This window comes from Sesamum indicum, linkage group LG5, assembly GCF_026168435.1.
Source record: "Sesamum indicum cultivar Baizhima isolate 11 linkage group LG5, ASM2616843v1, whole genome shotgun sequence".
NCBI lineage: Eukaryota > Viridiplantae > Streptophyta > Magnoliopsida > Lamiales > Pedaliaceae > Sesamum > Sesamum indicum.
Genome location: NC_142661.1, coordinates 20,460,774 through 20,522,334, shown reverse-complemented (window position 1 = coordinate 20,522,334; position 61,561 = coordinate 20,460,774). Strand labels below are relative to the sequence as shown.

At 34.6% G+C, this 61,561-nt stretch overlaps 9 protein-coding genes across 15 annotated transcripts in view; 5 read left to right on the top strand and 4 right to left on the bottom strand.

Annotated features, from left to right (window-relative positions):
- The first annotated feature begins 9,985 nt into the window (after positions 1-9,985).
- Positions 9,986-13,672, top strand: LOC105161562 (putative anion transporter 3, chloroplastic). Its single transcript, XM_011079291.3, has 8 exons — positions 9,986-10,552; positions 11,202-11,428; positions 11,624-11,972; positions 12,067-12,111; positions 12,422-12,568; positions 12,804-12,941; positions 13,076-13,109; positions 13,233-13,672. Exons 1-8 carry the CDS (start codon positions 10,121-10,123, stop codon positions 13,400-13,402), a joined length of 1,542 nt encoding a protein of 513 aa, XP_011077593.1. The 5' UTR covers positions 9,986-10,120; the 3' UTR covers positions 13,403-13,672.
- Positions 13,673-15,021: 1,349 nt separating this feature from the next.
- On the bottom strand, positions 15,022-27,057 carry LOC105161563 (uncharacterized). Of its 4 annotated transcripts, none has more exons than XM_088880541.1 (18): positions 26,684-27,057; positions 25,103-25,315; positions 23,972-24,104; positions 23,162-23,313; positions 22,063-22,146; positions 21,897-21,959; positions 20,348-20,479; positions 20,064-20,273; positions 19,743-19,862; positions 19,587-19,636; positions 18,860-19,022; positions 18,603-18,743; positions 17,349-17,471; positions 17,118-17,216; positions 16,745-16,834; positions 16,536-16,617; positions 15,662-15,792; positions 15,022-15,573 (listed from the first exon to the last, which is right to left on the bottom strand). In XM_088880541.1, exons 2-18 carry the CDS (start codon positions 25,256-25,258, stop codon positions 15,433-15,435), a joined length of 2,070 nt encoding a protein of 689 aa, XP_088736667.1. In that variant the 5' UTR covers positions 25,259-25,315; positions 26,684-27,057; the 3' UTR covers positions 15,022-15,432. The 4 variants fall into 4 exon arrangements, with proteins under 4 accessions (XP_088736667.1, XP_011077594.1, XP_020549505.1 ...); XM_011079292.3 differs by having other exon boundaries at positions 18,603-18,746; positions 26,684-27,055; XM_020693846.2 differs by having other exon boundaries at positions 18,603-18,746; positions 25,103-25,292; positions 26,684-27,055.
- A 1,468-nt stretch (positions 27,058-28,525) lies between these two features.
- Positions 28,526-34,201, bottom strand: LOC105161564 (acetyl-coenzyme A carboxylase carboxyl transferase subunit alpha, chloroplastic). The gene is made up of 14 exons (XM_011079296.3): positions 34,050-34,201; positions 33,754-33,964; positions 33,576-33,628; positions 32,492-32,841; positions 32,313-32,387; positions 31,978-32,085; positions 31,654-31,814; positions 31,320-31,434; positions 31,082-31,236; positions 30,789-30,840; positions 30,641-30,709; positions 30,238-30,315; positions 29,026-30,148; positions 28,526-28,945 (listed from the first exon to the last, which is right to left on the bottom strand). Exons 4-13 carry the CDS (start codon positions 32,831-32,833, stop codon positions 29,027-29,029), a joined length of 2,277 nt encoding a protein of 758 aa, XP_011077598.1. The 5' UTR covers positions 32,834-32,841; positions 33,576-33,628; positions 33,754-33,964; positions 34,050-34,201; the 3' UTR covers positions 28,526-28,945; position 29,026.
- Positions 34,202-35,138: 937 nt separating this feature from the next.
- LOC105161565 (Cysteine proteinases superfamily protein) lies at positions 35,139-38,531 on the top strand. 2 transcript variants are annotated; one of them, XM_020693941.2, is made up of 9 exons: positions 35,139-35,478; positions 35,617-35,783; positions 35,867-36,023; positions 36,174-36,261; positions 36,478-36,559; positions 36,871-36,976; positions 37,074-37,128; positions 37,622-37,675; positions 38,207-38,531. In XM_020693941.2, the coding sequence occupies exons 2-9, from the start codon at positions 35,747-35,749 to the stop codon at positions 38,342-38,344; spliced, it is 717 nt and encodes a 238-aa protein (XP_020549600.1). In that variant the 5' UTR covers positions 35,139-35,478; positions 35,617-35,746; the 3' UTR covers positions 38,345-38,531. The 2 variants fall into 2 exon arrangements, with proteins under 2 accessions (XP_020549600.1, XP_011077599.1); XM_011079297.3 differs by having other exon boundaries at positions 35,147-35,478; positions 36,496-36,559.
- Positions 38,532-38,823: 292 nt separating this feature from the next.
- LOC105161566 (Josephin family protein) lies at positions 38,824-42,037 on the top strand. Its single transcript, XM_011079298.3, has 2 exons — positions 38,824-39,568; positions 41,254-42,037. The coding sequence occupies exons 1-2, from the start codon at positions 39,308-39,310 to the stop codon at positions 41,830-41,832; spliced, it is 840 nt and encodes a 279-aa protein (XP_011077600.1). The 5' UTR covers positions 38,824-39,307; the 3' UTR covers positions 41,833-42,037.
- A 588-nt stretch (positions 42,038-42,625) lies between these two features.
- Positions 42,626-46,043, bottom strand: PUMP1 (plant uncoupling mitochondrial protein 1). Its single transcript, XM_011079299.3, has 9 exons — positions 45,626-46,043; positions 44,834-45,052; positions 44,678-44,756; positions 44,358-44,491; positions 44,158-44,256; positions 43,944-44,048; positions 43,695-43,769; positions 43,120-43,206; positions 42,626-43,004 (listed from the first exon to the last, which is right to left on the bottom strand). Exons 1-9 carry the CDS (start codon positions 45,710-45,712, stop codon positions 42,969-42,971), a joined length of 921 nt encoding a protein of 306 aa, XP_011077601.1. The 5' UTR covers positions 45,713-46,043; the 3' UTR covers positions 42,626-42,968.
- A 1,871-nt stretch (positions 46,044-47,914) lies between these two features.
- On the top strand, positions 47,915-52,789 carry LOC105161622 (tobamovirus multiplication protein 3-like). 2 transcript variants are annotated; one of them, XM_020693633.2, is made up of 5 exons: positions 47,938-48,144; positions 48,744-48,807; positions 48,892-48,945; positions 50,190-50,267; positions 52,347-52,789. In XM_020693633.2, the coding sequence occupies exons 2-5, from the start codon at positions 48,754-48,756 to the stop codon at positions 52,437-52,439; spliced, it is 279 nt and encodes a 92-aa protein (XP_020549292.2). In that variant the 5' UTR covers positions 47,938-48,144; positions 48,744-48,753; the 3' UTR covers positions 52,440-52,789. The 2 variants fall into 2 exon arrangements, with proteins under 2 accessions (XP_088736320.1, XP_020549292.2); XM_088880194.1 differs by lacking the exon at positions 48,892-48,945 and having other exon boundaries at positions 47,915-48,144; positions 50,215-50,267.
- Positions 52,790-54,024: 1,235 nt separating this feature from the next.
- Positions 54,025-56,119, bottom strand: LOC105161568 (large ribosomal subunit protein eL33y). The gene is made up of 4 exons (XM_011079300.3): positions 55,961-56,119; positions 55,650-55,878; positions 55,196-55,238; positions 54,025-54,165 (listed from the first exon to the last, which is right to left on the bottom strand). Exons 1-3 carry the CDS (start codon positions 56,026-56,028, stop codon positions 55,197-55,199), a joined length of 339 nt encoding a protein of 112 aa, XP_011077602.1. The 5' UTR covers positions 56,029-56,119; the 3' UTR covers positions 54,025-54,165; position 55,196.
- A 5,155-nt stretch (positions 56,120-61,274) lies between these two features.
- LOC105161623 (O-fucosyltransferase 28) overlaps positions 61,275-61,561 on the top strand; it is a 4,588-nt gene continuing 4,301 nt past the window's right edge. Inside the window, exons 1-2 of one of the 2 annotated variants that reach the window (XM_088880717.1) lie at positions 61,275-61,319; positions 61,530-61,561. The exon at positions 61,530-61,561 is cut by the window's right edge and continues 579 nt beyond it. In XM_088880717.1, coding sequence (XP_088736843.1) covers positions 61,535-61,561 — 27 coding nt within the window. In that variant the 5' untranslated portion in view covers positions 61,275-61,319; positions 61,530-61,534. The other variant, XM_088880718.1, reaches the window with a different exon arrangement.

Below are 61,561 nucleotides of genomic sequence, written 5' to 3'. Positions count from 1 at the left end.
TGTGTTTGGGAGAGGGGAGTTTGGATTTTGAAAGATTCGTGTCGGAGAGAAAAAGCAAAAGCTAATCACGCCATCACCACTCTCTCTCTCTCTCTCTCTCTCTCTCAAATCTGATGAATAATGTGGGTTGCATTCTCAAATCGCTTTCTTCTGCTTTTTCTTTTTACCCCTCCCCTCTCTCTCTCTCTCTCTCTCTGCTTTTCCTTTTCTCAGTTTTGGGGTTTCTTTTTGTTTTTTGGGCTTATTTCTTTCTCCTCACTTTAATTTGCAAAAATAGGGCTTTCCATTTCCCTTTGATTCCTATTTCCATTTGGATTTTGGTTTTATGTTTCTATAACATAATATCAACATACCATTTCTCTTCCAATACCAAACAATGCTTTTGGGACATCACTATATATGTTACACTCATTTTGGGAACTCATCCAATTCTACTATTACCACTTTCGCTTCTCAATTTTTTATAAATATTTTCAGAATATATTCCTAAACTATATATTACAAATCAGTCTATAAATTCTTTAAATAATATATTAATATAATTTATTTATAATATTTTATGTAACATGTATATATGTCTATGAGAAAGTATATTTTTCATTTGCCCAAACATAAATTTTAATATATCACTGTTTATTTTTTAACTCATTAATGAAACTTATTTCTTTAAAAGAAGAAATTCTAATCGATCATAAATGAAAGATACGTTTACTTTATTAATTGGCGGATTGCCGTATGTAATCCCAAGCGTTTGAGTGTTGGTCCCGATGATTGTAATTAGGTTGTGTGTTTGTCAAACTCCCAATATCTCTTGTGCTAACTCTGGCTCGAAGATGTCTTTTCAACTTATTGCTTGGTTTTCTTTCAAAATTTTCGTCCAATTTTCTCAATTTCGGATCAAATTCAAGTTCACATGTATGAGAAGATTATGGTATTCAACTAAGTAACAAAAAAAAAAAAAAGAAGAAGAAATAAACAAAACACCAATCCTAGGCAACAACGCCAAAATTTGATGAGTGTCGATACCACAAAAAATAATTTCTATGGACACTTTTTTAGAAGTAAGAGTAGGATCGATTCTTCAAGGATTGACTTAAGTCGATTCCTTCAAAAATAAAAATAATTGAGGGGGAGGGGGAGTTGAGTGTGAAGAGAATAAAAACTAAATTAAAGTAGAGAGAAAATGAAATTAAAAGGGATAAATACAAGAGAAGACTTTTCCGGTTAAGATCGCGTTCATACTTGATCCCATTGGTTGATTATCGATTCAAATATAACACTCGTTTAAATAAATAAACCAATTATGGTCATTGATACAACCTCATATTTTCTTACATTTTCGTCAGTCAAACTACAACCGTTGGCTAAATTCCTAATTAATGAACATCCCTGGGAACTTCCACAAGATTTAATTCATCAACAACATTAAGAATTAGAAATGTCTTACTCTAACTAACAAATTCCTACGAGGATAATTCATTTAAATTAGATCATGCACTCATCATAACACAATTAGCTACTATGACATAATTAATCATGTAATGTTGCTACTGATTATTCAACTAAATAAATAATTATACGGATTTGCAAAATTCAATTAGCAAAGCAAACCTTCTTGATAATATACAACCGGCCGCATTATTCATAAATAAAATATTTGTAGTAAGAACACAGAGAATAACATGAATACTTATTTTAACGAGAGTAGTAAGCATAAATTAGATCTCACAACATTAATTTAGGAATCATGCAATCACCTTTAACCTTAACCAAAAAATAAGAAAATTAGCATAATATGTTAATAAAAGAATACACTAAAAAAAAGTGGAATTTCATTAATAATATTAAAACTAAAGAGAATTCAAAGTATAAAAATGATAGATTCAATAATGGATATACCCTCCTATTTATACTATAAGCATCCTACGAATCTAGACATAAAAGATGGTTAGGCACATAATTGACTTTGAAAATGTTAACAAATCATTCCTTTATATCAGCCAAATATCTCAAAGGATTCTTTCCAAAATCATAGAGCAATCATCCATTTTTTTTCAGCATAAATCACGTCTTTTCTTTTTCTTCAGAGTTGACCACAACATTAAGCGTGGGCACGTCTAGTTGGATTAGCAAATCTGTCACTGTCACAATTTATTTATTTCTTCCTTAAATGCCTTCAATTGCCGTTTTTAGCTCAATTTTGTCATTTTTACTCCTCATCATATCTTTTGAGTAAAAAATGTAATGAATCCATATGATTAGGTGTATTTTAACTCAAAAGAAATGTATAATTATCATCAAAATATGATAAATTATGCACTTATCACAAATTATATATATATATATATATCCTAAAAGTAAGTACAACATTGGCCAATTCGTTAGCATTATTCCAATATTTTTAGCATTTTCAAAGAACTTAATAAAGTAATAATTTAGTATTAATTCATCATTTAAGAAATATGTATATAGTTGTCACAATATTTTGATGTTCTTCAAAGACTTACAGTACCTATTGAAAGTTCAGGTTGTGGGATATATAATTTATGAAAAAGAATATATTATATATTATACCATAATAATTTAATAATAATATTATGTGTATATTTTCTTGAAACGATATACTTTTTTCGCGGTTGCTAGTGTGCCAAGTGTCAACAAAGTAGTAATAATAATAATAGCCGAAGCCAATAACTCATGCAAGAACTATAATGAAAACGTAGAGGCTATTAATAGTCATTCCCCCCCCCCCCCCAACACACATATATATATATATTATACGTGCAACTCAAGAAAAATCACAAATACCCCCTCTTATAAATACATTATTTCCAATCAGAAAAATATAAATTTTGAGTATTAATATTTATGTTTTTACTATTTTGCCCCTGAAATAATGGGCCAAATACTATAAACTTAATTAGCTAGGGATGATTACGCTAATGATGGTATGGGATAAACGGACGCCAAAAGTAAGATGGAAGGATGCTTTGAAACCAACACTGCAAAAAAGTTGAAAAAACATAAAGCACTTTTGAGTTGGAAATAAATGCATATATATGCTTTCATAGAAAGAGGTGAAAGCATAATGTTCAAAGTCCGCCGTAAAAAGTTTGGGTTAAAAAAAGAAATCATGAAAAGGCAAAACCATATATATGTTCTTCAGTCTTTTTGGTAATTAGAGAGTTAGAGATAAAAATTTGAAAAGAAAAAATGAAGGGAAGAAGTAATAGGTAGGGATATATATATATATGTCTGAATGAGTCCAAATTGTGTTTCCTGGGGAGTCGCCCAGAAAAAGAAATAACTCTGCTGCTTTTCTTTTATTCCATAATGGATAAACAACTTCAACATTTCAGTTTATTTTTTCCATTCACCAAAACAGAAATGTTGTTTTTGTCTTCATCATTTGGGAAAAACCATAAATATTTATTTCCAGTTTTGTTTACATTTTTATATAAAAATAAACATATTTTATGTATTTTATATATATTAAATTACAATGTTAAATCAATATATTTTTAATGAGAATATGTATTCCGATTCTGATTACCATTATGAATTAAAAGTAAATCTTATGAACCCAATATAAATTACTCAATAATATCAAAAACTGACTAATTCTTACCGAATAATTCACTGTATTAATTAATTATATAATGTACACAAATACAAATTACAAAAGATATATATATTTGTACACAAACATTAAAGTAATATAAACAAATTAATCATTATGTTACCCTTTTAATTAATTTCAATATATAATTGGGTGGAGCATTAATTAATAAAGACCTGTGTCCAAAATTATTGTCAAAAAAATTAAATACCGTTAAAGATGGTACAACAAGAACCACTAGAAAAAGAGTTTCCATGGAGGATAATAAAGACCCAAATTAATAATATTTAAATTATCATTTATTTAATGCATTAATTATGCGCAGCCTCTACAAATTCTAGCCCATTTAATTTCTCATAAAACAGCAAGACCTACCACAATTTTAATTCTTTCTCCCCAAAAAATATAAAAATTAATAAATAAAAAGAAGAAACTCAAAAAATATTAATTATTTAGGTGGTCCGTACTCTACACGCACTGAAAATTACCGATTGCTGCTACTGCATGAGTGCCGGCGCCCTCGTGTATTCATGTACGTATGCATGCATGTATATACCTCCTCCTGCGTATGCATGTCACCTGTCAGTGTGTGTATTTTGATGGTATGTATGTGTATGCGGAGGGCACACGTATTTCATTATTGTCTGCTGATCTTGTGGCTGTCAGAAATGATTTGTAAGTCCGTTTTTCAATTTATTCTATGGTAAGTAATGGGCCGTGACTCACCGCTAAGTCACGAGTAAAAAAGAAAGCCCGCTGGGTTAGAAATTCTACCGTATTGGGCCCACTATCTTTCGGTTGTAAATCACGGGGCCCATCAACTCTCATTTAATGACAAATGAAAAGAAAAATAAATGGAAAAAGGAAGAAAAGAATTCACCAAACACAGCCCATGTGGATGTTGTATATATCAATGTGCATGGAATTAGACGTAAAGCGATTCTCTGTCTGTCCTTACCCCTTTTACTTTTATTTTTTTTTTGTTTTATGTTTTCTAATCAAGAGAAGGGAAAATCAAAGAATATATAAAGTATATAATATTTGTCTCTCTATCTCTAGGGCTTGTCTTTTCATGTTCTTGTTTGTTTTTTTTCTATTTCATGTACTTAATAATAAATAATTTTCATGGATAAAAGATTTTGAGACAAAATTCTCTTCTTTGTGGGGTGGGACCTAATCTTACCCTCCCATTCCCATTTGAATTAATTTTCAATAGAAATTTGTGATCTCACACCACCAACATTCATACCTAATTCATCATTCCACTAATTGCCAAGTTTGCTTAACACAAGTGTGAGATTAATTAGTTTATTAATCTAGCAAAGTTAACATAATTGAATCTGTAAAATAGATTTTTATCTTTGATTTAAAATAAAGAATTAATTAATGTAGAGTCATAACATGTGAATGAAATAATGAGAAAATGGAAAGGTTCAACTGATTTGGCGAGGGCCATTATACATCAAATAATGTTGTGTTTGTGGGGTGGATAATATTATTGTCCATAATCACAAGCACAATATATAATATTCGCATCTCATCAGAGCTACTCTCCTTGTTATATATACCCTTCTAATTGGTGCAATTCTTTTTCTATTTATACTTGGAATCATGATTATATTATTTTTAAGAAAAAGAATGAGATGAACATGCAATTACATGTGATTTAGAGGGCAGAAAATTATAAAAAGAAGACTATACACACACACACACACATATATATATATATATATGATCACTTTCTTGAGCGCAGCGTTAGTGGCATATATATAGGGATGCTATATATATATATATAGAGTGCAAACAAGTGATGATCATTGGTGGAGATGAGATCATATATATAATCTTCCACATGCAAAGATTACTGACTAAAATTGATGAAATTAGTGATCCATCAGTAGTGTAATGATGATGATTGTCCGTTGCTAAATACATAGCTCCTGCTGCTGCTAATTACCTAATAATTAACAAAGTAGGAATATATAATAAAATAGTTTATATTTAGGATGATGATGATGAGGTCCATGGCAATTTGGCATGATTGGTGCAGTAGCACTGAAGGAATCCCAAGAAAGAATATAGAGTTTGGCATGTTACTAAAGCAAGACAAATCCTAATTAATTACCTCAATTAATTATGTACAACAGTTTTCTTGGGGATTCACAAATATTCCAATTATAAATCCTAAGCTCATGATCATCATTTTAGATCCTGTCTCCCCTTCTCATGCTTCTTTTCTTGTTTTCTTTATATATATATATATATGTATCAAAAGAATTGCATGAAAATCATCATTCTTTTATATATATATATAGATAAGACTTATGTTCTGGTCCTCCTTTAGCTGCCTGCCTACATAGATAGATAGATAGCACCACATGAATAGTTAATCTTTGATGGCTGCTTAATTAATTTGCATTGCATTGCATTTTTCTCCATTCACAAATTCTATTACTAATGGACCCTACAAACAACTTTACACTCTGGGTATATATCATATCCTCCATCAATTCCTTTTTAACTCATCCTTCCAATAAGCACTAATCAAAGTTATAAATTAACAATATTCAAAATTGCTACTATTTGCAAAAATATTTGACAAGTGTTTGAAATACAACTTTACTAATAAGTTGTAGAAATTGATAGAGGGTTTATTTACTTTTTAGCTTATAACAATAAAGCTAACAATTATACATAAAAAATTTATTTTCAACAATAAACTGATAATCATTTATTTTAAATAATTTCTATACTTGAGTTGAGTCCAACACACTCACAATAAAAAGAAATAATGGGAAACTCCCTAAGGATTTTGTGTATTCTACAGTCCAAAGATTGAAGTAGACCAACTTTAAGCCCACTTTCAAACCTCAACTTTGGAAAATGAACAAAAATCTGCAATACATATTAAATTCAGCGCCAATATATATCATAATAAAGTTGGTGCAATGATTCCTCACTCCTACTTTTTCTACCTCAAAAAACACCACATTTTTATCTAATTCCAAATTATTGCATCATCTCTCCTTTTGAACCCAAAGCCCTCAAATGATGTTCTGATTCCAGAAAGCCCAATCTCTATGCAGGCCCCTTCAAAGTTTAAAACAATCAATCAGGTCTCAGACATGATTTCATCTGAGCCCACCAAGTTTTAAGTTCTAAATATAACAGAAAGATTGCACCGCCGCCCAGTCTCAGACAACGTTTTAGGTTTTAAATACTTTGGAATGTTAATTATATTTATATCCTTTTTTTGAAAATATAAAATTATACTTATATATTTTTTAAAAATTTATTATTTATATCTGATCCTCTTATGTTAGGGTTTGAAAAATGTTGATGTTAGAAAAAATAAATTGCATAAATTTTTAATTTTACTCATAATTTAATATTTTTATATAATAATTTTGTATTTGTGAAGAAAAAATGTAATAATATTAACCTCACTTTATATATATATATACATGTTGATGCACCCTAAAATTATTGGGTCAAGCCCACAAGTTAGGCATACTAGCCCAACCGGTTAAGAGCTCAACTGGTTCATCAATAGGACAAATAAGGGCCGATCAACAGAGAAGAAAGGTCCAAAGGCTTACCTCATACTTTACTGAACTAACAAGCCCAAGAAACAAGCTCATTCCAGCCGGACACGTCACTATACAGTTGGGTGGGCACTTCATATAGCTTGCCAATATATTTGTACACATTATTCTAAAATATTTTCAGATGGTTCCAGGTAAATCGGGTATAAATGAACTGAAAAGTTTATGAATAATTAACTCCTGGAATTGTAGGCAGATTTGGCATAGTTTTATCCAGCCCACATATCTCAACCAATATTTATCCAAACCTATAACGGTTTGTTGCTAATGAAAGCCAAAGCGAAGAGCTTTTCAATGTCTTATGACACTCAACAATTGACCTCATATTCAATTTTGTATAAGCCTATAAATAGGGGTCTTGTGCAGGTTCTAGGGCACGTCTTCAACATCACACTCATTCTCTAACTCTCACTTTCTTGCATTATTCTCTCTCGATTTTTAAGCTATTTAAAGCTTATATTTTGCACTCCATGAAATATTTATCACTCTCACATCATATCTCATCATTATTTTCACTTTATTTCAAGTTTTTTTTTTATTCATTACTAACTTAAACATCAAAGTACTAACATCTATTTTGCAGGACTAGTTTTAGGATTTTAGGATTTTCTTGAAGACATTTTGACCCTTGTGGTAGGGCTAAATTTCTGGTACGCATATATACATATACATATATATATATATATATATTATATTATATTTATCTCTTTATAAATAAAAAATATGCATATAGATGTTAAATGAGGGGCAAAATTTAAAACTTATGTAAATTTTTATGCTTACATCAGCACTTTCTGTCCAAGCCCTTAAGGAAAGGGGTCATGTATATGTTTGTTTTCGTCCAATAAATGGATCTATCCATTAGTAAAATTCACATAATTTGTTGGCAACAATAAAAATATTGAATGAAAATCAATATATACCCTTGATAGACTTATTACAGGTTTACTACAAGTCAAATAAATTTTTTTCTGATCAAACTATTCTTGTACATCTTTACATGCTAATACATGTGATGAGGTACATTTTTACACGTATATAATAGTTTGGTCAAGAAAAAATTATTTGACTTATAACATATTAGTAATAAGTCAATTTATGATAAATTAAAATTTTATTGACCTCAACAAATTCCATTTTTGGCGATCTAAATAATTTCAAAAAAAAAAATTAATAACAAATGGATTTATTTATTGAAGGAAAATAAATATATATTATATTAATACTTAATTTTTAAAACTACAAAAAATATATGGACAATACCATACAAGTACTTAATGAATGGAGCCCTCAATATGTCTTTTCCAAATAGTGTACGTAGTTTCCGCGTTACCAATAAAAAAGACCAAAGTCATGAGTCATGAGTCATGCCATGCCAACAACTCTAATTTGATACCAATTGTTAACGTAATAACATGGGATAAATGTATTTTTTTATTCTCAGACATAGAAATTTATGTGATTTTGGTCCTCAAATATTTTATGATTGCAATTCTAGTTCTCAAAATTTAATTTTTTTAGCACTTTACATCCTTCTATTAAATCTATCATCAAAACTAACAGATTTTATCACATGCAAGCACGAGCTGCAAATATGTAAAACATTGGCTGAAGGGGGGAAAGATTAGTGTTCCTCGTTATCTCAAAATTCTCTCCTACACCAGCACTCTCTTCTCGTTCACTTCCCTACCCCTTCCCCGCCGCTGCTCGCCACCCATTTGTCGCCATTGACAATGTTTTTTTAAGATTATTTAGAAAATTTGTTGCTTATATTTATTTTGGTTTATTTTCTTTTGAAGCTTGAAAAAAATAGGAAAAAATAAGTGCATTCAATAAAAATTTGAAAAATACTATAAAGTGAGAAGAAAATAGCAATTCTTTTTTCATTTTAAATAGATTTTCTGTTAACTTTAACGGAAGGATTAAAAGCGCTCAAAAAAATTAAAATTTGAGGATCAAAATTACGACATCAAATTATTTGAGAATCAAAACTGCATAAGTAATTATATCGGGGGACCAAAATCACAATTAACCCTAATAACATCAATCGTATGGGGCATGATAATAGTGGCAGGATAATCAAATGCTCAATATTTGACTTCAGAAATTATATATAATGTCCACTCTCGTTTATTTATTATATTTTCCTGTTTGAATAATAATTTCTTAAATTTAAATATAGCTAGATACGTTGACTGTTATATTTTAATTGGTTGGAATATATAATTATATGTTTAATGAGTGATACAATTAATCACTATTTTGAGAAAAAAGACTTTGTCTTAATCGTTATATTTAATTTTATCGAGTTGTTTTTTTATATATATATTGTTGGGAATTGGGACTTTGTCTTAATCGTTATACTTAATTTTATCGAGTTGTTTTTTTATATATATATTGTTGGGAATTTATCCCAATAGTAATGAGGCCAAATAAATAAATTCGAATCAAATTATTACAGAAATGACATGGGTTTGAAAACTTTTATATAACTTTAACTACAAATTAATGAATAAATAATCAGATATGAATATACAAATTATAAAGCAGTAAATCTCAATAGATAATTGACTTAAAAGTCAGATCCAACAAAAAAAAAAAAAAAAAAAAAGCCCAAACACTACCAATGACCGGCAACCTTTTACTATTGCTAAAACCCAAAACTCGGAAAGCAACGTCACAAAGACCCAATAAAAATAACTGAGATTTCATACTTAAAATCATTAAGAATCACTTAGAAACACTTGAAAAATCAATACCTAAATCTCACTTGTCCTGGCCAACAAACTAAGTTATAGAGCTCCACTCGCATCATGCCATCATTATTTCTTTCCATTCTCTCTCTCTCTCTCTCTGTCTCTCTCTCATATACTGAACAAAGTTTCTCTCTCATCCCATGGCATGCATTACACCCACGAAATTACAGCTAAATTCATCCAATATCCCACGCCAGCCCACTTTCCATTTGGGCTCGATCAGTAATGGAAACTTTCATTCTTCTTTTATACCAAAAGTCCAAAAGAAATTGCTGAAATTTCCCTTAGCCGGTGGGAGGAACTCAGGAAACCGAGAGCATTGGTTTGTGGAGAATGAGAAGAAGAGAAGAGGTGGCGGTGGTGGTGTTAGGTGCACGGCTGAGGGGATAGATTCGGGGTTGTTTGTGGCGAGGAGAGACGGCGGAGTCATGGCGGAGGAGAGGTTTAAGGTGGTGGCGCTAGTGGCGGCTGTCATGTGTTTGTGTAATGCAGACAGAGTTGTGATGTCGGTTGCCGTAGTTCCTCTTGCTGCCAAACATGGCTGGAGCAGTTCTTTCTTGGGCATTGTCCAGGTACCCTTTTCGTTTTCAATTCTTAATTATTTTCTTTTCTTTAATATGTTTGAGAAAGTGATTTGCTTTTTTAGTGGTTCTTTTTTTTTTCTTGGTGCGTGGGGGTTGGGTTTCTGATGGGAATGGCCTTTTCTGTGTTTTGGTGGTTGTTGAGAAATGAGTGTGGTGGTGGCGTCCAGCAGCCGCCACACATGAATGTACCAACCCTCAAGTCTAGAGCCCACTTATTGGTTGACAAAGGACCAAGTCAGAGAGTTAGGAAGACAAGAAGTTTTTTTTTAAAGAAAACTTCTTATATATTTAAGGAGTGCTTGCAATATTTCTAATTTTGTGGCGGAAATAAATTATAGTTAAAGCTTAGTAAAATTTGTAACTTTTCAGAAATAAAAGTTAAAAGTGACAACAAGGTTGAATTTTGAGTGTTTGGAAAAATAATTTAAATTTAAATATTTTTCAATAACTCACCGCAAGTGGTAGTAAGCTGTAAAATAAAAATACTATTTTCATCTTATTTTCAACAATAAGTTGATAAATCTATATTTTGTGCATCCTGATTGTAAATGATATACATGCTGTATTTCCTCTTAGTTGGTGTTGATGATTAAGTATATTGCTGATGGTATAATGCTACTGTTTGATGCATGCATAGTCATCCTTTCTATGGGGATATATGTGTTCCTCAGTTATTGGGGGAGCCCTGGTGGATAAATATGGAGGAAAAAGAGTTATTGCTTGGGGTGCAGCTTTGTGGTCTCTGGCTACTCTCCTCACTCCATGGGCCGCAAATCACTCCACTGCTTCCCTCTTGGCTGTTCGTGCTTTCTTTGGGCTCGCTGAAGGGGTTGCTCTACCCTCAATGAATAACCTTTTATCAAGGTAATTCGTTTTGCCTGTTACCTCATAAACGTATATTCTTGGAGAAGTCTTGTTCTTGTTCTTCATGTCATGCTTGATATTCAAGTGTTAGTGTCTAACTAGGCCAAGACAGAGAATAATCCAACTTGAGATCAATGTTGATTATCAAATGTGCACTGTTGGTAATGCTGTTCTTGTGTGTGTGCCTCCTCTTAGATGGTTTCCGACCAATGAACGAGCTACTGCTGTTGGAATATCCATGGGAGGTTTCCAGCTGGGAAACGTTGTGGGATTGGTCTTAACTCCCCTGGCAATGTCATCAATCGGAATCTCTGGCCCTTTCATTCTGTTTACATCTCTTGGATTTCTCTGGCTAATGACATGGATTAATAGGGTCGCAAATGATCCACAAGAGAGCAATTCTATCAGTAAAGCAGAGTTGCGATTAATTCAAGCTGGGAAATCTGACTCTCATGTGATCAAGAGCAAGCTTCCATCCCTGGCACTCCTTTTCTCAAAACTGCCAACCTGGGCAATAGTGTTTGCTAATATCACTAATAATTGGGTTAGGTTTCTTCTTGTTTTCAGATTTCACTTTCTTGCCCTTCATATTTAGAAACTTAAATTTTCATGGCACTGATATATCTTCTTGAATGCAGGGCTACTTTGTTCTTCTATCATGGATGCCGGTTTATTTTAAAACTGTGAGTGACATTATGTTTATGCAATTGTCGTTTTCTCTTTCAGTTTATGCATGATCTTTTCACATCTAAACAGCTAGACTATCAAAAGAGAGAAAGAAGACCTGCAGTACCCACATCTTCCAAGTAAAATTACATGAAATCATATAATCTATACTATAGGGTCTATTTTCTAGTCTTTTTCCTTGAATTTTGTTCCCTGAACAATCTTGATAATATATAATGCAACCCTCAAAAGAGATTGCCTTACTGAGAGCGGAATGCTAACTCATGATCATAATGTTGCTGAATATGTTTGCTGCTGATGTATTAGGTGTTTGGTGTAAACTTGAAGCAAGCAGCTTGGTTTAGTGCAGTTCCCTGGGGAACAATGGCAATCTCGGGCTACGCTGCTGGGGCAGCATCAGATTACTTAATCAAAACAGGTTATTCAACAACATCAGCCAGGAAAATCATGCAGGTAATAGAAGAATATCGGACAACGGTTATCAACTTAACCTCTTTCTGCTATAACAATCTTCATTTCTTTTCCTCCCCAGATGTAGAGCTTATTGCTTCACTAGTAAAAAGTTATACCCCGCCTCCGATTATATGTATTTATAAGTTCCAATACACTTGACAATAGGTTCTTTTTCACTGAAAATCATGTAAAAGAAAATCTAAAATAGTTGTGTTGAATATCATGCTTATGGCAGTCAATTGGTTTTATTGGGCCCGGGATTGCATTGCTCTTCTTGAACTATGCAAAGACTCCATCCATTGCTGCCGTATTTATAACCATGGCCCTGAGTCTGAGCTCTTTCAGTCAAGCTGGCTTTTTACTGAATATGCAAGTAAGTGTTTGGCCCCTTAGTTTAAAATGATGTTTTCAGATTCAATCCTTAAACCATAGAAGAAGCTAGTTCTGCAGTGAACATATAGCTTAATGCGGGTCAAATTGATGTTGATCTTTCAATTGTTTGATCAGGACATTGCACCACAATATGCAGGATTTCTTCATGGTATAATACCTCTTGACCCACTCCAGAGATGCCTTGTCTGATCAACGAACACGCATTACTGTTATCTGTTTTAGTTAATGCAATCGTACATAAAATCACTCTAACGACAAGTTTTGGTTGCAGGGATCTCAAATTCAGCTGGAACGCTGGCAGCAATAATCAGTACGATTGGAACAGGATTCTTTGTACAGTGGCTAGGATCCTTCCAAGCATTCTTAACTCTAACTGCTTGTCTATATTTTGCCACAACTATCTTTTGGAATCTGTATGCTACTGGAGAAAGAGTCTTTTAGATGGTAGAACCATATCTCATACAATTGAGTAAGTGGAAAAGAGAAGACAGAGTCAGATAAATTAGCAAGATTACATTCTTGGACAACAAACGAATCTTGTCCCAATGCATTTGCTCAGGTTTACACTAAATACTATAAATATGGTCCCATTATTCACATACTCTTCTTGGATCTCAAGTCTTTTAAAGACCATATTAGCCATATGACAATGACAATGCATTTTATTTGCCAGTGGAAACCTCTGGCGAAAATTCGGTCTTTTCTGAATAATGCGGAGTTGAATACAAAATCCAATAAAAGCTGGGGTAGCCTAGATGGGAGAATATTGTTAGTAGTAAAAGCAAAATTGTTGTACAAGCTCGTTCCCACCACACATCCCGAATTGGTTAGGCAAAGACATGAAAATTCTAATCCGAACTCAATCTGGCAAATTTGAACCAATTATATGGCAAGTAAAATGCACTTATCGTGTGATAGGTGTATAACTCAGAAAAATTGACCAATTACATAGCAAGTATGATTCACTTGCTTTATGATTAATTTGATTTGGTCAAACCAAGTCCGAATAAGAATATTCCAGCAAGGATATTAGGATGTTTTCAAATGAAACCTCCAACCTAATTTTCTTCTATCACATAGAAAATGAAGTTTGGTGGTAGCTACTTCTTAGGGTTCTCTTTATTCAGAGTGTTATTTGGCAGATCTATATATATAGTGATCCGACCTAACTTAAAAGACTGAGTTTCACACAAATAGAGATCGACAAACCAAGAGGTTGGTCGATCTATTTGTTCCAAGAGTTTCCAGAAGTCAAAGTATCAAGATTTTCACCGTCTGTTAATTCTTCAAATTGTAATATTTCCCATCAAGATCGTAATCAACTTCATAGAAAAATCTGATCTGGGATCAGTTCAAATTGCTTGAAAACATGAGCTTTAGGAACATGGAAGGAAGAGTTTTGGCCGGTCTATATGTGCCAGCGCGCAAAAGCAGCAACGAGATGTTGTCGTTTTGGTGGGACACTTTGTAGTCTTTTGTGCTTGAGATGTAATTTCATGATTTTTGGACTGATGCTTGCTAGTCAAATGATTTAAGGAAATCGAAAGACTAAGTAAAGAGGCCTAGCCCTATGTTGCAAGCATACTGATTCTATCCTTCCCTACTGTTTCTGGAAGACATAGTTGTAATACAATACCATATTTAATTTGTAATACATGAATTGAATTCAGTTCAGCTCATTTCATTTCATTCATATTCTAATCTAGTTTGCACCTTCACTAATTTGACAAGTACCCGCACCTTCACTAATTTGACAAGTACCCGCACCTTCACTAATTTGACAAGTACCCGCACCTTCACTTAACGTAGCATTCATTTGCAGTATTGCCATAACTCTCTTGGCTGCCTAAACTTGACGAATGCCTAATACTAGTATTTTTATGAAAAAAGCATTAAACAATTCACAGCTACTAAGTACTGACTAAACTTTTTCAAACATATCCATCTAATTCAATTGTCCCTCAATAAATTCAACATAAGTTCACTAACAAAAGGCCTTGCCTTCCACTGGTCCCATGCTACCAAGAAATGTTGACAAGTAGAAAGAAACTCATCCACTCTCACTACAAACAAGCTGGCATAGATGAGTCGCAAGCGTTCAAACGATAAGCCTATATTCACAATAACAGATTCATTTGAAATCTAATTATTATCCTAAAATCTACATTTTTGGACAAATTTAACGACAACTATTTATAAGCCAAAAACGAACTGCAGCTGGAAACAATAATATACAAGGACAACCTATTAACTATTCCTACAATCTAGATCCCTATGAGAAAGAAACAAAAGCCTTACAGAGGATCTTAAAAGTGTGCCAAATCCGAAAAGGATACCACAAATCAGACACTTGCAATGCCCTAGGATTATCTATGCTGGCGCTTCCAATAATATCACCAACTGTACTCGCTCGTACCCAGAAACAGACAGTAGCTTCATCCAAACAGATGTATCCCACTTATTACAAATGTTCATCTACGGCGTGATGAGTTGTGCTGGTGGGCTTTGCTCTCATTCTGTATCCTATCAGCATACATTGGCAGGCGGATTATCTCATTGATCTCGTTCAGCAATATGTCCTCAGTGATATTGTCCCTTATACTTCTCATAACCTGTTTTCAGTTTTGGACCGATAAATGCTGGGTGTTATATCACTTTCAAGTATATTACTATAGGAAGACTGTAAGATGCAGAACATACCTTCTTGTAGGTGTTAAATTCATTAGGGGTCCCTTTATCTGTCCTGACCCTCATACACACCCATACATCTTCCTCAGAATCCCAAGAACACTCAACAATCTTACCCGAATATGATGAGGGATCAGCGCCTTCTGCAAGCTCATAGAGTAATAGCCATCAACAGCATATCGTGATGAGTAACATCGAGATTACGTAAACAACAACTAAGCCACATAATCAAAGGAATCATAAAAATGAAAAACTATCAAAAGAAACAAAGAGTAAGAAGAGATCCTGAGCAACAACAAACTTTGCCAAGTGATGCCCAAATATTATCTATTATTTAGCTCATGCTGTTTGTTTCCTTTCAATAGCTACATAAATCACATTAAGCACTAGGAATAAACATGTCCTATCAAATGATTCATCAAGCGATAAACTCCTCTCCACAAAGGAGATTTTAAACTTTATATTTGTTTCTCCCAAAATCACCTTTCACTTATTGCCACTTAATGAAAAATTGAAAATGGTTACTTTATTCCCTACATTATATACAAGAGTTTCATTTTGGACATATTGGATTCTTATGATTAGACCCCTAAACAAGGGACATCTTCATTGAAATTTATTGTTGGTTCCAATTTCCACCTCATAAAATCAAAGCTGAAGCATCCAACTGGCACTTTAAAAAGAGGGAGGAGAATCTAGATAAGAGGCTCTGAAGAACTGTATCAATTCTACAGTTTGATATTTTACCAGTTCATCTTTTAAGTGATGCAATGTTCTATTTTGCAGCTACCATAGAGTCCCCTTTTTAATCAGGTAAGGAAGCAGGAATTTCAACTCTAAAAAGCTACACTATTAGACATTAGGAGAAAACCAATGCACTACTAACCAGGAAAGACAACCCTATTCCCTTCCATTAATTTCTTCTTCCCCCGTTCGTATAGAAAAAGTGATTGGCGATCGTCAACCATCTGTTAGCATAAAGCAAAAGACAGATGCACATCAAAAATAGATAGCATATCAGAGATAAAGAAACTGACAGCCAAATAACTTTGCACAGGAGGGGGGGGGGGGGAGATCTTAAAGTGCGGCAGCAACCTCAAAGAGAAAATCCACTGAATTCATTTCTGGGTATTTCCACTTCAAGAGGCCCTCATGTGTTCGAGGAACATAAGGATCATCCCAACCCTGGCATACAAATGACAATAATAACTATTTTTATACAAATTAATAACTCAGCAACCATCAAATAGTCCATTCCACATTTTCTAGTATATTTATTATCTTTGTACAATTCACCCACTCATCCTCTGTACTCTTCCTATTAATCGTAATGCCAAAGATGGACATGTTAAATAGGATCCAATCAGAGCTCTTTTGGCTCGATAATGCTAATCACACTCCAAAATTGTTAATGCAAAAAAGCGGACCATAAAATGGTTAATAACTGTCGTCCCAAAGGTCCAAGCACCTGAAAAATAAGCCCATCTGCTGCATGTGACAGCTTCGGAATAAATCCCTTCAGAAGTTTTGTAACAGTAGAAAGCAGCCAAAAGTCTTTCCTCCGTACCTATCAAAAGTTTAGGTAGTACCATAAGAGCTCAAGCAAAGATGGACAGGTAATAAAGACAGACAATGAGAAGGAGAGAACAGGCACAATGGAGGAAGAAAAAAATGTAGAGTTGTGATGATGATTGCAAACCCTGAAAGGTTCCAGATCATATCTATAATAAGGATTTTGGCTCTGGTATATATGTTGTCTTTCGATATTACGCGGTTCAATCACTTCCTTCTCAAGCATTTTCCAACGTTCATAAAATGGCCGCTGCATGTAAACCAGATTTATATTAAGAAGCATAATCATCCAGAATCACAAAAATCATAAGAAATCCAGCACATTCAAAGAGGACCTGTTAATTGCAGAAAAGAACATGAAACTTATAAATTTTAGGTTCTGAATGATCAGTAAGAGTAGGTAAGGGAAACTAATGTTAAATGATTGAGATGAATAGCTCGCTGTAACTACAGAAATGATACAAATCTTTCCACAGAATACAAGATAATTCCATAAGGAAGTGTTCCTAAGTGCTTTCAAATTGCAGAAATAACAAATGTTTCTCAAAAATCAACAGCCACTATAACCTGAATATAACCCATTTCTTCAAGAGAAATCAACAATAGCTGGAAACTCATCAGTAGAGAGTCAGAGTGTGCATGAATATAATCTTTGAAAGTATTCTATATTCAAGTTGCTTCGTTACAACCTTGTCATGTCGCTCAAACCTCATCAATGTCAAAGATCATTTAGCTCTAGTTGAAAAAGGAACAACATTTTTATCCACTAACAGCATTGCACAATATGAAGATTTCATCTCAATGAATAAACCAAATGCATCACTTTTGAGGGTACACACAAATGTTTTCTTCTCCTCTAATGCTAAAAGGAAAAGAAAGGAAAATAAGGTAATGGTATCAAATCCTCCTTAACAGCTGCATCCAGAAAGAGAAAAAACTAAATGAATAACAAAGCACATATCTGCCAGGGCAAACTGTGTTGTAATGAGTGTCTAGAGACCCCTTATAGGTGAGTGAAGCCACTGCATGTATAAAAAATAATCCCATGCAATGGAAATGAACAAGTTCCCACATTAGAAGTCAAATACACAAAATATTGATCAAGTAAGTAGTTCCAACCAAATTAAACTAGACAGATAAACCCTGAACTTTACTTTTTACATGTATTTTTGTCAAATGATCAAATTAAACCTGGAATAGTAAAAACAGAAGAGAGCCATATTATTTACAATGCAAGCTATTACCAGAAAATATGGGCATACCTACTCCCAACAATTTTCCAAACACAAAATATAAAAGAATAGTAAAAAATTGGAAGTACTGACAACTCAGGGATACAGGCAGCAAGAGTGATGGAACTCAAGTAAATTTTTAATATTACCTCCACAATGGAAACCTGATTAATGGCCATCATATCGTAGATGAGGTATCTTCTTTCTTGCTTCTGTGAGTCAGGCATCGTATCAATTACCATCTCTCCATCAAGTAAGGTAAAATGATGGTACATTTTCTCAGCCATTCCCTTCTGGTGAAACAAATTGCAGCAATTAATAATATCATTGGAGATAACAATAAAATTTACAAAGCTAAAACCATATGATACGAAGATATTCCCCATAAGAATTAGCAAATACATACTTCATTAGCATGTCTGCAAGGAAATCGCATCTGAACCCTCCGAAAATTAAAATGTCTGTCTATCAAATAACAACCATCCATAGTAATTAGCATCATATATCTCGTTCCATCAGCTTTCCATGTCGCATAGTAGTAACGTTGCCTTAACAATTGTAAATTGTCCCTGGATCAATAATTGCCAATAAAGTCATTAGCAATTATAATTATAACATTCTGATCTTATTTCAAGCTAGCAAAATCAAATTATAGGAAGCACGAGTAAAGCCAATTTATTCAATTCAGATGCAATAGCATTTTATTTGTGAGGTTATCATAGATGTTCAACTATCAAACAAATCATGTACTCATCTTCAGTCCAGACTAGCATCACAAAATAAATGGAAGCATCAACTACAAATTTACTTCTACGTTCAACCCAACCACCCAGCCAAAAAAATTTTGAGATGATGTTGTCAATGTAAAATGTTAGCTATCATACACTACTCAAGTACATTCATGACTGGGCAAACCACCCAATTTCATAGGTTCCTCAGCAATGGAAAGCAGTGCAGGAAAAACAAACTTCCAAATTCACAGTCCAAGGCCTTGATTCTTAATCCCTTAGTTCTGGAGTTTATTTTGGTGACCAGACTACTGCCAGTTGGCAAGAACTAAAAATGACAACTGTTAAATATAAATAACACAGCCAAACTAATTATCATAAATCAGGAAGAAGTTGACTGAACACCTGTTAAGAGAAACGGGGTGTGAGCCAGGAAATTGCTGAGGTCCTCTAACCTGTAGTACACACAGTCAAAATAAAAAATAAACCATTGAGAATCTTCAAACATACTGCACCGGACCATTTGAAGAATTCAAAATGAGATACGCCGAGAGAACCTACCCCTGCAGGCAATTTCAAGGATTGATAGCAGAACTGCCGCATTGCGACCTCTTGGTCGCTAGGAACTTTATCTCCCAAAATATCATCATTTGTCATGACCAACTGTGTCTCCTGACTCTCCTGAAACATTACGTGTTCAAAGGTTAAGGGAACAACATTGTTGACTAAGACTCGGTGAGAAAATTTAATAATCAGCCACTGTATAAGGAACTAAAGTAGCTCCCCAGAGTGGCAGTTCCAACTTTGGAACTTCTATCCATAAACATGTACAAAAGACAGTACCAGAAAATATTATATTCTTTTACAGAGCAGAGAACATACATCTAAAGGAGCTGCAGAATCTCCATCATCATCGTCGTCATCTGGCAATGCATCACCATTCAGATCAAGATCAGAAGATCTTTTCCACTCTGGAGTTGGAGGACAAACAACCATATCTGGCTTTTTCTCATGATAGAAATTGTACAAAGCATCAATGTAGTCTGGTTTATATATCCCCGGTGGCCGTGCATCAGAAAATATTTTTATTGCCTGTAAAGAGCAACAAACTTAACACATACCATTGTCTTATTTCATACAGATGAAGATATAACGGACCTGCTTACCTGAGTGACAGATATAGGCAGTGTACGCATGAGATAGTGGATAATCATAAATCCTGTACGATTATGACCATGCGTGCAATGAACAAGAATATATTTTTTTGGTTGCTTTTGCCGAGCCAGAAATTGTGAGACCTGATAAAAACATGTTCACCACTTATAATGTCCACATCTTAGGATATCTAGAAGCAAAGATTTTATTATGAGAAAGAAAAATTTGATAGTCAGAAACCAAGAAACTTCACCAAAGCATGCTGTTAGCATAAGAATAAGATTATAAAAACAACAAGATCGAGTCCATAAGCAATAGCATGTTTCTAGCTCACATATAGGAAAGAGATACTTCTAAGGTCTTCATTGGAATCTCTGCCCCCCTTCCAAAATCACCTACCAATCTGACTCAATAGTGCGATTTTCTACAAATCGCCAACTATGTGATGGTTCAACTACTTACCGCCTATAGCTACACCTCAGTTTAAAGCAGGGAAACTTGAATTCAACTGCTGAGAATGCTAAATATACCGTGCTTCTGACCTGCTACTTTTTAATTTTATACTGAATTATTTTTTTCAAATTATAAAGCAGCTATAAAAAAACCAATGTAATGCATACTGTCAGTGATTTGTGGTGGCATTCACTCGGTAAAGCTGAACCACGCCACTCCGAAATTTCGATAAATTAATTGAATACACAAAAACACTATACTGAATGCCAGATTGAATTAATTGGTTCTGATCCAATAATTACTGAACTTTTTTCGGTAAAACTAATATTTTGTTTAAAAAAAGGTACATAGTAAAAATAATAATTACACCTTTTATTTTATTTTTTTATAAGTAAAGTAACAGAGATGATATAAAAGAACATGCATGTGAAAATTAAATATAAAAACAATATTTTGGTATTTGGTGCAATTCAATAACTCGAAAGTGAACCAAATACCGAATTTTCATAAACATGAAAACCTAATACTGAACTGAACTTATCAATTCAGTTTCAGTGTGTATCAAATTTTATTTCAGTTCGGTTCGATCATTTACCAAATTGCAACCACCCCTACCAGTTTCAGAAAGGTCTCTGACCTAGAGATACTATCATGTATAGATTTCTTCTAATTTGTTTTGATGTTCCAAACTTTCTTCTTTGTAACTTTCCTTAATAAAAGAAAGGACAGAAAACCAAAAATGAGAAGATATCACTGTTAGGAATGACGAATCACCAAAATTAGGGGACCGCCAGTCAGGAGTCATTACATAAGTATAGAGCCCCCACATCAAGCACCTTTTAGATATACGCCTGCATCTTTTCTCCGTGCTATCTGACTCAAGAATATCCAACACTAAAGATTTCTTTTTTTCCCACTAGGAGATGTCTCATGAGGGCTTGCTAAGGTAAGGAAGAAGGGGTAACAGTCATACTTGAAAAGCCAGGAAACAAAGTGTTACGAGCTGTGTAAAAAGTTCAAGATCAATATAACGATACACATATGAGAACCAACAATGGAAAGATTGTGCAGACTATGAGGAGAAATGGGTCTACAAAACACACATACCTCGTAAAAGAACTTATTTACAGACTCATTATCAGGCACTGAATCACGCCCCTTGCATGCTATCTGAATTACAATGCAAATGATGAGGAGCTGAAGAATCACAAGTCGAAAAGTACATGAAATAACAAATTAGTGTTCAAGGAGGCAAAGGAACGAAGTAACATACCTTCACATGTTTGATACCTTCTTTCTTCCATTCATTGAAATTATAGTATCTACTTGAATTGGTAAGATCAATCACCAAACCAAGCTGAAAATATTAAGTAGAAAATTGAAATAGTGCAGTTGGTACAAATAAAGTCTCCTAAAACTGCAAAATGGAGGCATTATTATAAATTGATCACGCCATAATAGAGATTTAGAATAAATGCATAAAACAGATGATGATGTATCAACTACATATTTGGTTACAGACCCAACAGTAACTGCCTAGTCTCTTGGTATCATAAACCAACACTAAACAAGCATGCATACGCGTCTCCATCACACTTCTCCACCCCCACCTCCGACACACACATGAGCATGGACCCACCAATTCTCTTCTTTAATCAATTAGACTAACATAATTTTTTTGACTATCATGAGTAGACATAAATACAGAGAAATAACTATCATCAAGTTCACAAATTTTAAAAAGGTAAGCACACACATCAGGTGGTGAAAAATTGGCAGCAATCTTATAATGAAGCTAAAAAAGGATGACTTCAATACGTCAGATTGGGAAAAAGCTTCACTCAGTTACTTGCATTCTGTAAATGACTCACACAATCAGCCCAGAGATAAACTTCCAACTTCATCAAATACATTTTATCCAAAGGACAAGGAAGTGCAAAAGCAGTATACTCTTGATGAATGCCTTCAGCCTGCATGGACTTCCAAGCTAAGCAAATATGGTAGGGCATTTACCGCGATTGGTCAAGAATTAAAATAGAAGAATCCGGGGCCACCTATTTGCATGTTTAAGCTCAAGATGTCCTTGACTTTGGTCGATAAGTCAATTTAATAGAAGCCCACTCCAAGTGACCAGGAATAACAGTTCTCTGGTCTTGCAGTGGTGTTACGGAGTATCATACCAATTGCACGTTCTACGACCAGCATCATATCATAACATATTTTCAGCAGATCAAATTAATATCAGTTACTGTTCAAGTACAAATTCAATCTTTAACATTCCTACTGTAGTGAAGAATGTTCTAACTAGCAAAATGTATTTTGAAAATAAGATAAGAACAAAAATATCAACAAGTAGCAATAGATTTACCCACCTTTCTTCCTAAAACTCTCTGTTGATGGATCACCTGCCTAAATGAATATCTTCTACCAGGGAGAATACAGTCATTGAAAGATTCACCCAAGGGAACTTTTGAAGGGATCAAACAGCCTATTTCCTGTCCAAAATTAGGGCAGTCTAACCAGCCTGCAGTGTGAGAAACAAAAACTTTGTGATAAAATAGCAATAGTAATGGAGCAGAGAACTCCCGATCAAAACACTTGATGAACAGACAGAAAATATATTTATATAATGAATCCACAGAACACAAACCTCACAAAATGATAACTGCTTAACCATAATCACCAAAAGAGGAAGGGAAAACAACTAACAAACAGATATCATGTCAGAAAGTGGAATACCAACCACTGAAAAGGACTCAAAGGGTAGGAACTATGTTACAACTGAATCTGATTACCTTTTTCTTTTATATATAATATGATAACAGGATACACAAAATCCATAATAATCTTCACTGAACTAAAACTTGTATCAGCAGCAGTAAACCACCAGATCTCTGGATATATTCACACTAGATGATTATGTACAGCATTAAATAATCAGTTCAGTTGAATGAACAAACTCGTCATCATTTTTCACATAAGAGCAGAAAGGTATATAGAGAAAGATTAGTATTAGAGTCTCTCTTGGAACTCTTGGGAACCATTCCATCACGATCCTTAATGCTCCTTAGAAAAGGGCAAAAGGTACATGAGGAAAGATTAGTACTCGGAGTCTGTCTTTGCATCCATGCTACCATCCAAAACACAGATCCACAGAACATAATTGAGCAGTAATAATTCACCTGGAGGAAGTTTACTATTAGGTCTCTGTCTTTTTGCTTGATACCCATCATCACGCTGAGCTGGCTGATACCCGTAGGATGGTCTGTCATCAGGGCGTTGCCTTCGTAAACGCTGAATCCTTTCCTCACGCTCCTGATGCCAGTGAACACATTAAAAATCATAACAAGTCAGCAGAGATGATTTCTGTTTCACCTTTAAATAAGAGCAGCAGCATTCATTCAAACAAATAAGTCAAATGAATCATTTAGAAGTATGCTTCTGAAGGTTCTCCTTGTTGCCCCACTATTTTTATCTGCTGCAGTACATTTATTGTCAGCAAGAGGAAAGGCAATCAATTTAAGGAATGAGCCTTAATAATACAACTGTTGCAACAAATTATGATTTGATGAAGACAGACCAAAAAAAAAATTAAGCATCCGTAGCATTAAGATTTTCAGGGAGTTAGTAGACTGAAAAGGAAAAAACAGGACCAGACAGCATCTAAAAGACATCTACCTTAACTAATATACATGCCATACAAACTAGTAAGCATGGACCAGTAGGACAATCCCTTTATAATCTCTTGTCCAAGGACCAAGCAAAATGGATGCATGATAGACTTCTAATGCACGCCAAGTTAGATACAACAGCAGACTTCTTTTCAGCATATTAAGCAGGCCTGTACCGAACTCTTCGCAGAAAGTACTACATGTGTTCAAAAAGCATCCAACAAAATGTTGAATTCATACTTCTGTTACAAAAAGACAGTTGTCAAGCACAGAAAAATTGACAAGAAGTAGAGCTCACACACAACCACAGTGTCAAAAGAAATGCATATATATCATAAGAACTTGAAATCTGAAAATGCATATTAGGATTTATATCAAGATCCACAACCCAGAACTGGAGTTCTACTTCGGTAATGCGATACACTCAATCAGTAAAATGTGTACATCCTCCGATAAGTATTAGCTAAACTTATCCTATCAGGAAGCAAAAGTTCTTCAGTGGCACCAAATCTACTGCAATGAAAAATATGCATACCATGTAACCTTAAAAACCGAGCATAAACATGAACGGTGAACCTTGTCTAGAAAGAATCGAAAACTATCTTGCTCAATGCTGTAACACAAGATAAGGCAGAAAAATACCCGGCGTGAAATCTGAACTGCACTCTCCCCATGTGACACATGTTCATTGTAATCTACATGTTCTTCTAGTACATTATCTTCTTCCGACTGTGGTTCAGGAAACACTTCATCCTCTTCTGGTTCAGGGGAGGCATTCAAGTCCATGCTGGCAATCATTCAAGTCCAATCAGAAGCATTTCCCGATGCACCACTGAAGATTATATTGTGGTCTTACTGCCAAATAAATTATTATAAATTCATTGCCTAGTCTAAAACCGTATCGAAGATAAATGTAGTTTAGAACAACACCATATTAACTTATCCCATCACGCCACTGATAGTGTCAAGTGAAGTGGGATTTCAATAAGACTTGGACAGACAAAGCGCCAGAAAAATACACCTTAGTCATTACTCAACGACCTTTCCAACCACAAACATTATCTTTTAACTATGACCGCCCTTCCTCTTTTTAACTATTCTATACAGAGAGGTTCTTGACATTGTAGCAGAAAATGGGTTTATAAAAACTCTTATTCAAAATTATAGTGATCTACTGATAAAAGATATAAACCGCAGTTTTTAATTCAGAAAGACAGAGAACAGAAATCATACCAGTGAGCTCATACATTCAATGGCATGCTCCAAACAGTAGCAGATAAAAAGAACAAACCCAAGCAAGTGATAAGTCAAGTCATACTAACTAAAGTCAGCATAATGTCTATCCACGCCAATCAAAATTGAATGCGATTATAAGTATTTCTTCAAGAATTAACCATAAAAAAAAAATGGGGTATCGAACTCTCCTACCCTGCATAACTAATGCAAAATGTTATGATCTACCTCAAATCTCAGAATCAGCAAATCTTAATAAAAACATAAATTATTCAATGACCAGGGTCAAACATACAGTTCCTTAGAAGCATAATAGAATTGCAGCAGCTTAGCTAGCAAACAACTCGATCCCACATTTTAAGTTCTCTGAACCAAATAATACATCAGCTCTTTTTGAATGACAGTGGTAGATCCTTATTGAAATCTGAAGAAGATTGAACAAAACAGGCAATTTTGATAGTGCACAGACAGCGAATGTCTCAAGACTCTGGCAGAATAACTCAAGAGCTGATTAGCTCTTTTACAGTTCAAATAGTTTCAATCAAATTCAATAAAATCGCACCAAAACCAGACCCAGTAGATTATTTTTGTGGCCAAAACAGATTCTCCCAAACTCGGTAAATAATAAATACCATTACGACCACATTACAATTTTTATTCATTAATTTCAACTGTTTTCAAACAAGACCCAAAAGTGCACAATCTAAAACTGTCTGGTTTCTTCTTTTCTCTGCAAGTTCTTAAAAAGCAACATAAACCTCCATCCTCAATTTCTAGAACTTAATTCATCCGCTACTCCCTTGGCTTTTTTTCTTGCGAATAGCCGTTAATCAGAACAAATTAAACAAATATATAAGCCCTGGAAATTCAAATGCTTTTTACAAAAAGGCTAGGGGAAAGAAAAACTCATATCGTCAAAAACATTCTCCCACTAAATGGGAAAAAAATAGAACAAAAATCAATACTCCAAATCAAGAAACGAGCTCCAACCTCAAGAAAAGGAGCGACCAAAATCGAAACGCGCCAGCGGTAAATTCTCACTGAAAGTCTTCGAACCACCGGTCAGGCGATATAACCCCCCAGTAAGAGAAATTAAATCAACCCAAACTCCCCGGGCACAACTAAAACCCTACAATCGAACATAAATTAAATCGCACTTCAACTTCACAAAACCCTAGAGAGAGAAATAAGGGCCCGTCGTTGTAGAGAGAGAAAGATCGCGGAGGGATGTAACTCAATCCATGAGGGAACAGGGAGAAAAACGGCGTCTATTAAATACGTGAAATTACAGAGAGCCGTTGATATAGACACACACACACATACATACAAATAATATATGTAGGTATATACACACATATATATATATAGTTCAATCGCTGTGTTGTTCCGATGTTATGGTTACGGCATGTGGAAATTGTAAAAACCATAGATTTGAGGGGTAGATATGTAAAGGAGTACCTTCGGCCGCGTGATTTTCGAAACAAGTGGCAATACCGTAATTAAACACTCGGAGAGTGCCTTCACGTGGTACCTAATTTATTTTTTACAATAATAATTATTTTATTAGTAAAATCGATAAATTTTTACTAGCTAATAAATTAAATATTTTGCATACTACATGTAATTTTTTAAATCAAATTAAATATATACATAATTTATACAAAATCTTATAACAATAATAATTATTATTATTTTCGTGAAATCTGATTTATTTTTTAAAAAAAATATAAAATGAAATAAATTGAGTATTCTAGTGATATATGGAGAAACACAATTACTACTCTAAAAAAAGGAAAAGATGAATGAGGTTGTCTGAAAATTGGTCTTGTTTGGTTCCTGAAGTGGAGTCTGATAAAAAGTGTAAGCATAAGGAAACAATTGAAAAGACTTGGGGAGGGAGTATAGTGTCATAATAATAATACAGCCAGGTCTTTTGGATTCTAATCACAGATGATGTTGATTTGATTGCCATTTTCCATTTTCCATTTTCATTGAACACGGCACATAACAATCGCAATCCTTAACCCCATTTCGGATTCCCATTACACCAAAAAGCATCAGGGACCCAGAAGGGAAGTTGCATATAGACGACAACTTTTCAGCTCCTAACTTCCAGACAAATCACAACAAATAACCTAAGATCAGCTTTGAGTTGCAAAAAGTCCACACACACACTCGCTGTGTTTTCTGATCAGCAGTTGTTCTACCTACACCCTCCTCTCTCCTCTTCTTGATCATAGCTTAGTACAAGCACCACCGTCCCGCCACCACACTGGTGGCTCATGGAGAGTCCCACCATATGCATGCCTCACCATCCTCTTCCCCACTACCTTCACCTTTCATTCACCCAACCCCTTGCTCTCTTCCTTGAAAGTTCTACTCACAAAATCAAGAAACCCGATTTTCTGGTGTTCCCGGCAATGATGGCTCTGGGGTTAAGCGAGATGGGTGTCTGATTATGCAGACTATGGTGGTTCTGGTGGCGTGCTGCGGCTGGGTGTTTTTAGGTCTGTGGAACAGTGGTGATGATTGGTCGGACAATTCATTAATGGGCGGGGTACCTAGAGCTGGAAGAATCATAAGTGGCATCTGGAGAAGTTTGGGTAAGGTTAAGCAAAGAATAGAAAGCTGTCATTCGGGAATGCGTTTCTTTTGTTGCATATGACATGTTTTCTGGGACATAATAGCATGTCCCCCAACTTCACACCACATACCTGCCTACATTTGCTACTAATTTTTTATTTGCAATTTGTCAACAATCACAAAAATGATAGAAATGAAGGCATATATAGTCCTTGGCACTGCACTGCAAGCAAGCAAAGTAGGCATATCTAATTCCGAAATAGCTTGAGCTTTAATTTGAAGTTACAGACTTCCATACAGATTATTAAAGGTTTTTGAAACGCATTCTATATAATCCATTCACTCTAATTGTATGAAAATTCAACTCACATTAAGTACTTACGAACTCACGACATAGGCTTGATTCTTTTTGAAACCCAAGTGATTTATACAATGTTCTATCTCTATCAGCTGGAAACTCAGCCAATCAACTGAGCTAAAATGACATAATTTAGAGGGTCGAAACACTGAAGCCATGTCAACCACGGGTTATAGCTGAGAAACGGGAATCAAGCTGAACAAGCAAAACTCTGATGGCAAGTTCATGTCTTGCAAAGTCAGAATCCTGTCGTCTCCAGGCGAAGCTATTACTGAATACTAGTAAGCAGCAGGTTCTCCCACAATCTTCTTCTGTGAATTGTAGTTCATAACAAAATTATGAGAAAGGATGGAAATTGACACGACAAAATCCAAAAAATATGCATGCTTACATCAAACAAAGCTGCGGTTAGCTTCCAGATTGACATTGACTTGTGAATCTTCTGTATTTTCGTCACCAGAACTTCCATTTGATCCTACTGAAGGTTTGGTGGTTTCTAATATCTCTGCTGCCAGCCTTTCATACTTTTCTTTTAATTCTGGAAAACTTATGGCCTCTGTAATTGCTTGCTTGATTTCAGCCTGCAAAACCTGAATCTTACTTTTTGAGTCTTCATCTGGTCTACTTCCAGCTTTTTCGACTTCCGTCTTTAGCAGCTCAATCCTTTCTTTCAAATACGATGAATTGACAAGATCATCTATAGTCATATTAACTTCTTCATCGAAGGCATTTATTTTTGCCAAAGCTTCCGAGTCTGAAGGGACCACTTGCAGACCCATAGAGTTAAGAACAGCCTTAAATTCTGACTCTAGTTCTCCACTCATCTGCGAAACCTTTTCCTTTAGCTCTGGCTTTGAATCAATATTTGACACCCCTGAGCTAGCAATTTCAGCCTTCAGTGTCTCAATCTTTTGTTTTACATCAGGCCGATCCATGAACTCACTGAACCTCTTATTAATTTCAAGTTTCAATTCATCTCTCGTGGTGCTCTTCTTAGTGAGATTCGAAGCTTTGGATAGTTCTTTCAGCATACCAAGCTTATATTTCAGATTGGGGTAATTGGGAGCTGAGGGAAGATTCTTGTCAAATTCATCCTTCAGGTGATCAATCTTTTCCTTCAGAGCAGGATGTGCAAGCTGGTCATTATGATTTCTTGCTTTTGCCACTTCTTCCCGCAGCATCAAAATTTTGTCCTGCATACCTAGAGCTTTTGCAGCCTCATCATATTCATAGTCAATCTCTCTTTTCAGTTTCTCCATCATTTCCTTTAATCCTGTCCCTGGGTGCTCTACTGATGATTTACTGGCTTCCAATATCTGCGTTTTCAGTTTTTCAACCTCATCCCGCAACTCTGATTCTGAAGTCTTGCTGATTGGAACTATGGATTTGTCCTTCTTTTTCATATTGACTTTCCTTTTGGGATCAATTGGAACTCCCTCCTGGAATCCACCAAGTTTCCGGAACTTTTGAGCCCTATGTTTTAAAAGGGTTTCAGTATCCATCTTGACAAGTTCCTGCAGACATGAGATATGCCTAAGGTTTCTGATCTATAAATGCACACGTCAACTCACAGAAAAGGTAAATTGATTAATGTGCCACTCACATCCATTGATTCAAGAATTGCAGTTTTTATCTGTTGTGAAGTCCAATATGGATCTGCATGCGCGCCACCAAGAGGTTCCTGGGAAGGAGCCAAATATATTATCATTGCATTACAAAGATGTCTAGAGCTTAAAATCGTATGTGTCAACTTGTTAAAACTGAAACTGTGCAAAAAGATGATGATGCAAAGACTTTAAGATCAAACTTTAGAGGGTGTTCATTGTCTTCCCCAAATATCGATTTTGAAGAATAATTCCATGCTCAAAGCACAATTACCAATAATCTTGTGTTCTTAGAACAAGTGACCATACAGTTAAAGGGAGTTCATAAAAGAAAAGAAGGAAAAGGTAGTAAAAGAAGAAAACATGTGCAAACAATGAAAGGAAAACGTAAATGAATATTACCGGGATGATACCATCAGCAATTTGTAGCTTAGTCAGCTCTTTTGCTGTTATTTTTAGCTTCTCAGCAGCCTGGAAAGAAAAAATAGATCAAGTTACAACTATTGCATCTATCCTTACATGCATACCAGATCCGACATTCTTAAACCACCTTTGGAGAAGCTTTTGCACTCTTCCACAAGATTGCGGCACATGCTTCAGGGCTGAGACAAGGAAACAGAAAGGACCAAGTCAAAGAAGTTGTCACAGGTGCAGGAGCATTATTAGATGATACAAGCTAGACTGCTAAGGTGGTAAAGGCAATTTTACCACCGAAAAATGGCAGCATGAATGAAATTGAAATTAAAAGTCCAACATTATCATATATTAGGTATCTGGACCAGTAAAACACTAAGCAGCATACGAGGTATATAGCACGGCATAAACTGTTGAGCATAAAAGCACCTTGCAACATAGAAGACTGCATTTTCAAGCATTAACAACTTGTTAGCACAACCAATAGCCAGAGCTCCACCAGAGCCACCTTCGCCCATAACAATGGAAACAATTGGTACTTTCAGACCAAACATAGTCCTCAAATTCTGAGCGATAGCTTCCCCCTATAGACAAATAACATTAATTGGCATTTCCATACCTTAGTCACAAAGAAAAACTTTTACATTACAGAATTGCTGTACAGTACTTGGCCCAGTTCCTCAGACTTCAGATCTGCATATGCCCCTGGAGTGTCAATGAAAGTGATAATTGGAAATCCATGATGATCTGCATAATACATCATTCGTAGTGCCTTCCTGTAACTGTTGAGAATATTTACTATTAGCATTAGCCACAGCACAAATTCTCTCATTTTAAGTCTTAGTTTGTTGTTAGAAAATTGAATTCTGCGACACAATGTGGGTGTTTTAGATCATCACGGGTTATTCATAAGCAACTAGGTAATATGAAATGTTTTTTTGCTATAGCATAAATTCATGTAGAAGTACTAAACATAAAGAATTGCTTTCCTAAATGCATACCCATGAGGAGTGGGCATCCCAAAGTTCCGTTTGATATTCTCTTTCGTGTTCCTGCCCTTTTGATGGCCCATGAACATGTAGCTTCTCCCATTTATTGTACCAAGTCCAGTAACAACAGCAGGATCATCATATCCAGCTCGATCACCATGGAGCTCCACAAACTAGACATGCATAAATGAGAAGATTTAAGGTCTCTCATCCTTATTTTATCTAGCTTCCACATTCTATCTATCTACTTAGCAATATCAATTCTGAAGCAAATATACTTATATTTAATGGAAAATTCTTGTTGGTAGAGAATTGGATTGGAAAGAACTATTGGACCTTCTCAGTAATGTTGAAGACATGATCAAGAAATGTCGGCCTGTTTGGATGTCGTGCGATGTTTACACGTTGAATGGGAGTCAAATGTGTATATAGATCTTTCAGAGCCTGCAATAAACATGGACAAACATGTGTAATGTTGGCAGCAAACACTCACTGGAATAACATAAAAACTTGAAGCTGCAGTCTAGATGATGAATTTCGCCCACAAAAAATCACCACCATGATAAGATAGTAGAAGCAGCAACTAGCAGTGCTCACAGTGGAATAAAAGTGGAAATGTGTTGAAATTGTAAATGAAAATGAGAGTAAAAAACACATATTACTGGCTAAACCTGTTGATATTTATTCTCTAGTGAGATAATCTGATCACTGAAATCCAGACCAGTTTCATTTGCCATCTTTTGCACCTACATCAAGAAAGGCAATAAGATCGAATCAAGCAATCGCATTTTTCTATATCAACAATATATGTCAAAAGATACTATACTAGAGAGTTTTAAGAGATTCATACATCAATTATTTTTTTCTGCAGATCCATGAGTGGTTTCTCAAAATCCAAAGTAACTGGCTTTGGCTTCTCTTTCAAAGGCTTGAAAGGTGAGAGGTGACTAAGGACTCCACCCTTCACATTGAGGTCAGGATCTTCTGGCCATGGATACTCGTGCTTTTTCACTTTCCTAACCCTCGCTGTTATACTGAAGTTTCTCATCCTTGCTCCTAGTTGAGCTCTTCCAAGGGCTTTAAGGGGTACACCAGAGACACCATTACTTGAGCTCCTGAGAAGATCAGAAGCAGTAGGTTTTGGAGCCAAATTCCCAGTGAACGATGCTGGAGTTTGGGTCATGGAAGACATTGTTCCACCTGTTCAAACAGAATGATTTGTATCATGAATCCCTTTGAGAGAGAGAGAGAGAGAGAATGAGAATGAGATGACCATCCCAAAAAAACTACTAAAATAGTAGAAGCAATAAAGAAGAAATGATTGAACCATGTGAGAAATAGAGGACAATTTCAGAAAATGACTGGTTCTCAGAATACTTTCGACATGTCTGCTTTGATGCATTAAACAAATCATTAGGTCAAAAAATTTCCAAAAATAAAGCATATTAAATGTTGGTGAGAGAAATGGGATTGAACACAAATATTCACAGGTCCAGGTTTCAACGGCCCAGACAAGCAGAATTTTCAGCTTACTAAGGTACTACAGAGAAGTTGTTCAATTAGGAATTCAATTTCTTAATTCAGTAAGCCCATGCTGGACCTATGTTAATTCCAGCAATTATCTTAAAAACAAACAGGTATCATTAATTTCAGCATGACCTAAGATATGGATGTGCAACTAATTCAAGCATGAAACTCATAAAACTGAAAGTTAAAACTAATAAAAGAAACAAGGAGTGCTGGATGCCAAAGAAAAATTAGCAGTGTGTTGAGCTCCAATAAGACAGGAACTGGACCATAATATAACTTGATTCTGCAAAAGGTAAAATCTATATTTCTACAACCTCATCCTTCTACGCAACACTCAGTAGAACAAGCACACAAATAAAAAATCTCAGCTCCGCTGAAGTAATGACAATAACATAGCTTCTTACCTGAATTAACTCAAATCGGGTCGGGTAACTTGAAGTACCTCAACGAACAATACCTACATTCAGTTATATATCCAAATCAACAAAACAAAATAACACATCCTTCCAGCTTCCACGCATCAGATTCTCGATAAGCAAAAATCAACCCAAATAATTAAAAAAAAAACAGAAAAAAACAAACCTAAGAAATTGAATGAAGCAGCAGCAATCGAGAGCAACACCGATATAAAAAGGAGATCTGAGGAAACGATCGGCGGAAGGTAGTACAATTTCCTCTGCTATGGAAATTGAGAGGAGGAGAGTGAGAGAGAGAGAGAGGAGGTTATTATGAGAGAGGGAGCATAGGGAAGATCGTCACCCAGAGCTTAGCTTTGTGCTCATTCACAGCCACTCTGAGAACAATAGAAGAACTTTTACATTCGTAGAAAAATTTCGATGGTTTCTATGTGAAGAGAGAGAGAAAGAGAAAAAACGTACCAGTGTGCTTGGAGCGTTGTTAATAATAAGAGAGCAGCGTTTTTCGGTTTTGCCGTTAAAACCCCACACACGCGTTGAACTCACTTCTCTCTCGCAGTTTCTCAGCGCTTTTCTCAATCCTCATCCCCAGTTGTTTCAAAAAATAAAAAACAAATAATTAGGAAATACAGGTTTCCATGGGTGTGAATGTCACGTGAGAGTTTTTGGGGGCTTTTCTTTTGGCTGCTTCTACGCTCGGCTTCCTAAGCCTCCACTCCAAGCCAAGGCTAATTCATCGAATTGATTTTCTGATATAATTTTTTTTTCTTATGGTTGTTCAAATTAATTCGTATTTCCTGACGATTTTAATTTTAAAAATTCTTCTAAAATGTTTTTTTTTTAAGTTTCAGATATACAATTTGAAAATTGAATTAGAAAATTATAATTCTTCAAAGTTTGTAAATTAATATTTTAGTTTTATGTAAAATCTCTACTAAAAATTACACAAACACATGTGTTTGATGATTATGGTAATTGTGATAAGTATAGTTTTTCTTTTATAGGTACTATAATACAAATGTATTGCTCTGAATTGTGTTTAATAGACACGAGACATGTCAATTTGTTTCTATTAGGTAAGGGGAAACGGAAGGTGAAAGGAGGAAGGGATGGGAGAAAATACAATATATATATATATAATTGTTTGATATAACTATACTATGATCGAAAGAGAAATCCATTTAAAATACTTTCACTTCTCTCATACAAATAAAATAAACTGTGAATAAAAGAATAAGTTTTGTAATTTTATCAATTAATAATTTCTTCATTATAATTTTATATTAGAAGAAAACGTAAATAATAAAATAATTCTAAATGATTAAAAATATAAAAAAGTAAATCAAATGAATTAATAAAAAAATATACATCAAACAAGAATAAAAATAATAAGTTTTCTACATATAAATATCTCAAATAAAAGGGGTCTTTTTTTATAAATAAATTGTCTGTATAGATAATAAGTAAATAAAAATAATATATATTTATATATGTATATTTGTCTTTTTAATTTTTAATTTTTAATTTTCAGCCCGATTTTGAATAGAAATAAAATTTAGTTACATCCAAATTTATTTTTCCATTCATTTATTCTTTTTTAATAAACAGGAATTTGTTTTTATGCATCCATTATTACTTTAATTTTTCTAATACATGGATTTTTCATCCGAACCAAATAAGCCACTAATCATATTAAAAAAAAAAAAAGGCAGGAATATTTTGTGTTTTTGTGTTTTTGTTTTGATTGCAGGTTAGTAAATAAAAAAGGAGGGAGAGTCCCACAAGTATAGAAGCCATGGATTGATGACAATCATATGAAGCCGAGCCACAGTACCTAGCGGTTGGCAATGGGAATAGTCAAACGAATTTGTTCAAGTTAGGTGCTTTATAGGTGAGAGATCTATTAATTTTTCTAGCAACTGACAACTCTTAACTTACTACATAAATTATAACAATAATTCATTCAAGCTAAAAGTCCCTTTCTCTCTTATTATACGCTTTTTTACTCTTCAACATAAATCGTCACAAGCCGACTTGGAGGTTACTGCCGCAAATATGGAATCACTTTCCCGCAACACACGGTCTGACCCCATTCACTATAGGGGCTTGGGTTGAGTTTAGCAGCCGTCTCACTCTCGCGACATTTCCTCCAACACCTAATGGATAAAACTTATATCCCGGGCGGTTTCTCCAACGGTAAGCAGCTGCCCTACTCCTTTTCACTATATTCTCATTTTAGCCTTCTGCTCCCATAATCTGTCTTACTATTGATTGAACAGAAGCTATTCTCCAGCAACTCAGGCATGGCATTGCCAACTTCGAGATCGCTTCTTCTCCAGTTCCTTCAGTTTCCAGTCAATGTTTTCGCAGTCCACTTCCCTTGGCGCCCTCCCCTAATGTCACGCCTCGATTCTTTGCCAGGATTGGGCCCTCTCTGTAAGTGGTTTTTGTTTTTCTTTTGGGTTAAGAGTAAGCAATTGATTTTTAACCAAAGACCTGATGGTAGAATTTAGTCTGGTGCTGAATGAGTAAAAAGGGATTCTTTGAGTAGGCTAACTGAGATTCTGTGATTGTTTTGCCTTTCAGAGGTGCAGGTTCGCCAGCAATGAAGAAAGTGGAAAGGTATTCTGTTCAGAAAGTTACTGGTGATGGCCGCTGCCTGTTCCGTGCCCTGGTATGGCCGAAATCTGTCTGTTCTAGCATTTTAAGAGTTGAATTCTCTGAGCTGTAAAAGTCAAAAAGTGCACGTCCTCCCACTAAGCCTTGGTCTATTGACATGCTGAGTTTTAGTAGCAGCTGGGTTGGATGATCTTTGAACTTGTGTTATGCAGCAGTAGGTGTATTTTGATGCCTGTTTCTGCGTTTCACTCTTGTTTTTTTGGCTTTTGAGTTCATTTCTTGGGATCAGGTTAAAGGAATGGCTGTCAACAAGGGCATGGCACTTGGTCCACGAGAAGAGAGAGAGAGTGCAGGTCCGTGTTTAGCCTATGGGTATATCCAAATATCTATTTCCTTTTCTTTCTTCCAGATTTCATCATTATTACATTTAGTTTTGGTTTGATGTCTTTACCCTGAAAAGTATTCTTCATGACAATCTCTCAGTGAATTCTTCATATGAATTATGCATTGTGCTAAGCACATGAATCAAAATTTTCTCGTCATGTTTTCTGCAACTGTGCTAAGGTGCCAATGGATCCCATACCTTCTCTTGTTTCATATAGTTATCTACAGCTTTCCAATATAGTCCTTCACGAAATGGAAACTTATGATGAGTTAATGGCAGATGAACTACGGATGGCAGTAAAAGAAGTTATATGTGACAATGACAAAGAGCGTCTTCAATACGAAGAAGCATTAGTTGCAATAACCGTTGATGAACCTTTGAGGCGGTGAGGTCTCATTTTATTAGATGGAGGAGATTTCCTCTAGGATTGTGCTATTCCAGGTGATGTTTGAAATCACTTATAGTTTAAAGTGCCTTTGCAGTTACTGTCAACGCATTGGAAGGCCGGATTTCTGGGGTGGAGAGGCTGAACTTCTGGTTAGTATAATATGTTGCTGTCCTCAATCCATAAATTTGGTTTTATCTTTTTCGCATTAACATTTCCCTTGTTACGAGTGGGTGTCAATGGCTCTGACCTAGTGTGGTCAGATGGCAAATCATAACTGTTTTCTTTTATTTAGTCCTGAAGAAAATTGCTATGGCATGTTACCAATGTCTGAACTATGTACGGATGATAGAGGGATGAGATGATGTTCGCCTCTTTCTGCTTTCCCTCTCCTACCCCCCTTGTTTTGGCAAGGTTCCCTGTTTTCTTAATTTTTCTATTACCCTCTTTTTCTCTCATACCTACTCTTGCTTCATATTTCTAACTTAAATAGGTGATGAGAAAAGAAATTGAGGTTCCAATCTCTTTTCTCCTGCAAGGGCTTCAAAGTTTTAGTGTTCAATAGCTTTACAAACTGTTCATAATGATTTCACTGTTAACCTGTTTCAGTTATTCCTGCTAACTAATGGATTTCTTTAACGTTAGGTGCTATCGAAGTTGTGCTGCCAGCCAATAGTTGTATACATTCCAGAACATGAGGTAGTTTTCTTGCACAACCAATACGTTTAGATTGAATGTTTTAGGGCTTGTTAAGTTTAGGACCAGTGCACATCTGCCACTGGATTTCTGTGTTGAAGCAAGAGGATTCACATTTTGGTTACATGGTGGCCAATTAATCAGTCTATCCCTCGGAACAAATAAGTTTGTACAAGTTAATGCCTCCTGGAGTTGCTCCAGTAGCAGGTTGAGATGATAAATCCTAAGGAACAATCATCCATGCATTGGAAGATCTTTGTTTCGAACTTTTAACACATCCTCCTTGATGATGACGTTACGTGGGGGATCTATAATTTTTCAAAATGTGTTTAGTTGATAAACTTAGTTAATATTAATACAATAGAACTTCTTACTTGGTCACATAATTATCACTTAACATGAATCCTCAGTTTAGTTTGCTGTGACAGCATGTCAAGTATTTTGTGATAATGAATGATGTTGTGAAATCCTATTACTCTGAGTATTGATTATGAGTTGTGATCTCTCAAATGCTTGTGTTCCTTGAACTTGCAGCATGGTGGGTGGGGAACTGGTTTCATTCCTATCCAAGAATACGGATCTGAGTTTCGTAAAGGTTCAAAGAAGGGAAAGCCTCGAGAAGTCGTACGACTACTCTACACCGGCAAAAACCATTATGATCTACTTGTGTGACTTGACATTCGCCACAGTCCGGACACAGATGTAGTAACTCTGCTAAAATAAGGCAACTCATAATAGTTATGGAGTCTAATTAGGTTCTGCTCTAGAGTTCTTATAATTAAACGAGTTGGTTATGTTTTCATTCTCATGCTATTTTTCCAATATATTTTAGTTTATATGATTGTTATAAAGCTGCTAATCTGTATAAGCTAATGTTAGAAGAAAAATATCATGCATTTGAGAATGATCAGCATGGCATTGAATGTCGCTTGCACTGTGAGATCACTGAATGTCTATACAATGAACGCCGAAGAAGGGAAGACATAATGTGCCGCAATCTTCTCTTTTGATGATATTGTTCGTTCTATGCTTGCATTGTCTAGGATTACAACGTTTTCTGGGTTTTTCTTTTCAACCTACCATTTGAGTTATGTGAAATGCATGCATTTCTAAACTAAAAAAATCAGAATTTCGACTTTTGCTCTTCTGAAGAAAAGAAGTAATATGAAGCAAGAAAGATGAAAGTGATTATCATTAGAATAAGAATATAAAACTTCAGCACCAATATTATTAGGATGTGATTGATTGTTGTTTTTCTTTATTTTGTTCCAATGAGAAATATGAAATAAAAAATAATCTTAGTGGATGTAGGTGTTTTTGTTAAAAGAAGAACGTGAAGGAAGTGTGTTGGGATTCTCTGATAATATTGCCAAATTCTTGTCCTATGAGTGAAATTAGTGATAAAATGAGGACCGCGATTGCAATTTCCCAAACAGGCAAACTTCCCTTGCTGAGAGTGCCGTGTGGTTTCAAATGAAAACCATAGAGCAATAACTATATTTTCCAGTTTCCACTTCCTCATCAACCAATGTAACTCAATGCGTCGCTGAAAATTTTATAGGTGAAACGCAGACCAACCCAAAGACGAAACGATATATGCAAAAATTAGGGTTTTACGGCGGCAGAGAGAGATAAATGAGTAGTGGCCAGGAAGCAGGAGGAGGGGGGACGAGCAATGGAGGAATGTTGTACCACGAGGTACAAGAGTCGAAGCTATGCGCTGTGCATTGCGTGAACACGGTGTTGCAGGGTCCGTTTTTCTCGGAGTTCGATTTGGCAGCCTTGGCGTCCGATCTAGATCGTACCGAGCGCCAGATGATGCTCGGCTCCGTCACCGGAGATTTTCTCCCTGAGCTCTCGCATAACGTCTCTCTCGATGGAGACTTCAGCATCCAGGTATAACTGTTAAATTCTTTCAGAGCATGCTCCACTGCAGTTCCTTCACGATTTTGCTTATCCGTCGTGTTCTTTTATGGACTTTATCTCGTCTAAGGTGTGTTTCGCAAATTTTTCCTTGTAGAGAATTAGATCTTTTTGAATACGGTTTCTTTAGATGGAATTTCTTTTTCAGTGATGATATTGGTGAATTTATCTCTATGCTCTAGCAAGGAGTTTCAGTTTTTTCCGTTTGTTGATGTTTGGTGAAAGACTTGATTGTTTAGTCCAATTTATGACTTCTTTTTTAGCATTCCTGGGCGCTTGGTTATCCCAGTCGTGGGATAATAATAATTTAACCTTCATGCCTATGATTGGATGATATATACAGCATCGTGCCTTTAAAAAGTAAAGTTTCATCTTTCCTATTATGTTGGAGTTTTGTATATCAGTCAACCTGCTATTGTGTACGCAGAGAATACTTTTCTTCAAATGTCTTGTTTACTGATGGAATTGTCGGAATTTTTAATGGAAATTTAGTGATTCTCTGCCTCCATTTGGCATTTCAGTTTGTCTTGAAAAAAATGTACGTCACAATCTCAGTAAGCTGATTTTGCACCTCTGCAGTTCTTTATATGTATCCAAGCTATGACTTGGATAAGGAAACTACAACATTTCTTGTAGGTTACACCTAGGTTAGTAGCATGCTTCTCTCATTGCTCAGGACGTTCTGTATAATATGGCATTTTTATGAATGAGGTAAAGGAAGCTAATAATAAAGTAGGTTTTGCTAGGTCTTTTGTACTTAATAGAACCCAACAATTTGTCATTTCTTAGCAAGCTACTTTCAAGCATGTATAGGGATGACTAGATTGCATTAACTGGGGTGTGGTATACTTTTCAATAAATGTCTGTATAAGAATAAGAGGAAAGCTTGCATTTCAAGTTTCATATATCACATACATAGTAGCAATGATTTTAGCAAACATTAGCAAATAAATATCAATTTCCTTGGTTAATCTCATGAATATCTGGATCTCTTAGTACTAACCCAATAACAGGGGACATGCATGTGTGGCAAGACATTGGTTGTACATGAGTTATGAAGCTGTTCTCAAAATATCTAGTAATAATGCTATCATAATAGGAAGTTAAGGAGGAGAAGTAAACGTTGCATCAATTCTCCATATAGTACTTCAAAACTGGCCTCTTTATTTTCCATGGTACTGTCAGAATTAATTCCTTGCAGGTGCTTAGCATTTAATTTATATTCCATGGATGATTAGCTGATATGTATGCTTGTATGCATGTGGAAGTATAATTGACAGATTATCAAATGCGTTTTTTACCTTACTTTGTTATGTTGGTTTAATTCAAGCTTTCCTTTATTGTCTTAGAATGGTATCCTCCTATTTGATCTGAGGAAGATGTCTTTGAGAAATGGAAGAGCAGAATCAACTTAATTATTCTTCTAATGATATGCGTGAGGTTAGAACTGTTATTGTTATTAATAACAGAGGAACTGAGTTTTTTAGGGCCGGGTAGTAGGAGTTTTAGGCACCATAATTCCATGTAGACCTCTCTGCATCGCAAGTTATTTTGTAAACCCACCTGGAGTTACATTCATGGACACGTGTTCTGGAACTGCTTTTTCCCAAACCAATTTTCAGAAGCAAGTACTGAGTATATGATATTTTTGGTGGCAGGTTCTACAAAAAGCTTTGGAAGTGTGGGATTTGCAAGTAATTCCCCTGGATAGTCCCGTGGCTGAGCCTGCTCAGATAGACCCAGAAATGGAGAATGCCTTTATTTGTCACCTGCAGGACCATTGGTTTTGTATCAGGAAAGTGAACGGAGAGTGGTACAATTTTGACAGCCTATACCCGGCACCGGAGCACCTCTCAAAGTTTTACCTTTCCGCCTACCTCGACTCCTTGAAGGGCTTTGGCTGGAGTATTTTCTTGGTAAGGGGAAATTTTCCAAAGGAGTGTCCCATGACATCCTCTGAAACTTCCAATGGCTACGGGCAGTGGCTATTGCCCGAAGATGCAGAGAGGATCACCAAGTCATGCAATTCAGCATCTAGAATGCTTGAAGGAAGTACTACGCAACAGCTTTCTAATCCCCGAGTCCAGTATGAGGAGGCAGAAACGTTTGTAGATGATGAAGATGAAGACTTGAAAGCTGCAATAGCTGCCAGTCTGATGGAGTCGTCTCAAGCAATTGAAACGCATCCTGGCAACTCAGGAAATGAAAAGAAGACCAATGATTCAGAAAAAGCATGACATGACACGTCCAAGTTCAGCAACGATACTCTTAGTTGTTTGCTCGCCGCTTTTGCATGTACATTGTTATATCTTTTGAAAAGAAACTGTAAGAACTTCTTTTATCAGAAAACTACGATGATATAGGGGATTATACCACCTTTTCTTAAACCAGATACAGTTGAAAGCCTTTATCAATTACTAAGTCAAGGTTTCTCGCATTGCATTTTCCGGGTTCTGAATCATTAAATAGTAGGCATTCAGCTATGTAAGTATCTAAATCAACAGAGCAATCATCATCTTAGACATCCCAAATGTCTTATGTTCTATTTTCGTTTTGCTGATTTATAATCTGAACTGGTGCGGGTATTTGTTGATTTTTGTCATGTTGGTAAGTAGCTTCCATGTCTGAAACAAACTTTCTGGTATTTTGGTCCTCTTACCTGGAATTGTAGATAGTCTAAAATAGGAAGAATTTATTTTTTTTTAAAAAAAAGAGAGAAAAAAAAGAAAACAATGGTTACATGAAGAAGTTGGATGTATTTGAAATTTAAAACGATAGCATCTGGAACCAATTCGTTCAGAAAAAAGGAGTTCCACAACACCACGTCAACAACTTTTCAAAAATTAGAACATCTCACGATTTAACTCTCTCTAAGCTATATGGTTAAGAATTTGGCATAAGCTCAGCAGGAGCCTATGTTCACATGATTTCATAATTAATGGATACTAGCTTGCAAATTAATCAAATGCAGAGAATTTCAGAAAATTTTCAAAGGAAAAATAATGAATATATGAGAGATCACAGAGCAGATTCATAATTCAACGAGGTTTCTGCTACCTCCAATTTTATTGCCAACTCTGATAGGGGGGTCATTACAGTGATTAATGATAAATCATAAGCAGCTGAACTCAGGAGGATTCTTGAGCTGATCAATACGAATTCAGAAGAAATAAAAGAAAATGACAATCAACTGAAGGCACGTTCTGAATTGCATTATGCCTTCAATTGTTTTCACGTAGCAAGTTAACTTAATTTATTGTAAACAATGTGAAAACAATAGAAGAGGATAGTATTTCCTCTAGCGAGACCTAATGGCTGCAGAAATCCAAGTATAATGCTATCACAAATGGCTTTTAAGCTCTGTTCTTTTGTTTTAAGACGACTCTAAATTTTTGACGAACTTTTTAGCCTGCAAGTGAGCAAGAAATGAGAAAATGAATTCCATGGTTTAGGGAGAGTGAAAAGGATAAAAGAAGAAAAATTTAGAGGTTCGTATTTGAAGCAAAGTTGTGAAAGATTAGTACCTGCTCCAACGTCAAAAACATGATTACATTCCATGATCCAAGCCGTCCAAAGTTGGGGATAAAGCCTTTGTAGAATGCCAGAGGTCCCTGCAAAACATGACATTTGACAGCGTAATGTAATCAAAGCCAACTAAGATGCTGGTTAGACTGAACCCAGTTTATGAAAAGAACATCAACATGAACAACATTCCTTCTTTCGATAAATCACGAGATAATGGTTATATGCAGAAATTCAGGTTACAAAGTTGACCCTCATAATAGTGAATAAGAGTGCAAGCTGAAATGGTTAATCCATAAAATTGTGATAAGAAAGGCAAAAATGTTAAATCAGAGTGTTAAGTTGCTCCTTTTGCAGATATGCAACTTTAAGGGTACACTTCCACAGCTGCAATCCAGCTATGTTACAGCCTCACAGTCTCGAGATACCTTCAAATCGAAATTTTATTTCTTTCCAAGATGGACATCAAGTTTTGCAGACAAGCCAGATGAGAATTTTGCACCCTCACTTTTTCTAAACTCAACCTCAAGCAAGGGTTAGAAAATAAGAGTGTGGGGCAGCAGAAATTGAAACTCACATCATTCTTCAGAGTCTTGACAAAACAATCAAGTGTGCTCTTGTATGTAGAATCTCCCATCATTCTTGACTTGACCTGCCACAAAGAGCCAACCAAGTTAATTAGCAGGCCTCTCTGGAAAACACACAAAAAGCTTTTTGGCTGTCTCTAAATCTCCTACCATCTCTTCCAGTCTTTCTCAAAGAATCTGTCAATTTTCCAAGAACAGAACAAAAAATGCATTTAAAGAGGTGCACTTTAGTAAGTTACCACATCAACTGGAGAGCCTATGCAGACTGCAAAGAAACCAGCTCCTAAACCAGCTAAGAGATGGGTGAAAACATTGTCTGTGAACCCAGGGATTTTCAGAATTGTCTGTATGGAAATTAAAACACAAAAAAGGATAAGTAAAAAACACAAGACAAAACAAATTAGTCTAAAGTAGAGGACATGAAAATCAAAAGCAGATGAAGTGTCGTCATACCTGCTTCACTTGATCATAACTGGCTAGTTCAGCAGCATTTATGATAGCATTGCGTGCAACATTTGGTCCGAGTCCAGTCCACAGAGCTGTAACTCCTTCCTAAATTTTTAATGAAGATTAAATCCAAGAGGATCAAGTCGGATACTCATTTTCTAAAGAGCAACCTCAAGGAAGCAAAAGCAGGGTTTCAGAGGCATGACCTGTCTCACAATCGTAGAATAAGCATTTAGAGCTCCAGAATAACGCCTGGGCACACCAGGGGGTAGTTTCCCCTCAGCTTGAAGTCGTACTTTAACAAGGTCAGTAGGATTGGCTATAGCGATTCCTACGGCACCTGATTGATATTTAATAGTTCATTTAAAATTCTTAACATTCCCAAATACCTCTTCTTATCTTCATATCCAAGAGTTAGCTTTCAGATATAGATATCTTCAAACATAAAAAATGAACCAGCATATTGCACCATCAATATTAAGCCAGGGAGTAACAGGAAGGCAAACCATCAGCAGTATGTTCTCACCAGTTGTGAGTGCAGCAAGAACTTTCTTTGACAATGGTACATCTCCAACATGATCTTTACCAACATAGAAGGTTTTAACCTATCAAATACAGAAATCAAAAACCACTGAAGCAAAACAAACTCTAATCTAAAGAAAAAGTCAAAGAGGAAACATACAGGTTCATATAAACCAATCCTTAAACCTCCAAACAGGCATTGACGGTGTAACCCTGGCACAATACCCTTCCACAGTGCAGCCAGCCCTTCTTCCCTCGCAATAGTTCCAACCGTTCCTAACAATCCCCTATATTTTGGCAAAGGCATCCCATCCCCGGCAATGGATTTCTTTTGCAACTGAAGACGGACCTTGGCAGTATCCAATGGGATTGTACATATCTACATGCAGATAGTGAAATTAGCAAATTAAAAAATGCACTCCACCAATGATATGCAATTCACATATCAAAACTCTCAGATGACCATAATATATGGAGGAAAACAACAAAATCAAATTTCTCAAAAAATTCCTAGGCGACTATGAGGATTCCAGTATACACAACCAAACAGAAACAGAGCAACTTCATCTAATTCGCCAGGAAAACCTCAAAATTATAGACCAAGTTTATATAAAAGGATAACCGACAATAAAATTCGGACCTTGCTGATATGCGCCCCCCCCCCCCCCCCACAGTATAACGAGAATACGATCTAACAAGTCACTACAGGTAAACTTTTTCGTTTGACCAGCATTCATCTAAACATAATTCTCACCAGCAATTCACCACCAGTTCCATGTACAAGCTATAAAATTAGAAGAAAAAAAAGGAATTTACACAAATATACACATATAAACTTGAAGCCTAAAATATATATATAAAGCCTCAAACGAACACAGCAAATGAACCGCCACTCACTGAGAGTAGAGATTGGAAAAGAGTTAAAAAGACAAAACTAAAAGAAAGAGTGTACCTCAGCGAAGCAAGCAGCAAAAGCACTACTGGCAAATGTTCCGGCGAAAGAAATGTCCGATTTAGACTTTCCCTGATCCCCCCCCATCGTCGGATAAAAACTAAAAGCAAAAAATCTAGGGTTTTTGCCGAAGTATAAAAATAGGAAGACGATCAGATCAGAGGCTTAACGCGGAAGCTCCGGGCTTTGGGGTCTGAGGAGGAAGAAGAGAAAACAGAAGTGAGAGAGATAGATAGATGATAAAGAGCTAAAATACGTAAGAGGAATCTCGGGAAAAGCAAAGAAAAGGCAGCGAATCGCAGATTTAGGGAGCGCAATTGGGTGTGTGTGTGTGTGTGCTTCCATCGTCAGTCGCCACCTCCATAACATATTTATTCCTTTTTCTTACATCTACCAATGCATCTCTGCTCCCGCTTTTACGTCCTTTTCCCTTTTTTTTTCTTTATATTGTTTGTAAATTTTATTTTGATATTAACTCATACACGTGTTTACTCAACTTTGAATTCGATAACTCAATTTATCAAATTGGTTGCTCAATTGTTTTATTTTTCTATCTCAATCCTAATTGGTGCTTTAAAATATTTAATTATTTAGGCATGTTTTTTATTTAATGGAGATTGGAATTGGGTACTCCATTAGGATATGCATCTGTGACTCGGAAAATCAAAGTTGTTTTCAGACAAGCGACTTTCTAGCAGTTATTTTGGAGCTCTAACATTTGAATTTTGTTTTCTCACATATATAGCATGTGGGGCCATGCACACGCATTGGTCAAGATTCATGTGCCCAGCCCAACACTAATTCTAACCCACAACACTGCAACACTAATTAGTATAGAAATTCAAGTAAATTTCCCATATTGGGTAGTAATAAAATTGTTGGTCGTCTTAAAGTTAATTATCCATCCCACTTTTATGTTATACTCAAGCCTTAGGAAATTGGAACTCCAATAAGATTTTACTCAAATCAGATTCAATTTAATATCATTTATATATAATTAATCGCTCTATTTGAACTGTACTTTATTACGACAAACAAAAAATTAGAAAATAAAAGGAGAATGCGATCCCAAATACACTGATCGAAGTTAACTAGAAAGAAACGGACGTGTTTTCTTGGCAGATGGGCTAGTGGTCTTATTGGATTGCTGTGTCAAGGCCAAGGCTGCGAAAGCCATGCTAGAACAACAACAATGTTCCATGTTCTCTCACTTCTTGCCGCTAAACCTTAATAATTCAAACCTAACCATTTAGCACATTTGCTGTTTATACTTGACATTTTTTTATTAGAGTGAGGCAAAAAATATCAATGTTAGCAAAATAATTATATATTATTTATCCCTTATTTAATATTTTTTAAGTAATAATTTTGTACTTATGGAAAAAATGTAATGGTGTTTATCTCGCTTTCTTTTTCTCCCCCTCTCTCTCTCTTTATATATATGTATATATATATATATTATATTTCCTCTTTATAAATATTAAAATATACATAAAATTACACAAATAAGTAAACGGGAGCCAATTATTTTGTATGTTTCAAACTCAACATGCTTCACTATTCTTACTTTCAACTTTGCAATACATAAAGGGTATAATTATAAGTGCACCTTTTTAATATATGATTTATTTATATAAATTATTTTTATTTTTTTAATAAATGTATTAAGAATTATCGTTTGCACAAACGACTCATATTTTTAAAAAAAATACACACAATTTCTAAAAAAATACCAACACCATTACAAAAACTACTACCACTTAAGTTGTCATGAGTGATTTTTGATACTACGCAAAAGACATAAGAAATTTTTGTAAATAAACTATAGACTACGGGATGTAAATGTAATTATTATGAGAAAAAATTTAAAATTTAACCATGGATAATTGTCATAGTTAAAAATTAATAGTTGTAGCTAATATTTATTGACTACGCCCACCCAATAGTTGTTGGCTGTGATTTTTATTATTGTGATTAAAACATTTATCATGGCTAGGTATAACAAAAAAAATTTGTGGTGTTAAAAAAATTAATAATTTTTTATAATAATTTGTTATAAACCAACTGCAAAAAAAAAAAAAAAATCACCAACGGTAAGAAAAAAAGTAGCCGTTGGTATTTTTCTTAATCAATTAATAAAGTTAAAAAAAGATTATAATAGCTGTAATTGGCCGTTGAAGCAGAGAGAAAATTAGTCCGTTGGGCGGTTAATCAATTATTAAAATTAAAAAAAGATGATAATAGCTGTTAATAGCTGTAATTTGACCGTTTAAGCAGAGAGAAAATTAATCCGTTGGAGCGGGGTGCTAAAACCCTAATTCACCACCTCTATAAACCTGACCCCTCCTCTCCAAGCAACACACACTCACTCACAACTCACCTCGTTCTCCGGCTCGTAGAGAAGGAAGGGAGAGAAATGCCGCTGGGAGAGAGATATGGCGGAGACAAGAGCGAGTCTCGGTACTTCTCTATGGTGTTTCTTTATTTGCAGCCCTGGGGTTTCTTCTCTATGGTGGAAGGTAATTGATTTCCTATTTGATAATTGACTGATGCTGAAGATGTAGATTCTTTAATGTTGTGCTGTGTGCTCCTCTGATATCGGTATCAATCAGGCTTCGTTCTATTTATATAAGTCAAGTAAGTCGTAAGATTATGAATCAATGGGAATTTTTTTAAGTTGCTATTAGCTCTTTTCTTAAATAGGATTGACCACTTGCTTCCTTGCTGTCCTGCTTCTGTTGGAAGTAGAAGTTATTACTCCTCTGTACATAGTGGTCCTCAAAATAGAGAGAAGTTTAAATGTGATTAATCTGTTGACTGTGTACTCGACCTCTATGAAGTCAAAAGTGCTATTCTGTGGAAGGGGCACGCCCAGAAACTTAATACTGGTATTCTTGAGTTCTGAAAGAGAAGTTGATGACTTATTGATTTCTCAGTATCGCCCATAAGTGTTTTTCCTTGGGTGATTCCTACAGAACCCAAGAATGGTTGCGTAATTTGTGACTGGTCCTTTTTCAGATATATCCGAGTTTCATACAGTTGTCATTTAGTCCTTTTACTTTGACACAGTATGCTGCTGATTCACATCATTCTTGACCTTTAATGTTTCTTTGGACAGATTATTCTTAATGTTGCAACGATTCCCTGTGGAGTCAAAAGGACGGCGCAAGAAACTACAGGAGGTATATCAAGCTGGTTAACGTTTCTTGTCTTTTAATATAATATGTTTCTGTTTTAACTTTTCTCCTCATCTCTTGCTTACTCAGGTTGGCTATGCGACAACAATATGTTTTTCATGTTTTCTGATTAGATGCATCATGGTAAGCCGTATACTTATTCTTAGAAGTGGCTGATTGCTTAATTTTTGATATGATCCAGCTTGCAAAATGATAAATTGATATTAGACGATTATAGCATTGCTTTCTATGTTCATCACCATTCATTAGTCTATTCTTGTTAGTTTTATTGATGCACTCACACTAATTAGGACTTTTTGGTTTTGATTATTTCTGAAATATTAATTAAAAATTTACTGGATTTTATAATGATTTTGTTTTAAATTAATTCTTATTTCTTAATCTCTTTTACTCAAATTAATCAGACTACAAACTTAATGCAAGGCACGGCAAATGAATGTCTGGGAGTGATTAAGGAAAATGATCTAAACAAGGCTAGTTCTTTGTTAGAAAATAGGAAATGTAGGCTGATTGTTTTGGTGTGTCTTTTCTTTTTGTTGTTATAAAGCTTTAAAGATTTATGTAAGGAATTAGTATCACACATTTTCTCCATAATTTCATTTGTCCCTGACCATAACCCTGCTCCCTAGGCAGAAACTCGTTTACTTCTAATTTTCTGATAACCTGGAATAAATGCAAGGAATTATTACCGACTGAAACATCATTATTACTATGACTGCACAGATAAATTCTATTCTAAATTTTGAGCAATGTTGTGACCTCTTGGTTTCAAAGATGACATATTTGACTATTTAAAAGAACTATCTATTCTACAGCTGTAATTTCTAGCATAAAAATAATATACATGATTTCTTTTAGAGTATTAATTCAAAAATTACTTAAAATTTTTGAAATAAAAGTTACTGAAGAATGACCATCAAATTATGCAAAATAGTTAGTATTAACAATTAGACATGCTTTCCATGTAGTATGAAATTAAAATTTTTGGAAATATATGGATCCTATACATAAAAAATTATGAACATGTGTCCAATGAGCAATGGCTGCTCTTGTGCATCTCTTCTGGCTGTAAGCACTGTGTTCTTATTCGGAAGCTCTTATCTCCCTCCCAATATTTCTGGTCCGCACCAGCTCTTGGTACACGTATACATGTATGCGTGTTTGTCTTTGTATAGGTGTATGCCTTTTATTCTATGTCCATGCCTATATGTATGCATAAATCTGCCATATGTATGCTTGTATTGTCTTTATGTTTGCGTTGTGGATGTATATGCAGTGTCTCTGTATACTTTACTTATCTATGTACATTTGTGTAGTTTCAGTTATTGATCTCATCGTCTGACTTTTGTTTCTATCACATTTTACAGATGTGCTTTAATGCATTTGATGCAGCTGCAGATCTAGATGTCCTGGATCAACCTATTCTGAATTTTGTTTACTACCTGGTACGCTTTCTGATGTATGATGTTTTGTGGTGTTTATATATAATTGAATTTGATGTTCATGCATCCTGAACAGGATAGTTGCAAATTATTTTAGCATTGACTTTTTATGTGAATGAAACATTGTTCTTAAAACGCTTAAGAAGTTTTGTATCAACAAAGTGTTGTTGATGGCTTCTTGTTTTGACTGCTGCTTTTATATCTTGTTTTTCAGTTTAATTACAAGGGTACTTATTCCTCAAAGCAATGAGGTTTCTGTATTGGTGGAGTTCAGATAGGGTTTTGTTCAGGGAAATGTGCATTTCCCTTCAAGAAGCTTTTTATAATTAAGTAAAAGTACCTAAAAGCCTACATAAAGCAATTAACACCTAATATAATTTCTCTCTCTTTTTAATTATTATTTTAGCCTATTTTTAGCTGAATACATCTTATGAATATCCAGTATCGGTAGCACGACTCAAATAAAAATAATCTTGGTGACATCAGAGTGAAAATAATGTTGAACATGGTCATGAAGTAGGATTCTGTATCATATCTATGTTCAATAATAATCATGGAGATAAGAGCTTGATTAGATCTCTGAGGACACAAGACACAAGTACTAACTGATGTATGTGAGAAAGTTTTTGGTGAGTGTAGACATAGAAGAATCTAACAAAGTCAGTCAGAAATTTAATGAGAATACAGGAAAGCAGCCAGTCAGCTTTGGAGAAACATATCTTTGAGGTTTGTCTTTGTGTTAATTTGGCGAGTTCAGTAAATGCATTGTAAATCAGTTGAATGTTCTCTTGAAGAGATTAACTCGAACCAAAAAAATGTTCAAGTATTCTGCTTGAGCACTGTGATTTTTCCAGGAACTGATCATTGTTACGCTCCAGAATTATGAGAAATGCCCTTATTAAGAAGTTATACCTAAGGTGAGAGTTGCCTATTCGAACCCCTCTTTATGGCGGTTGATCTGTTACCTTTCCAGACAAACTCTTCTTGAACTGGTACCAAAACTGGTCTTTTTCGGCTGGGCTTATGTAGCAGTATCCTGGCAACATCCAGTTCAACTCATCATCGCCCTACAATTACCTAAATTCCATCTGATCTTTTAGACTGTCCATTCAGGCTCAAACCAGGCCAACCTGGCAGCCCCGATTGAGAACCTTAGTCAACTACAGCTGGCCCCACTGTTCACGTATTATATGCCTGTATTTGCTTGTTCTGCCTATTCTTTGCGTGATGGAATTCCAATTTGTTGTGCCCACGTTTTTCTACAAACTTTATTTGGCATGGGGTTGTTACTCACCAATTGTTGTAAGTACTGGGTTGATGGTAGTACTTGAACTTTTTAAGCATTGGGTACATTTATGTCGTTTTGGTCTGGTTGATTTGTGCTTTCGGGATCAAGAAAATCACCAGGATGTTTGTGGAGGGATGTGCGAGAGGCTGTCTTGTCGTAATTGGATAGAGAATGAACCACAAGCAAGCACATCTAGAATCTTAAGGATACAATCAAAGTAAAATCTTTAGCAGCTGTGTGTTCCTGCAATGTCACCTGTCTTTTCTTCTTTTATATATTATTTTTTATCCTTTCTCCTGGGTTGTTTGCTCTTACCGTTTAGTTGAATGCATAGGTTCGTTATTTTGTGAGGTCTAGTTTCATTGAGGAGACAAATAGATAAATTCAAGTCTGTTTGATTTCATATACACAGTATTTAAAGAAGAAAATTGATATAAATGAGCTATTCGTTTGTGATCTTTGTATTCTAGCAACACTGTAGAATGTTTTGAGGATAGAAATCCTTACCCTTGTAAATGTAAAACGAATTGTTACAAATCAAACAATTCTCATGATTACAGCTGGGGTTGTTCTGATCCCTCTAGAGCTAAAAAGACCCAAGCATCCCTACTTTATTGTCTTTTATGCATGCTTCTGCTCTCTTATGAATTTGTTCATATGCAATTCTTATTTTGTGAGGTTTATTTTCCTTGATAAGAAAAGATGGTACAAGTAAATATTAAGAGAACTTTGGTCCTTGTATCTTGTTTGCTGTAGTATGTTTCCAGTTGAAATTCTGACCCATTATTTTGCAGCTAGTGGAGATCCTACCATCGTCACTCGTTCTCTTCATATTGAGGAAATTGCCTCCAAAACGCGGGATAACACAATATCATCCTATCTGGTGATGGGAAGCAGATAATAAATCAGGGTAACAACTGGAGGGTTGGGAGGATGATGATGATGATGCGATTAGGTTTCAAGACAGCTCCTAGCTGAAACTAAGCAGGGGCCAGAACCTTCTCAGTGTAAGGGCGAACCTCCCTGTGAATGTCGGCTTGCTCTCAAATGCAGTTTGCACTTCTCCTTTCTTTTCTTCCTTTTTTCTTTCCTTCCCCGGCTAGTTTGAAGTTGTGAATGTTGAACGTAAACGTGTAGTTGAAAGTGTAAAATGTACATTGTGTCACCTTTTCAAACCAATTATTTTCTTTGTAAGATGTCAGTTTGAGGAGAAATTATTGATGTGATTTTTTGTGTTTGGTGGGGAGTCTTGTTTGTGTGTGATATAGGGGGTCAAGAATGCATGTTATGATGGCCGATGTTATTTTGAAGATGTAGAGATGTGAGATCAATAGGCGAAAAAAGGGACGCATATATTCCAATTGCTCCCCACTCCAAATACAACAGAAGAACAAACAAAGCTGTACAAATTGTCTTGAGGTTGGGACTTGCAACGCCCAAATCTCGATGTGGCCCCATGGGGTCGCCTCATCTACATTAATATTGAAAAAAAGCTCTTTACATGCACAGATGGTGGTTAATGATGCGGTTGTGTCAATTTTTAATATGACTATTATATCTTAATTGGGTAATCGTAGAATTAATTGTGATTACATTTTTTATGAATATTTATTGGTATTTTATTTTATTTTTATAAGATTTAAAAATGTGAAAAATTATTTATTATATACATGTGGGAATAATGTGTAATGGCCGCTAGTAAAAAGTAGGCCATGATAGTTAATGGTATTTATTTTCTGTAATGTTGAAAATTAATTTATTTAATGTTTTTAATTTATATAATTGATAAATTAATTTTTTTCTAAATGTAATATATAAATTTATACATTTAATTTTTATTTATATATTTTAACATATAAAAAATTATTTATTATATGCACCCACAATGGCTAGTGTCAAAAGAAAAAATTCTTTAGTGAAATAGAAAATAACGTTTCGGCCTTATTTCCGTGCTGACGGGGGGACTGCTAGCTGAAATCAAATTGGGCTGGTGGATGGTGTATTTTGGACTTTTACTCTATTAAGGATTTAGGGACATCAACAAGATAATATTTATCGACCCTCTTTTAGGGCTGGGATATATAGATATAGACCCTCTTTTAAAATTTGAAATTATATTCTCTTTCCAAATTTTTTTAAATTACTGCTACACTCCCTTCGAAATATAATGTGCCGACAAAAAACTTTCATACTTAGCAGAAAATGTTGAAATTGAAAGATCAACTGAATACACGATCATATATGTTTGTATTATGATGCAGACCTAAGAATCACCAAATGCAGGACAAATATGTAAATATCATCAGGTCAATTGTGCCAGGAAATATTGTCCAAGGGAAGTAATAGTGGCAGATACAAGAGATCAACAACACACAACGCAACAATGTCCAACCTTTCAAACCCTATTCAGTGAGGTAAAATGGCAACATTGTGGAGCCTCAGTACAGTCCGTTACCTCAACTAGATTGTTTCTCATATTCAGATTCAAAAGAAAAGGAAGAGGAAAATTGGCTAATAATAAGAATAATTCCTAAACTCAAAACTATAGTTTTAAATCTTGAAGATTCGGCTTTCACTTAACGCTCCCAAACCTGATCAACAAGAGCCCAATCACTGCAAAGGCAAAGAAGAAATTTAGATAGAAACAAATGGTTCAAATACAAAACGAAAAAGAAAAAATACCTAGTACTTTGTCTTAAATTGACCCAGAGACTTCAGAGGGATATAAAGCTCCAAAAGTGATTACTTAAATGCATTTAACACGTATATTGTCTGGGGTAAGATACAATCAGCAAATTCACTTCTCTCATTGAATTACCAAATTAAGATAAACCATCACAAAGACCCCCTAAAACTGAAAAGGGGCCAGAAGTAGGTCAAAACATTAGAGAGGTACTTGATCCCACAACCATAGTGGTATTGCCAGCTATCCAGAAAATTAAGATAAATTTTTGAGTTAAAGAAATGAATTAGGATGAATGAAGCATTGCTGAAAATCCGCGACCTCAGTGCAGGGATGAACTGGGAAGCTGACGCATAGCATTGTTCAAGGGAACAACTACATAAGATTAAGACTTAAGTTGAGCGTATCCTCCATTAAGCGCTTTTTAAAAAAAAATGATGCATGCGATTTTGCAAAATGTTAAGGGCAAGCTAGATAAAAATTGATCTGCCAATGAAGCCTAGCTTAGATGGCGAAGCTGAGTCCCCAAGACCTTCGAGGTAATGGGTTCGAACCCCGCCTTATGCATGGGATGCAGTTTCTAATGAATAGTATGTGTATTGTTTCTATTGAATAGTAGACGTTGGTTAGATTTCGTTTATTTGATACCCAACATGAATGATTATAATTAATTCAATTAATAATATTTCACCGCTCTTAGTTAAAAAAAAAAAACTAGATAAAATTGATCCAAAAGCAGTTAGTAAGATGGATTGGCTTAGAGGGCAGCTATTTGCTTGCTTCTCCTGTTCACTTCTAGTTCACTTGGTTTTCCACTCCACTAGCTTAGCAGGCTTGAGTACAATTTTGGATAACTAACCACTATACCATTTACATGCCATAATAAAACACACTTACACGCCAAATAACACAATATATTGAAGCATATAGAGCAAGTTGACATAAAGTTTTAGCTCTTACCTCAAATGTTGCTTGGGTACATGAACACCCTTACTCTAGCACCCTGTTTCACAAACAATGCGAAGGCCATTAGCAACCAAGAACTCCTAACTTTCTACAAAATACAAGGTTCCATAAAATAACTTTCATAATATAGGTATGAGTCCAAGCAACAGACTCAATATTCAGAAACATCTCTTCTCTCTCTCACACACACACACAAAAAGGCAAAATAAATCCTAGCTGAACTGAAGGCTGCAACATATTTCTGACAGGAGAAGCACACAGATTCACTTGCCCAAGTTTGCTAAAGTATCAGAGATATTATCATCTTCCAGAACTCTAAAGCATTTCCAGAAAATTAACTAATCAACACAAGATATGTCTAAAGCAATGTATATGAAGCTACTATTATCAAATCCACCCTTGATTAAAACTCATCATTCCAGAACGAAGAGATTTTGAGCAAATATACCATGGATTTGGGGGGGAGATTAGACTTGAACTTGGCACGAACAACGCCGCTGTTACCGTGGGGACGTGTAACTTTACCCCAGATGCAACGGTAGTGAGAGCCGTTCTTCTTAACCTTGGCCTTGTAAATGTACGCCATTCGCTTGCCGCGGTACCATGCCACTTCCTCTTGAGTGTTCACTCCTTCTATCTGTATCAACGACGTGTTTGGATACTGATTCGACTTCGACCTACCATCATTCACACAATCCATTCAACTATTACTATCCAAACACGGAACAGTTCTAAGTCAATGAAAGTTTCAATTTTTACCTTTTGTATCCAAGGATTGTTCCACGGACGTAGAGTCTGACACGTTCGCCTTGGCGCCCTTTCACCATTGTCGCTGTATGAAAGCTTCGGCGAGCTGAGAATCAGGAACAAAGAAGACTTGGAAAAACCCTAGCGTTTGTGTTTAAATGGCAATGACTACATGGGCTTACACACTCGGGCCCAAGTTCAAGTAGGGTAGCAATGGTTTAGAACAGTGGGTAGGCCCAAAGCCCATATATCCAGTCCTATGCTTTGCTTCGCAATCAAATTGGTCCGCCAAAATTATGTAACTATTTTAAAAATAAGTTTTTCAAATATTTAAATTAAGGGTTCCTTTAGTTTAAGTGAGATGAAAATGAAAGCGGAAGGGAGAGAAGAGAAAAAGATTAATAATTTTTTTTAAAGTTATTTGGTATGACTGCAACAAGAGTAAATCTCAAATTTTTTACTTGTTTGGTACGAGAAAAATAAATTGAAAAGAAAAGATTAACTCTTATAATTTTACTGAATTACCCTTCTCTTCACTTTGTATCAGAAAATAAATTAATTAATTAATATTATACTAATATAATTATGATATATAAAAAATTTAAAAAAATATTTATCAAATAAGAATATTTTTTATTAATAAAATATTCATTCGAAATGAGTATTGTTATTTATTCTAAATTATTTAGTTTAAATAAATAAAAAATACTAACAAGATTGTTTACCTGATTGTTAACTTCGATGCAATAGTTTTTCAATTTTTTATTTTTTTTTTGCAGCTATGTACGGTATTATCAGCGAGAATGAGAAGAGAATTGAAGATATATATATATATATATATATATATATATTGAAAACTGTAAAAACTGTACTTTTTTATCTTTTTGACTTTATACTTTCAATTTTGGACGGATTCAAAATTGAACTCTAAAGAAGTTTTATATACATTGAGTTTTACTCACCTCCATATCTTCCTCCTAACCAAGCATAAGATTATCTCATACATCTATTTTTATTTTCACTTTTCTTATTCCTTCAAATTTTCACTCTAACCAAGTACACTCTAAAAAAATAATATAAAAAACTTAATGTTATTAATAAAATTTTTGTATTTTAACAATATCAATTGGAAGCTTTTTATGATACTTGATACCCCTTCAATTAATTTTTTCTAAAGCCGAAAACAAAAAGAATGGGCCCCCATTTCGCAATCCAGTTCCAGTCAGACCACCCTTGTGGCCTATGAGTCAGATATTGAGCCCATAGTCTAAAATTTTACAAACTAAACTGACAAGCCCACATGGTTGATCTTGCAATAGCAGGCAAAACAAACTTCACTGAAATTAAATTGACTTGATATGATATATTCAAATGGTATGTCTTCTTTTAAGATAAGTTCAATTTTTTTTTTATTACTTAACTAATTCATGCAACTTTCAAATAATGTACTATATGTTGCAATTACTTTCGAATTTTGCTCTCAACTGACCTAAACAGAAGCCACCTTGCATCAACCACTCATTCTTATGCTAACTCTTGTCTTTTTGCAAATTCTTGGTATATTTTCCACTTCACTCACTCGTTATTACTTCATTTTAATTTTTACCATATCCCGATAATTATTACACCACTATTTTCACATTACTCAAGTTCTTTTTTTTTTATTATTTCTTTAGTTAAATATTTTCTAATTTAAGTATCGGGATACTAACTTCTTTTTTTACAAGTTAGTCCTCATTTGATTTTAAAATTGCTTTAAAAATTCTTCGACTATTGTTGTGTTATTGAACTCCAATATGCATCACTATAAAAATAAATTATGAATTCCTATCCTTTTTTTTCCCTTCAAAAAAAGACTTGTGAAACCTCACGTCGTATTTTAACAGTTTATAGTATTTTGAAATTTTATTGTATATGTTTATAAGATCCCTTCTTCTTCTATTTTTCTTTTTTTTTAAAAAAAAAAACTTGTTAAATATTTATAACACATTTTTAAAAACTACACATGCAATATTCAGTATATTATCTTATCTTGTTGAGCTCCAACTACAAATTATTTTCTTAACAGACGATTCATTGCTTTCATGTCAATTTATGGTTCATAGACAAACAATTTTGCATTTTATATTAGAAAAAAGATGCAATTTCTTGAATTTTCAGTCATAATCAAAAGATATTTCATTATATTTATTATTCATCCCAAAATAAATAAAAAAAAAAACTTCAACTTGATTAAATCAAGAGCCATTAAACGAGAGATGAAAAGGTGAAATGTCATACAACTTTACATATTTGTTCCAAATTAGCAAATAAGATTGATTACATTGTGCCAATTTCACTACTTTAAATGATAGACTGTTTTATTTTTAAATGGGCATATATTATTATTATTATATATAAGCGTCGCGTTCGCAAAATTTTTAAAGATTTCATGAATTTCTTTTAGTTTCCCTTGGCGCAAAATGACGTTGTTTTTATACATTTTCTGAAGAAACGATGTCGCTTAGACACAGTTGGTATGAGATCTAAAAACTTGTTATGCTATATGAAGTTATTACTTCTTTTATTATATATTAATCAGCTCTATATGAATTACTTGCCTTCTGATTATGAGTTGTTATCTTCGTTCTATAGATGCCATATATCTATGCAATGAATGACATTATCATCTATTTATAAAATTGAAATATGCTTAGATTGATTTTATGAAATCAAGATCTGCTTTGCTAAAATCTTCAAAGAGATATTGGTTTTTATTTTAAAGTCAATCAATTTTTTTGTTCATATTACATGAAATCTAAAATTCCTCTTGTGGTGAAAATAGTTTTCTATATAAGCTTTTATTATGAAATATGCATATAAAATTCATATTTGATTAAAATTGAAAACAGAATTCTTGACATAAATTTTGGTAATTGGTAGATAAAAGGTAATATTTTGATACCTTGTTCATATTATCTTATTTTATTTTGCTAATAATATGAATTGTTTTATTTCTTGAGGCATGAAAACATATTCTACAGAAATATATATTATTCGCTATTATAACTATTAATTAAGAAATAAGGTAAATTACAACTACTTTCCTTGATTTTCCGCATAATTATAAATATTTTATTATTATTTAAAAATCTACAAATATCCCCATAATTTTAACGCTTACATAACAACGAGATCCCGTTAGATTTTCATTTAATTTTTATGGTACTAACTAATGTATCATGTTGAATTATGAATTATAATTTTATATAGATTATTTACTTAACCCACCCTCTGATTATTTTCGAAAATTGTTTCAAATATTTTTTTAAAAAAAAATTCAGCAAAAACAAAATAATAATTATTACCTCACCATGCATGTAAGAGAAGTACATAAGGTGCGGTCCCAACTTTGTAGTGATTCACCTAAAAATTGTTGAAATTAAAGAATTAGAAAGAAAAAAGAGAATAAAGGCGTATCGTATGGTATGGGGTTAGGAGAGTTCGTGTAGTGTCACTAACAGATAAGCCACTCAAATTCGGACATTTTGCCAAAAGATAATAATAGCTTTCATTCTCATAATCGTCATAGTCATGGTACGACCTTCAAGACGTGCGATACGGGTAAAATCAGCAAACCAACTGGTCCTCCATTCACCTACACATTTTATATTAACAGATACATTTAAATATCCTCTCCATCACATTTATATCCCTTCTTTTAATAAATATTAGTGAGTACAAATTTTAGGACAGGTGGGGCTGAAAATCAAATCTCCCCAGATGGCTCGCTACGAGTAATTTTTGGGAAGAAAAAAATAAATATATGGATTTATTAATTTTTTATTGCAGTCCTATTGGGATTTTAATTTAATTTTATATTTAGATTCTGAATTTTCCACACACCACAATGATCTTTACAGTTGACCCCAACACCAATATTGAGTAGGTTTTGGTATCCCATTTGTTGTTAAATTATTAAAGTGTATCGAGAAGGAACATTAGAAGTTGAGTTAGGAAGTGATTAGTATTGTAATTATAAGTCCAGTAAATTAGCTATAACTACACAGGTAATTATTAATTAAAAGGCATAAATTTAATTTGTAGCTCTATTATGTGTTAAAGCATGCAACCAAGTGCAATTAACTTATAGTTTGATGAAAAATGATAGTAATTTGATTATAAATAATAAAATAAATAAATAAAACAAACAAACGTGGTAGGGCGACTCCATTTGGAATGAAATATTCTCCGTGTTGAAACGTTCCTCACACACTGCTCCTACTAATTCATTTTTCATTTATATATCTAAAAAATTAAGTATATTTAATTTGTTTATACTTTCGGCGCTTTTTTTATATTTCATAAATAATATTTGTATTTAGTCGGATTTTGGGGTTGGGTGGGCGTCAATTTACAGCTCTTCACACGGTCTGGTCAAAAGGAGGAAGGTTGGAACCAAGTCCCGTGATGTAGATTGTGGGGCTAGCCAGAGACAGAGCCAGCACCAGCACCAGCACCGCTACCCACCCAAATGACGCACCCTCGATTTTATTTATTTTTCCATATGTGACTTTGAATTTTTGTTTCTCATAATTATATTGATTTCTCATGATCTGTTTACATAAGTTATTTTAATTTTTGGATAATTATATATATATATTTATAAGATATATCATTATTATTTATACAAATTATTAATATTTTTCAATAATTACACCTATACCTCCAAAAAATATTAACATTATAACAGAAATTATCTTTATTTTTTGTTGTCATTATTGATTTATGTAATTATGCATAAAATATGAATAATTTATATAAAAAATTATAATTGAGAGGCGTAAAATATAATTATCTCTTTTATTTTTTGTCTTTTTGAAATTGCCGTCCAAAAGTGAGAGAACAAGAGGCTGCGGCGTTCATTTTTAGAATATTAGCTGTGAAGATTATTGTAAATTGTGTGGGTAATCATTGGTCCAATTTTAATCCATGCATTAAAAATTACAATTATGAAAAGTTGATAGGAAATTGTACAAAACTTTAGGATAAATAGTTGAAAAAGAAATTAATATTAACACAAATTAAAACAATTGATAAACCCAAAGAGTTGTTTGAAATTTATCAAAAATACAAATTTTTTAAAAAAATAATTTTTTTAATTGGTTTCAGTCTTATTAATATATTAATTGAATCGATATAATTTGTTATTATTATTCGTTATATTGGTGTAATTTATTAATGTTATTCGTTATTTATGTTTTTTTATTAAAAAAAAAAGGTAAAATATTTGGAGGAACGATATATAGCGAGTGGCGATTGGTATAAATAATGGATGCAAAAGAGAGAAAAGATGAGAGTGCCACCCGATCACATGAATCTCAATCCCTCGGTTAGTAGTTTTGCTTGCTCCTAAGATTCCGGCTCCATCTTCCGACGTAGGAAAAACAAGTTAACTGTTTTCTTCATTCACTAAAACCCCATAAAAACTTTCATAAGAAATTCTCCTCCTTAAAAACAAACCTTAATTCTCCGACGTCCATGTCTCTTCCGTGATTCCCTTTTCCTTTTCTTCCTGTGATTCTTCTTGTTTTGCTTTCAGCAATTATGGCAAGCGTCGTAACCACCAACGCC

What these genes read in the sequence shown, in the direction of transcription:
- LOC105161562 (XM_011079291.3), top strand. Translation starts at nt 10,121, where the DNA reads ATGGCATGCATTACACCCACGAAATTACAGCTAAATTCATCCAATATC. An exon ending in CTAATATCACTAATAATTGG is followed by an intron (nt 11,973 to 12,066) that starts GTTAGGTTTCTT and finishes TCTTGAATGCAG; the next exon opens with GGCTACTTTGTTCTTCTATC. An exon ending in CAGCCAGGAAAATCATGCAG is followed by an intron (nt 12,569 to 12,803) that starts GTAATAGAAGAA and finishes TGCTTATGGCAG; the next exon opens with TCAATTGGTTTTATTGGGCC.
- LOC105161563 (XM_011079292.3), bottom strand. Translation starts at nt 25,258, where the DNA reads ATGATTGCCAGCATGGACTTGAATGCCTCCCCTGAACCAGAAGAGGAT. An exon ending in TAAATAAGTTCTTTTACGAG is followed by an intron (nt 20,480 to 21,896) that starts GTATGTGTGTTT and finishes TGTTTTTATCAG; the next exon opens with GTCTCACAATTTCTGGCTCG. An exon ending in ATTCTGCAGCTCCTTTAGAT is followed by an intron (nt 19,863 to 20,063) that starts GTATGTTCTCTG and finishes GTAATGTTTCAG; the next exon opens with GAGAGTCAGGAGACACAGTT.
- LOC105161564 (XM_011079296.3), bottom strand. Translation starts at nt 32,833, where the DNA reads ATGTCTTCCATGACCCAAACTCCAGCATCGTTCACTGGGAATTTGGCT. An exon ending in TAGAGAATAAATATCAACAG is followed by an intron (nt 32,086 to 32,312) that starts GTTTAGCCAGTA and finishes TGTTTATTGCAG; the next exon opens with GCTCTGAAAGATCTATATAC. An exon ending in GCAGTCTTCTATGTTGCAAG is followed by an intron (nt 30,841 to 31,081) that starts GTGCTTTTATGC and finishes TCCTTGTCTCAG; the next exon opens with CCCTGAAGCATGTGCCGCAA.
- LOC105161565 (XM_020693941.2), top strand. Translation starts at nt 35,747, where the DNA reads ATGGATAAAACTTATATCCCGGGCGGTTTCTCCAACG. An exon ending in GCTGCCTGTTCCGTGCCCTG is followed by an intron (nt 36,262 to 36,477) that starts GTATGGCCGAAA and finishes TTGGCTTTTGAG; the next exon opens with TTCATTTCTTGGGATCAGGT. An exon ending in GTGGAGAGGCTGAACTTCTG is followed by an intron (nt 37,129 to 37,621) that starts GTTAGTATAATA and finishes CTTTAACGTTAG; the next exon opens with GTGCTATCGAAGTTGTGCTG.
- LOC105161566 (XM_011079298.3), top strand. Translation starts at nt 39,308, where the DNA reads ATGAGTAGTGGCCAGGAAGCAGGAGGAGGGGGGACGAGCAATGGAGGA. An exon ending in ATGGAGACTTCAGCATCCAG is followed by an intron (nt 39,569 to 41,253) that starts GTATAACTGTTA and finishes TTTTGGTGGCAG; the next exon opens with GTTCTACAAAAAGCTTTGGA.
- PUMP1 (XM_011079299.3), bottom strand. Translation starts at nt 45,712, where the DNA reads ATGGGGGGGGATCAGGGAAAGTCTAAATCGGACATTTCTTTCGCCGGA. An exon ending in GGATTGGTTTATATGAACCT is followed by an intron (nt 44,757 to 44,833) that starts GTATGTTTCCTC and finishes TGTATTTGATAG; the next exon opens with GTTAAAACCTTCTATGTTGG. An exon ending in GTTATGATCAAGTGAAGCAG is followed by an intron (nt 44,049 to 44,157) that starts GTATGACGACAC and finishes ATTTCCATACAG; the next exon opens with ACAATTCTGAAAATCCCTGG.
- LOC105161622 (XM_088880194.1), top strand. Translation starts at nt 48,061, where the DNA reads ATGGCGGAGACAAGAGCGAGTCTCGGTACTTCTCTATGGTGTTTCTTT. An exon ending in TTTCTTCTCTATGGTGGAAG is followed by an intron (nt 48,145 to 48,743) that starts GTAATTGATTTC and finishes TTCTTTGGACAG; the next exon opens with ATTATTCTTAATGTTGCAAC. An exon ending in GGCGCAAGAAACTACAGGAG is followed by an intron (nt 48,808 to 50,214) that starts GTATATCAAGCT and finishes CATTTGATGCAG; the next exon opens with CTGCAGATCTAGATGTCCTG.
- LOC105161568 (XM_011079300.3), bottom strand. Translation starts at nt 56,028, where the DNA reads ATGGTGAAAGGGCGCCAAGGCGAACGTGTCAGACTCTACGTCCGTGGA. An exon ending in ACAATCCTTGGATACAAAAG is followed by an intron (nt 55,879 to 55,960) that starts GTAAAAATTGAA and finishes GAATGATGGTAG; the next exon opens with GTCGAAGTCGAATCAGTATC. An exon ending in ATCTCCCCCCCAAATCCATG is followed by an intron (nt 55,239 to 55,649) that starts GTATATTTGCTC and finishes TTTGTGAAACAG; the next exon opens with GGTGCTAGAGTAAGGGTGTT.